General features: G+C 43.1%; 2 protein-coding genes across 2 annotated transcripts; one reads left to right on the top strand and one right to left on the bottom strand.

Moving 5' to 3' along the window:
• The first annotated feature begins 1,201 nt into the window (after positions 1–1,201).
• RCC1L (RCC1 like) lies at positions 1,202–13,550 on the top strand. Its single transcript, XM_060756930.2, has 11 exons — positions 1,202–1,588; positions 3,278–3,407; positions 3,587–3,715; positions 4,285–4,351; positions 5,957–6,008; positions 6,847–6,931; positions 7,238–7,419; positions 7,538–7,622; positions 9,355–9,528; positions 11,390–11,475; positions 13,116–13,550. The coding sequence occupies exons 1-11, from the start codon at positions 1,265–1,267 to the stop codon at positions 13,191–13,193; spliced, it is 1,392 nt and encodes a 463-aa protein (XP_060612913.2). The 5' UTR covers positions 1,202–1,264; the 3' UTR covers positions 13,194–13,550.
• Positions 13,551–14,864: 1,314 nt separating this feature from the next.
• Positions 14,865–41,968, bottom strand: CASTOR2 (cytosolic arginine sensor for mTORC1 subunit 2). Its single transcript, XM_060756933.2, has 9 exons — positions 41,504–41,968; positions 33,411–33,481; positions 26,004–26,197; positions 24,550–24,682; positions 22,513–22,636; positions 22,059–22,169; positions 21,128–21,210; positions 20,269–20,363; positions 14,865–17,326 (listed from the first exon to the last, which is right to left on the bottom strand). The coding sequence occupies exons 1-9, from the start codon at positions 41,614–41,616 to the stop codon at positions 17,261–17,263; spliced, it is 990 nt and encodes a 329-aa protein (XP_060612916.1). The 5' UTR covers positions 41,617–41,968; the 3' UTR covers positions 14,865–17,260.
• Between the last annotated feature and the right edge of the window lie 19,664 nt (positions 41,969–61,632).

The following is a 61,632-nucleotide window of genomic DNA, read 5'->3' as shown; positions in this document are numbered from 1 at the left end:
GAACTGGGAAGCCCTGGCCCTTGAGCGCTCCAGCTGGAGGTCAGCTGTGACTAGCAGTGCTGCAGAATTTGAAGAGGCATGAATGGAGGGTGAAAGAGAGAAACGTGCCAAGAGGAAGGCACGTCAAGCCAACCCAGACCGAGACCGCCTTCCACCTGGAAACCAATTCCCTCACTGTGGGAGAAGATGCAGGTCAAGAATAGGGCTCCACAGTCACCTACAGACCCACCAGAAGACTGAACCTGGAAAACTATCCTACTCGGCCAACAAGGGATCGCCTAAGTAAGTAAGAGCTTCCTGTCGGCCGTCACCACCCCCAGCTCCTTCAAGGTCAATCCAATCACTTCAAGGATATCATCCATCCATCTTTTATATTTTATATTAAATGTAATATTACTAATAATATTACAATATAATGGTATAGTACAATATAGTAATATTTAATACTGATATTGTACTATGCTAATAATATAATATATTGTATGTATATATACATCTTGTAAGCCGCTCTGAGTCCCATTCGGGGTGAGAAGGGCGGCATATAAATGCCATAAATAAATAAATAAAGGGATTCAAAAGAGGGCCACAAGGCTGAAAAGGCTTTTTAGCCCTTTGAGGTTTGGGACTTAATTTTCCAGAAGTCTCAGCCAGCTTATCCAATGGCCAAGAATTCTGGGAAGTGGAGTCCCAAAGCCTAGAGGGCCACAAGAGTGAAGAGATCTTTTAGCCCTTTGGGAGTTTGGGACTCAATTTCCCAGAAGCCTCAGCCAGTAAATAAATAATAAATATTATATTACATCACTATAATAAGACGTGCGCAAGCGCAGAAGCTAAGATTCCTGAAAGGCGAGTAGACAAGGAGTGCGCACGCGCAGAAAACGGATGCGCAAGCCTAGAGGAAACAAGGCGTGCGCAGGCGCAGAGGCCAAGGCAGTGAAAGGCGAGAGACAAAGTGCGCAGGCGCAAAGGCGAGAGACAAGGAGTGAACAGGCACAGAAAAGGATGGGCAAGCCGAGAGAAGAAATAAGTCAGGCGCAGGCGCAGAAGCCAAGGCCGGGAAAGGCGAGAGACAAAAGTGCGCAGGCGCAGGAAACAGCTTGCCAAGCCGAGAGAGGAAACTAGTCTTGCGCAGGCGCAGAAGCCAAGGCCGTGAGAGGCGAGAGACAAGGAATGCGCAGGCGCGGAAAGCCAGGGAGAGGAAACACAAAGTGCGCACGCGCCAAAAGGGCAACAAGATGGCGCCGCCCAGGCCGGCGCCGTGTTTATGCCGCAAGCGAGCCTGTTGAGGGCCATGGCGGGGCTGTGGGGTTGTGTGGCGCCCCTGCGGGTTCCCCTCGCGGTCTCCCTCTGCCGCGGCCTGGCCCAAGCGGCGAAGGCGGGGAGCGTGAGGGCGCGGCGCGAGGCCGAGGAGGCGGCGCCGGTGTTCGCGTTCGTGGGGCGGCAGGCACGGCGGAAGGGCCGGGTCTTCGTGTGGGGCTTCTGCCTGGCCGGCGCCCTGGGCCTGCCCAGCTTCGTGGTCCCCGCCGCCCCCTCCCTGAAGCGGAGGAGAGTCCAGCCCGTGCCTTATCGCCTGGACACGGAGGAGAAGGTGCCGCCTCCATTGCTTCCCAAGGGGACAAGGGCCTGGTTTCATTGGATGAGTCAGTAGCAGGAGTATGAAGAAGAAGAAGAGATCAAGAGAAGAGTTGGCCAGTAGAAACAGACAGGGAGAAGGCTCCCAGAAAGAAAGCAAGAAAGCGCCTATGTATTTACTCTTAGTATTAGAATGTATTATTAGATTTTGGAGCAAAAGATTGCAGACTAAGACCTGTTGCACTTTTACTCCTATTCAAACTGCCACTTCAAGGCTTATATATTAATATAGCTTCATCCATCAAAAGACCCTTTTCGTCTTTAAGAACAGTGTTAAAATGGGAAAAAAACCTGAGGGCGGTTAAAAGGATTTCTAGACCTCCCCAAAATATAGCATCCTCACTCAGGGCTTCTTTTAAAAAATTTTTTAATTGGTTTATGGTGCATACTGGAGCCCCCGGTGGCGCAGTGGGTTAAAGCACTGAGTTGCTGAGCTTGTTGATCGAAAGGTCGCAGGTTCAATTCCAGGGAGCGGTGTGAGCTTCCGCTGTCAGCCCTAGCTTCTGCCAACCTAGCAGTTCGAAAACATGCAAATGTGAGTAGATCAATAGGTACCGCTCCGGCGGGAAGGTAACGACGCTTCATGCAGTCATGCCGGCCACATGACCTTGGAGGTGTCTACGGACAACGCCGGCTCTTCGGCTTAGAAATGGAGATGAGCACCAACCCCCAGAGTCAGACATGTCTGGACTTAATGTCAGGGGACTACCCTAACCTACCTTTATGGTGCTTACAGAAAACAAAACCAACACCGGGGGGGGGGGGGACCCCCAACCCGCCCCCCCAAAAAAAACAGAAAAGAAAAAAAAGATATGCAAAAGAGTATGCAAGTTTACAGAATGGTATACAGTCAGCGCTCGTGAAACATATGAGAAACCAACTTTGACTGTACAGTTATTATACTTGAACATTTATTGTCCCTCTAACCCCACACCCGTGAACCCAACCCCCATGACCACCGACACCGCTCCGTATAGATCACATAACTAACCCACAACTGCCCACATGTCTTCTTTCACTGAATCCTCTTTATGGCAATCTTCAAATCTACTTTTGTCTTCTTTTCAAAATATCCAATTACCAGCCTCCATTTTATAACAAATTCTTCATTATTTCCTCCTCTGCTGCTATTTGTCAGTTTGGCCATTTGGATATAATCTACTAATTTATCTCTCCAATCCTTTATAGTTAACTCTTTTTCCCCCTTCCATGTTTTAGCTATTGCTAGTCTCGCAGCGACAAAACAATACCGACGAATTTCTTCATCTCCTGCGCTAATACGCCTTCTAAATATTTCTAATAAGCACATTTCTGGGTTTTTCTTAATTTTTTTGCTAATCATTTTGTTTGTTTGTTTCACCACTTTTTTCCAGAATTCTTTAAGTTGCAATGTATGTTACTAATATTGTGCTATGCTAATAATATAATATATTGCTCTGAGTCCCCTTCATGGTGAGAAGGGCGGCATATAAATGTCGTAAATAAATAAATATTATTATGCTTATTTATACTCTGTTTTATCTCTCCCAAAGGAGACTCAGTGGCTATGTATCTATTATTATTATACTGACATAAAAAACAGTGTGTCACAGCAATCAAGATCTATATACTGGACTAAACGTTGACGTATTTTTTATTTTGATAGATCTCCTCAGCTGCCTGCGGCTATGGCTTCACGCTCCTCTCCTCCCGAACGGGTGACCTAACCAAAGTGTGGGGCATGGGCCTGAACAAGGACTCACAGATTGGGTTCCACCAGAGCAGGAGAGATCGCTGTGAGTCTGTTTGGCAAAGTCTGCACCTATTCCCATGCTGTAGATGCATCTTTGTGCCACTTTTGCTTTGGCGGGAACCAAGTATACAAAGGCACCACATTTGGCCATAAGAAAACCCAACTGGGTCTTTATGTGCTGTGTTTGTCTTTTCCTGTATTTCATGTATATTGCCTGAAAAGCAAGAGGCTACGAGTATGTCCTGGAGCCCAGTCCAGTCCTTCTTCCCTTGGACAAGCCGCAGCAAACCCGAGTCTCCCAGGTGTCCTGTGGGAGAGCGCATTCCTTAGTGCTAACCGACATAGAAGGAGGTATGACGGGGCTCTTGCCATTTCAGATTCAGGGCGGTTTCATGGATTTAATGCAGGCATGGACAAACTTCGGCCCTCCGGGTGTTTTGGACTTCAACTCCCACAATTCCTAACAACCAGATGGTTCAAGCTGGCACTCAGTATTATGAGTGTCAGGACAGCTTCTAACTTGGCTCCTTTTGCAAAAAGGACTTCTGAGAGTCATTATGTGCCTGATTGTGCTGGAAGTAAACAGAAGCACAGTTCAGAGGGGAAAAAAAGAATGTTATGATATGATACTCTGTCTAGAAATGGGAAGATGTTGAATCGGCAATGCATGTTTGGGAGAGGAGCACTTGTGTCATACTCAAAGCCTGTGGCAGTGTCATTTTATGTGGCTCTCCAGATGCCGAACTATACCTCCAGTATTTCTCATGATTAGACATCATGATTAAAATGGATCGGAGTTGCTGTTTTGTTGGAGGAGTGGGGTTTGGATTTTGATATGATGTGCAGATGTCTGACATTTAAATGGTCTTTAATCGCCCCCCAACCTCAGGGTCTGAAAGTATCCCACAACTTTGTTTCAGTGTTCAGCATGGGCAACAATTCCTTTGGGCAGTGCGGCCGGAAAGTGGTGGAAGGTGAAGTGTACAGGTGAGGGAAACATCTTTTCATTTGCTGTGCTTTTCTCTGCATGCGGCTGTCCTCTAATTCAGAGCTGTTTTGGATGACAAATCCCACCACCCAGGCCATGGATGATGGGAACTATGGTTTGTAACATCTGAAGAGTGTTGGTCTGGGGAATGTCATTCCGTGATGTAGAAAAGGCATGTCTTAGTGGGAGGTTTAAATGCATGATTTATTATTATTATTATTATTATTATTAATTATTTCAGCCTGAAAACAGACATGTTTATGTTGTCTTCCTCCATATATGGTTGTGGGTGTACTATAACTGACATCATGCCAGCTTAACTCCCTGAACCTCCATCAGTAGTTAAAGTTTGTTATGTTGGGCAAGTTTGCTGTAGATGCATCATGGGTGGGGTTCAGTGTGCTCTCTGGCAGCAGGGTAAATTACAACTCCCACTATGGTGGGTTATTCCCCTCAATCCCCTCCAGTACGTTCAGTTGGTCATGGGGGTTCTGTGTGCCAGGTTAGGTCGAGGTCCATCATTGGTGGGGTGCAGAGTACTCTTTGATTGCAGGTGAACTATAAATTCCAGTACCTACAACTAACAAATGTCAAGGCTAATTCCCTTCCAAACCCACTAGTATTCAAATTTTGGCATATCGAGTGTCTGCCAAATTTGGTGCAGATCCAGTGTTGTTTGCATTTACAGTTCTCTCTTCGATATAGGTGAACTATATTCCTATAAATCAAGGTGAATGTTCCCCAAAGACCTCCTGTATTTTTTGTTGGTCATGGGGGTTCTGTGTGTCAAGTGAAGTCCAAAGCCATCATTGGTGGGGTCCAAAGTGCTCTTTGATTGCAGATGAACTATAAATCCCAGTATGTACAATGGCTATAAATCAAGGTGAATTCCCCCCAAACCTCTCCAGTATTTTCCTTTGGTCATGGGGGTTCTGTGTGCCAAATGTAGTCCAGGTCCATTGTCTATGGGAGTCACAGTGCTCTTACTTGATACAGGATGAACTACAACTTCCATCATGTTGAGTCAGTCCCCCAGACTCCTCCAGTGTGTTTAGTTGCTAATTAGTTCTTCTCTGTTTGTTGTGCAGACAGAGTTGAAAAGAGTAGGAAAGGGTTAAGGGAGGGGCAGTGAGTGGGATAATGCAAATTCCATACCAATGGAGAGAGTAAGGAACACTGGGATGTCTGTGGTGGAGGAAACACGTAAAATCTAGGATGGAATTGCCTCCGAATGAAAGCCTTGACTTGGGTGGTGGGCAGTGTGGTGTTGGTGGAGGACATGGGCAGAGCTCTTGGACATGTTCATGGCGCTCGCTCTAACGTGCAGTGCCATTGGAGGGAGGGCCATTGGTGTCTCCTGAGTAGTGGAAGCTATAGCTGTTTGTGGAGGCAGGAGCTTGTCTGTGTAAGTAGACACCCCAGACACATACTCACATACATATTTTCACTTTTTATAGATAGATAGATAATTACTGAATTCTGAACTTTCTTTTGTCGTAAGCATTTTATTTTAAATTGCAAAGAAACCCAATAAAATCTAATTCCGCGTGATCCTACTGCTCACCACTTTGACCATTTCTCTTTCTCTTCCTGACGAAATGCAGCGAGAGCCAGGTCATCAACAGGCTGCAGGGATTTGAAGACACAGTTGTCCAAGTAAGTCATGCCTTTCCGGATCCGTATTGTTGTTTTTTGGGTGCTGCTTTTTGTGGCCTTCCTTACATAGATATTTCCATAAACCTCCAAGCGTTGAAATAACGAAGTAATAAGCAATGTGTTTCAGGGAGTGGATGTACTCTTCCTAGTTATGGCTGTGCATATATAGACAGAATGCAACTGTCTCTCGTGCTCAGGATCTGCACGCATGATTCGCTGATACATCACACAGCCCTAGACACTTGGGAAAGGTCCGATGTGTGATCCAGTACACCAGCCAGCAGAGTGACCTTGTTTGCTGTGGACTCATCTTGTTGTGTTTCAAATAATAATAAATAGAGTAACATAAATATAATAATAATAGAGAAAAAATAATGCATTTAATAATAAACAGAGTAACATAATAAAGGTAATAAAATAATAGAGTAAAATAATGGAATTGTAATAATAATAGAGTAAAATAATAAATGTGATAATATACCGTATATACTTGAGTTTAAGCCGACTCTGATATAAGACAAGGCACCTAATTTTACCACAAAATACTGGGAAAATAAATAAAACGGTAATTTAAGTAAAATAATGTAAATGTAATAATAAGAATAATAGAGTAAAATAAATGTAATAATACAGTAAAATAATAAATGTAATAATAAGTGTAAAATAATAAATATAATAATAATAATAACAACAACAGAGTAAAATAATAAATAACTTGGACTTGAGTGTAACCCGAGGGGTGCTTTTTCAGCCTAAGAAATGGCTGAAAAACTCAGCTTATACTCAGTATATACGGCAGCTATAGCTATATAGATTATTATCATTTTGTTTATTGTAGGTCGCCTGCGGACAGGACCACAGCCTCTTCAGGACAGAGAGAGGAGACGTCTATTCCTGCGGATGGGGAGCGGATGGCCAAACAGGTCAAATAGGGAAGGGGGTGGTTGAGGGGCCAGAATGGTTTAATAGCATTCAGTGGGAGAATTTGCTTCTAGATAAGAGTGTTTTGAGTTAAGAGTTTGGTCACGGAACAAATTAAACTTATTGGAAATTATTCCATCTTTGGAAGCTTTGAAACAGAGGCTGGATGGCCATCTGTTGGTGGTGTTTTGATGCTGCCTTTCCTGTATGTTTGGACTGGATAGCCCTTGGGGTCCTTTCTGACCTGATGATGCTTAGAAGGATGTTTCTCTCTCTCTCTGTTTCTCTGCCTCCTCTTTGTAAACCAGGCCTTGGCCATTATGACATTGTAAGCCGACCCACAAAGCTCCAAGGAGACCTTGCTGGGGTGCGCGTCGCTCAAGTTGCCACAGGCGGGGATTGCTGCCTTGCCGTGTCAGAGGAAGGGGACCTCTTCGGTTGGGGCAATTCCGAATACCTGCAGCTGGCTTCTGTGACAGAGGCGACCCAGGTTGGGACACTTACAATGGAGCTCTGGGCATGGATAAAAAGAGCTGGGGATTTGGGACAACCGTGGGAACCAATTACATACCTGTATAAGGTCACGTCCAAAACATCCTCCTCCACAGGTCAATGTGCCACGGCACCTGCCCTTCAAGGTTGGGAAAGTGAAGGAAGCTGCTTGCGGCGGGACAGTCAGCGCTGTCCTGAATGGTGAGTCTTCCACCCCGGAAGGGAGTTTCTCATCCAGATTGAGGTGCTGGGTTTTAGCCTGCCACTTTTGGACTCTTGCTTGCTGAAATGTTCCTGCAAGTATCTCTAAAGATCTTAGGAAGCTGTTTCTTGATTTAAGGCATTGGCGTGCTGGCTGATACCAGAAGAGGGGATGGGCTGAGATGCCACTGCTTTGGTCCTTTAATTACTGGCTGCTACTTCTCAATGGATATCAGATGGTCCGATACCACCTAAACAGTGTAATTTCTCAACCTCTGTTGGGCGTAGACATCCTGTGATAATGTGACATGTCTCATTAAGAGCCACATCCACTGTTTTAACATGGTAAGATGTGTTCCACACTGGGCATGCGTATTCAGCAGCAGAGTAGCAAAGTGCAACTTTGATCAAGGATCTGGAGAACTAGCCCTATGAGGAGTGGCTTAAAGCGCCGGGCATGTTTAGCCTGAAGAAGAGAAGGCTAAGAGGAGATATGATAGCCATGTGTAAATATGTGAGAGGAAGCCATAGGGAGGAGGGAGCGAACCTGTTTTCTGCTGCCCTGGAGACTAGGACGCAGTGGAACAATGGCTTCAAACTACAAGAAAGGAGATTCCATCTGAACATGAGGAAGAACTTCCTGACTGTAAGAGCTGTTCAGCAGTGGAACTTTCTCTCCCTGAGTGTGGTGGAGGCTCCTTCTTTGGAAGCTTTTAAACAGAGGCTTGATGGCCATCTGTCAAGGTTGCTTTGAATGCAGTTTTCCTGCTTAGTCGCAAGGGGTTGGACTGGATGGCCCATGAGGTCTCTTCCAACTCTATGGTTGTATGATTCTATGATTCTAATGGTGGATGCCTTCACTGTGTCTGGTTGTGATCCTCATGTTGTGCCAGTCAGCTTTCGTATGATATTATTTCTAGCACCCACTTTTTGCTTGATAATCAAGCAGTGCTTCTTGTCAGAGCACAGTCTGGGCTCCAGTGGGATTCCTTCCCAGGTCATCCTCAGCTTGAGATGCTTGTCTGTTCTTAAGGTGAAAAGCACATGTCTGCATTTTAGATGGATTAGGAATCAGTTGTTTTTCCCTGTAACAGGCAGTAAGAGCACCTCAAGTTTCAGAGAGCTTCTGTTCAACCATTTCAAAGCTCCCTGCTTGGGTGGTGATGGCATGTTCGTCAGCATAGATGAAACACTCTGTTCCTTCTGGCAGTGGCTGGTCATTTGTGTAGATGTTGAACATTGATGGAGCAAGCACGCTTCCCTGAGGCAGGCCGTTCTTCTGTTTTCTCCACCTGCTTCTCTGGCCCTGGAACTCAACAAAAAAGCTCCTGTTTTGTAGCAAATTTCCTATGAAGCGGGTGAGAATGGTAATCCTTTGTGATATTATACATTTTTCTCAGGAGAAGGCAATGGTTTACACTATCATAAGCTGCTGACAGGTCTATGAAGACAGGCCCTGGAATCTGCTGGCTTTCAAAGCCATCTTCTATGTGCTGAGTCAGATTCAGCACTTGTGATGTGCAGCTTTTGCCTTTCCTGAAGCCAGCTTGCAGCATGCAACCAATTAAGCTGGTTGTGGTGGTTCATAAAAGATGAGATTTGTGTAGCATTTTGGGCAGCCTCTGAAGACTTTGAACTCCTCCTCCACCCACAGATTGCAGACTGAGACTTATAAAAGAGAGACCATGTCCTTGATAGAGTTTTCTTCCTTCCTTTCTTCAACCTGATCCAGAGGAAGGCCACGTCTTTGTCTGGGGATATGGCATCCTTGGGAAAGGGCCCAAACTAATGGAGACAGCCATTCCTGAAATGATCCCGCCGTCCCTTTTTGGCTTATCAGACGTCAACCCTGACGTGTGCGTGGCCCGGATCCGTTGCGGACTCGGCCAGTTTGCGGCAATCACCAGTAAGTAAACGTATCCTCTTCTCTTCCCAAAGAAACATAGTATAAGCCTTTATTTCTGCCTTTTAGTACTGCTAACATAGCTTTCCAAACATTTATGTTAGTGACATAGTTTTTAAACATGCATTATTTTGTGGCACGATAACTGTTTGCCTCATGAACCAGAGATTGGACCAACTCCTGGGGCGTTCATTCAAGATTTCCCCTCACCCACTTCTTCCTGTTAACTGAGAGCAATGAAACTTGGCCCAGTTCGGAGTCCTTCTCTCCATGAGTGCCACCAAGGGACACACACTTCCCCCATCTTTTCAAGCCACTGTCAACACCTCGCTTGTAGAAGTCAACAGTTTGCTCCAAAAACCATGTTGTGACTTCAGAAATCAGAGTCTCATCATCTGAGAAAAGCTTGCCCTTCAAAATAACTTCTTTGTTGGAGAGAGGTGGAAGTCCAATGGTGTGAGGTTGGGTGGAGAATGCCAAAGCACATGCTTCTTCCATTTGAGCAACAGGTGAGTTGGGAACAGGTGCATTGTTTTGCAGAAGGTGGACATCTTTGGGGAGCATGCCACGTTGGTCTCTTGGTTTTGATGGCCTCCTACAATTTCCACAGCAGTGAAGCCTAGTCTGCCGCAGTTATCATGGTACCCTTTGGTTGGAAATCCATCAGTGCTACTCAGTGAGGGTCCCCAAAAACTATGAGCATGACCTTGCCTGCCGAGAGTTTCAGCACATGCCTTCTTTGGAGGTGGAGAGTCATGAGGCTTTCATTACATCAACTGAACTTTAGTCTCAGGATCAGAGTGATGGACTCCACTTTCATCCTGTGTTGAAAACGTCCTCCTGGTTTCCATGGCACATCATTGTCAAGAGGATCAAGAGAGCATTTGACACGTTTCTGCTTCTGGAAAAGTGTGAGCAGTCGGGGGACCCAGCGAGTGGATCCCTTATGTATGGGAAAATGGTCTTGAGGGATTTTTTCCATGAACCCCACACTCATTTTGACATTTTGGGCCCAGTGGAGAATGGTTACGCAGTGATTTTCCAAAATGGTGACCTCCACTTGCTGGATGGTGTGTTCCTCAATAGCAGAGTGGGGGCAGCCTGGAATTGGAGCTATTTGCACCAAAGTCCGAGTACATTATGCTGGGAAAAATGGAAGGAAAAAGGAAGAGGGCCGACCAAGGGCAAGATGGATGGATGGTATCCTTGAAGTGACTGGCTTGATCTTGAAGGAGCTGGGGGTGGTGGCAGCCAACAGGGAGCTGTGGCGTGGGCTGGTCCATGAGGTCACGAAGAGTCAGAAGTGACTGAATGAATAAACAACAACAACCGAGCACATTGGAATTGACAATGCCAGTTCTTGACTCCATCATATGATGGGGAATCCTCACCATAAACCTCTTTTGTCTCATCTGACATCACCTTTGGTGTGCGGCCTTTCAAGTCAAGGAACTGGAGGAATGCTCTGTCTTCTGCTGGGTCCATTCTCAAACCTCACACCACTTCCTCACCTGTAACATCAAGACCGTTCTCAGTTTTTAGTTGTCAATTGGCACGTAACCTCTAGAGACTTCTATCATGACACATGGGCAGTTTCAGTGTCCTGTGATAAATAGAAGTGGGTCAGGGGAAATCTTTAATGAACACCCCTCATATATCAATCATGATAACAAAATGTTATCATGAGTCGCCTGAGGGCTGAGAAGGGCGGTATACAACTATAGTAAATAAATAAATAAATAGAAATATATAGTAAATGTATTGGGATGAAGTATGTGTTTCTGTGGCACAAACTATGTTGACTTGTTTGAGACTTGGATGAGATATTGATTGGAAAACTAGAGCCTTTTTGTTTGGTTTGCAGATCGAGGAGAGCTGTTCGTTTGGGGCAAGAACGTGAGGGGATGCCTCGGGATTGGCAGGATGGAGGACCAGTACTTCCCATGGAGGGTAACAGCAACAAACCAGGGCTGGGTTGGAGCATTGCAACTAGGATGGGGAAGAGGACTGCCTTCGCTAGGAGGGCAGGGTGTTAAAGAGACTTCTCTGGTGTGTTGTTTTTTTTACAAAGTCAAATTAAGAACACACAAATGCGTTTCAAGAAAATGCAAGTCAATCCCACTGAGCCAAATGGGCTCTTGTTCTGTCCCTTGAACTAATTCTTGAAGGTGTTCTAATCTTGTCAGGAACAGAGTTGGATTTATACAGGTCAAGAGTTAACAAGGAATTTAATACCTGATTTATTTAATATTTAATTTATACACATAATAAAAGTGAAAATATGTATGTGTGTGGGTGGCTGGGGTATTCACTTACACAAACAAGGTCTTGTCTTCACAAACAGCTATAGCTCCACCACCCAGGAGACACCAAAGGCCTTTCCTCCAATGACATTGCAGGTTAGAGTGAGCATCATGAACATGTCCAAGACTCCTGCCAGTGTCCTCCCCAAGTGCCATACTGCCCACCACCCAAGTGAAGGCTTTCATCCAGGGACTATTTCATTCTAGATTTCATGTGTTTCCTCCACCATAGGCATCCCAGTGTTCCTTACTCTCTCCATTGGTGTGGAATTTGCATGACCCGTCCACTGCCTCTCCCTTAACCCTTTTCTATTCTGTTCTATGGCACAGCAGAGGAATTCATCAGGAACTGAATATACTAGAAGGGTTTGGGGAGAATTCACCATGATTTATAGGAGTTGTAGGTCCTGGGATGTATAGTTCACCCGCAATCCAAGAGCTCTCTGAACTCCACCAATGATGGGCCTGGAACTAATTTGGCACACTAACAAATGACCAACAAAACATACTGGAGGGATTTAAAGGAGTTATAGTTCACCTATATCCAAAGTGCACTATGAGCTGAAACATTGATGGATCTGGACCAAACTTGGCAATCATACACGATATGCCCACATTTGAACACTGGTGGGTTTTGAGGGGAATTGGTCTGGATGTTTTGGAGTTGTAGGTACTGGGATATATAGTTCACTTGCAATCAGTGAGCACTCTGAACTTCACCAAAGATGGAATTGGGCCAAACTTGGCATACATAGCCCCCCATGACCAGCTAAAAATACTGGAGATCTTTGGGGGAAATTCACCTTGATATGCGGGAATTGTAGTTCATCTACATCCAGAGAGCACTGGGAACCCAAACACCAATGAATCTGGACTAGACTAGGCACACAGACCTGATATGTTGAAATTTGATTACTGGAGGGGTTGGGAGGGGGGAACTGACCTTCTTTCAGGGAGTTGTAGTTCACCCACAACCAGAGAATCTGTCACCTCCACCGATGATGGACCTGGACCAAATTTGGCACACGGAACCCCCATGAGTAACTCAACCTACTGGAGAGGTTAAAGGGGACTGACTCACCATAGTGGGAGTTGTAGTTTACCCTTCAGCCAGTGAGCACACTAAACCCCACCAATGATGCAGTTGTAGTTCTCCCACAACCAGGGAAACTGGGACCCAATAGCCTTCCAGTTCTCAGGCCAAATACAGTAGTGAAGAATCATTTTTAAGGCTTACATAGTGTTTCGATTTGCGGATGATTTCCATTTTCTTTCTTTCCTCCATAGGTGACGCTGCCAGGTGAGGTAATGGACGTGGCATGTGGTGTGGACCACATGGTGGCTCTGGCGAAGTCATTTATTTAGGCTCAATACTAAAGAGCTGCACAAAACTGAACCATTTCCCTTGGCAAATTTGCATCAAGACTGTCTTTATTACTGGAATACTCTGCTAGGAAATCCAAAGCGGACATGGCCTTTGGGAGAGTCCTGGGCAGAAGCAGCTTCCTCAGAATCATTGCCACATGAGACCTTTTCATTGGGGGAGAATCAAGTTATCTTCAGTGGCTGGTGAGGCCAGACTGTGCAGGACTCTTTTTTTTTGGGGGGGGGGGGTTCAAAACAAAATGGAATACTGTTTATGTGTTAAATATCCTGAGAGAAAAAGATACATATTTGTCTGGACAAATATTGACAATATTTCTATTAAAAAAGTCAAGTGTATATGTGTATGAGGCTTTATAGTTCACCTACAATCCACGAGCATTCTGAACTCCACCAACAATGGAATTGAACCAATCTTGGCCACACAGAACCCCTGTAACCAAAAGTACTGGAAGGGTTTGGTGGGTATTGACCTTGAGTTTTGGAGTTGTAGTTCACCTACATTCAGAGATGTTGGTGAGCTACAACTCAATATGTCCAAACGTGAATGCTGATGGATTTTGGGGAAAATAGACGTTGACATTTGGGAGTTGTAGTTGCTGGGATTTATAGTTCATCTACAATCAAAGAGCATTCTCAGTTCCACCAACGATGGAATTGAACTGAACTGAACTTGGCACACTGAACTCCCACGACCAACAGAAAATACTGGACAGGTTTGGTGGGCATTGACCTTGAGTTTTGGAGTTGTAGTTCACTTATATCCAGAGAACACTGTGGACTCAAAAAATGATGGATCTGGACCAAGCTTGGTACAGATACTCAATATGCCCAAATGTGAACACTGGTGGAGTTTGAGGAAAATAGACCTTGACATTTGGGAGTTGTAGCTGCTGGGATTTATAGTTCACCTACAATCAAGAACATTCTTAACCCTACCAACGATAGGATTGGGCCAAACTTCCCACACAGAATCCCCCTGCCTTGAAGGGACTCTGGCACAAGCCTCCCTCCAGCCTCACATGCTCTCCCTTGCCCGCACATGCACACCATGCCTGCTCTCCCCTCCCCGTGTGGAGTCTCAAACAGCCCTCCCCTTGGATAAGAGGCCAGCCAATCACAGCAGGAGGGCGACTTTTGATTGGGGCGGGGGGGGGGGGGTGATTTGCCATCTGTTTCCAAAAAGGAAGAGAAGGACAGGGGAGAAATCTTCAGCCTTCTCTGCCAAAGGGATTCCTAAGACCAATAAGAAATATGTTTTCTGGTGGTCTTGGTGACCCCTCTGAAACAACCTTGCAACCCCCATGTTGAGAAACACTGCTCTATAGGTTACATGTGACCTGTAGAGACGTATATCATTACATATGTGCAGTTTCCGCATCCTGTAACAAATAGAAGTGGATCAGGAGAAATCTTTAATGAATGCCCCCCCCCCCCCTCGTATGCACTAGCAAAGGGAATTAAGTCTGAACAGGGGATGATAAGGAAATATGGAATGGGCAGGTAGAAAGGAGTGAATTTCTGCTCAGGGTGTATCTGAGAACGAAGTCTCATGTTTTGGTGAATGGAACCCCCTCAAAGGGATCGAGAAATAAAGGATATGGTTTTCCCCATGGCAGACAAGAAAGAAAAGAGTCAGACAGACCGCAACACTTGGTTAAACTTCGTAGCAAAGATGTATTGGGTGAACTGCAGAGGGCTCTCTTAGAGGCAAACCGTCGCAGCAACAGAGAGGAGGGTTTCGTACATAGAAACGTCCAGCAGGTGTTGCTTCAATCACAATATCCGTAACTTGTCGGGTTCGAAGAGCAACGTCCGACAATGACAACAACAAAAAAACCCCCGAAGGATCCAGTTTGCTTCCAAGGAGGAGATGTGGGTTCAGACAAGTCTCCCTCCAAGAGACTTTTCTGGTGCTATGAAGAAGTAGCCTAACAGAACAAGAATACAACTTTGTACCGGGATGGATTACTTCTCCTTCTGCGATCAGTATCTGCACTACTCATCGTATTGCTTTTGGGTCCTTTCTGCATAAATCCTATTGCTAAGCCCTGCCTGGAGCAGAAGTAACTCAAGACTTAGGAGTAAATCCCATTCATTGAAAAAGGCTGCAAAATAGAACCCAGCGCTTAAGCTGTGTTGACAGGGTGGACGTTAAAAGGGATGCTGTGCCTGTGGAGTGCATCTGCACTGCTGAAATGATGTGGTTTGACCCCACCTGGCTCAATGCTACCGTATCCTGGGATTTGTGATGTGAGAAGGCACCAATGCTCTTTGGGCCTTACAAAACCACAACTCCCATGATGCCTTCGTGTTGGTGGGATCAGTCCACATTCGTTCAACCGTGTAGACCAGGCACAGGCAAGCTTCAGCCCTCCAGGTGTTTTTGCTTCAACTCCCACAATTCCTAACAGCCTACCGGCTGTTTTGAAAGGCGGGGAGAAATATATGTCAGGATCATCAGCATACCAATGCCACTGCACCCCATGTCTCTGAATCAAACACGGGCAAACTTTGGCTCTCCGGGTGTATTGGACTTCAATTCCCACAATTCTAGTAGGCTGTTAGGAGTTGTGGGAGTTGAAATCCAAAACACTTGGGAGAGCTGAAGTTTGCCTGTGCCTGGTGTAGACTCAGCTCATTTTGTCTTGTTAACTGGCGGATATTAATGCTCTGTCAATGGGCCAATTGGATTTCGTCCAGGGTCCAATATATGGCATAGCTATACCCTCACCTCCTGTTATTCGTTCCAGATATCAAACGAGAGTTTGCCTCAACCTGGAAGTAGGAGAGGCTGAAACAAGCAGAAACTGCTCAGGATGAAAACGCCTCATGGACAGATCCTTCGATTTGGGTCTAAGAAAAGCCTAGAATTCTAAACTAGCTTCAAATCCTGGCTTGGTAGAGAGAAAAAATATGAGTCTCAAGACTAGACGTAAAGCGTAAGCATTTGCCACTCCGGCAAGCTTCTTGGTTACGGCTGTCATTGATATTTGGAAGTGCCGTGACCCTCTTGCTACGACACTCGTTTCCTAACAAGATTCTCAACAATTTTTGAAGTACAGTAGTACAGTAGAGTCTCACTTATCCGGCCTTTGTTTATCCGACTTTCCATTTTATCCGACACTCTTATCCAACACCTCCTTTTCCTCCAGCATTTCCCCTTCAATGAAAGGACTGCTCCCCAACTCTCTCCATTCCCAATAAGTGAAAAAGATGAAGAGGAGAGAAGAAAGGGGGAAAAGAGGCAAAACCGAAATCAGAAGCATCCTTCCTCCTTCCCTCTGTTATTTCCACGCTCCTCTTCCGCATCCGGGCGCTTCCTGCTGGGCCGCTTTAGCCCCGAAGCATTGCCTTGCCTTAACCCTTGAGTCCCTGTTGTTTGTATTCTAGGTGTCTAGCACCTTGTCGGATGGGTAACAGGAGGAGACTCCGTATCATCCAACATTTTTGTTTATTTGATGTTCTGCTGGCCCATTTATGTCGGATAAGTGAGACTCTACTGTATTATTTAAAAAACACCTGAAAGTAGTCACATCACAGCTCTCTTGCACTTCCCTCTCTAAGGGTTCTCTCTTACCTTATTGAAAGCAGCTATGGATAATTCCTTACTGTGCAATTTCTCTGCGAGCTTGAGTTGCTGACCTAATACCTAAAGTCTGGTTAGTTACTCTTAGTGTTTCTGTCATCCACTTGATTCCAGAAGATGCCTAAATGTCTATCAAAGCAACGGAACGTTTTTGAGTTCATGGCAAAAAAGAAAAAGACCGAGAAGGCAGCAGGTTGAGAACCATTGCAGCAGCTGGTGGGAAAGTGCCGTCTCGTTCCACACGAAACAAAGGTTTACAAAGCTACAGGACTGGTTTGTCTAGCCAGCAGTCTTTTGTTTCTCGTTTTCTTTGCGATACAGCCGCCTTCCTCCCAGGCTTTCTTTGGAGTAATTAATAACCATAATACAAAAATCATCCCCATCCCCCATCCCGCAAATACTGAGAATATTTTTCTTTTCTTGTGGAAAAATGCACCCGGGCCCCACTCGGAAATGGCTTCTAATCCTTTTCAGCCTGACTAAGTTGGAGCGCATTGATAACACCGTTGATATTTTCTTCTGGGACCTGCGCAAGAAAACAAAAAAACATCAAAACGTTACGAGGCTCATTGTGTAAAGACATTGGCACATATCTGCAAAGGAGTAACAGCTCTTATTGCAGCTCTCTACAACAGGGGTCCTCAAACTTTTTAAACAGAGGGCCAGGTCACAGTCCTTCAAACTGTTGGAGGGCCGGATTGTAATTTGAAAAAAACATGAAGGAATTCCTATACACACTGCGCATATCTTATTTGTAGTGCAAAAAACATTTAAAAACAATACAATAATTAAAATGAAGAACAATTTTAACAAATATAAACTTAGTATTTCAATGGGAAGTGTGGGCCTGCTTTTGACTGATGAGATAGGATTGTTGTTGTTGTTGTTGTTGTTGTGTAGTTTCAGGTCATTTCAGACAGGTTGACCCTGAGCAAGGGCCGGGTAAATGACTTTGGGGGGCTGTATCTGGACCTTGGGCATTAGTTTGGGGACCCCTGCTCTACAACAATTCTTCACCAAATTACTAACCCAGTTACATATCATTGGCATCACAATGGTATGCTCAACAAGAAGAAACCCTTTGAATCTACGAGGTTTCCTCATGTTTCGATTCGCTGTTCAACAATGAAGTTAGTGGCTCGACTCCAGGTAGGGCGAGCAGGTCCTGGGTGGAATCGATCCACTGAAATCAATGGCTGTTGGTGCCTTATTACAGAGTTAAATCAAGTAGTCTTGTTCATCAAATTGAGCGCAGAAGGTTGCATGATTTCTGTCTAGAACAGGGGCACCGAATTAATGAGATTCACCCTATACAGTAGAGTCTCGCTTATCCGACATTCCCTCTAATCCAATGCCTCTCTTTTCCTCCAGCATTTACCCTTCAATTAAAGGGGTGCTCACCAATTCCCTCTCCATTCCCAATAAGTGAGAAAGGCAAGACAAGGAGGAGGAGGATGGGGAGGAAAGGAGGAGGAAAGGGGGAAAGGAGGCGTCTTCCCTCCTTCTCTCTGTGATTTCCACGCTCCTCTTCCACATCCGGGCACTTCCTGCTGGGCCTCTCTAGCTCTAAAGCATTGCCTTGCCTTTGCACTTTGAGTCTCTGTTAATATTTTAGGTGTCTCTTGGCATCCCCCCCAGCAAGAGCAAGGATATTCCTCTGGGCAGCTAAACCAGGAAATCCCAACTGGATGGCCCCCCACGGGGCAAACCTCCAGGGGCAAACCAAGAATGTGCAACTTCGAAGTCCCTGAACAGACTCAGAAGTGGAGTGGGCAGATCAAAAGACAACCTGGCAAAATGGCACTACTTAAAAGAATCCCACACCTTGTGTGACTGTGGAGCAGAACAGACAACTCCGCATCTGTATGCTTGCCCACTGTGCCCTGCCTCATGTACAGAGGAAAAATTGTTGGAAGCTACAGACAATGCCATTGCTGTTGCCCGTTTTTGGTCAAAAGATATTTAGCCACCTGTGCTATTTCTATTTTGATCAGTTTTATACAAAATATGCAACGCTTTTGATACGGAATAAATAAAGGTGTCTAGCGCTGCATCAGACGGGTAACAATAGGAAACTCAGTAATATCCGATGTTTTTGTTTATCTGACATTCTGCTGGCCTGTTTATGTCGGATGAACGAGACTCTACTACAGGGGTTTTTAAACTAAGGCCCGGGGGCTGGATACGGCCCTCCAAGGTCATTTACCCGGCCCTCGCTCAGGATCAACCTAAGTCTGAAACTACTTGAAAGCGCACAACAACAACAACATCCTATCTCATCAGCCAAAAGCAGGCCCACACTTTCAGTTGAAATAATAATAAGTTTATTAGTATTTCAACAAGAATTCATTCATATTTTTTTCAAATTATAATCCAGCCCTCCAACAGTTTGAGGGACTGTGACCTGGCCCTCTGTTTAAAACATTTGAGGGCCCCTTCTCTACTTTATTCTCATGTAGAAGACCACAAATTTTAATTGAAAAACAACCCCGCAAAATGTGAGTCGACCTATCCATGGGCCAAAATGAATATTGTACCTTACGCATGAACAAAATAGAGTGACAAAAGGCCGAGAGCTTTTTCCATCACCTCAAAGAAGCACTGATCCCGTATGCTTGTACATGAGGTCGGCTATACATGAGTAAATACGGTAGCTTAAGTGCGGACTTAAATTCAACAACAGATCTCCTCTAGGTGGATTAGATTCAGTTTCATTGGGCGAGACCGATTAGATCCAAGCACAACACATCAAGGAGAAGTACTGTATAGACTGGTGAATCGATCAAGACAAATGATGGATTTTGATGACGACTAATGTGAGAAGTTGAGAGCTATTTACACATGAGTATATCGGGTGAGTTTCCCCCAGGATGAGCTTCCCTTCACCTCCAGATAAGGATTTTCCCCATCTGACCGAAGCAGGTGTTATCATCACCGGAGTGAGAAATAGGCCAGTGCGTTAGCTTTCAGACAGGCGTTGATGGACTTATCTTATCAGCAGGGTAAATGTTCAACAAAATAAACCCAACGGAGCTGAACGTCTGACCTCTGCTATCTGAGATGGTGTTGATTTTGGACCACAGTATACACATTAGGCTGAGAAAGAGGGCAACGCAAAGCGCAAAAAGGCTTAAGTGCATAGAGGAGGGTTGCGTGGGCTTGCCGCATGAGCTTTTAGTGGGTGAAGAGGTCAGAAAAGACATGTAGATGCCTCACAGCAGTAATGGAAACCATTATGGGGATTGAAAGGGAGGGATACTCTTCGTAAGGTGCTACCATTTGATGATGCATTCACAAAAAACATGGCCGGTAGGTAGGCTGAATTTATTTAGAAATGAATTATTTTTGTGAGATTATGAAAATAAATTATTTTAGGAGCCCAACAGACCCTGGGATCGAAGACTCCTTCCCACCGGAATAGAGAATGTTAGACCAGGATTAAGTCTCAGGCCACTTGCGATGACTTACCAGCGCATGGTCGAACTTAAAAGTACTAATGTAATAAGCTGGGATGTCAGCCGCCGCCAAAGGCTCCGAAATTTGGGCCACGATTCCACATTCGTCTGAAAGGACAAAAGGGGTGAACTCATTAAAACTGAACATGAAAGATCTGGACATATGGATGGTTCCCCTGGTAAGCCTCATTGGCTAAGAATATTGAATGAAACTGCCATTTGTACATGTCCCAAGGATTATAACTCTTATATTTATTTATTTATTTATTTGCTTCACTTTTATACCGCATATTTCAGCCCTTGACAGGCGACTCAATGCGGTTTACACATATATAAATACACACACACACACATATACATACACACAGCTTGTCCGTGTAAGTAGACACCACAGCCACACATACATATTTTCATTTTTATTATGCATATAAATATACATTCACACACTATTATTATTATTATTATTATTATTATTATTATTATTATTATTAGAAGCACAACAAGATTAGTACACAGCAAACAAGATCACTCTGCTGGCTGTTGTATTGGATATTAGATCACACTTCCCAAGTGTCTAGGACTGTGTGATGTATCCTAGACACTTGGGAAGTGTCTGACGTGTGATCCAATACAACAGCCAGCATAGTGATCTTGTTTGCTATGTACCAATCATGTTGTGTTTCAAATATTATTTTATTTTATAAAATCTTGTTGTCTTTCAAATAGTAATAGTAACTTTTACTATTATGTGTGAATGTATTATCTATACACATAATAAAAGTGAAAATATGTAAAATTATTATTATTATTATTATTATTATTATTTTGATGGGACAACCGACAGGGCAGGATCTCGACTGCCATCAACGTACCAAAGCCAAGGGGCTGCCCTCCGATGCGGACCATCTTCCAGAGCTCTCCAGATGCACTTGTAAACAACAGATTATTAGGAAATCTGAAAGAGATACACACACAGAATGAAAGAACAAGATCTACCCTAACACTGTGCTTAAAAAAAGAATATCTGAGACCTAAAAGTAGGTCGCGCAGAACAACAATGCATTCTCCAGGACTTATCTTCTATCTGTAGATAGGGAGTGTCTGACAACATCTTATCATAGGAGTTAGAATCATTCATAAACATACACACACACATATATGCGTGCATTTGCATTGTTTTTAAATTTTGTGTTGTGTCATGTCATTGCCATTCACCTTGAGTCCCCAATAACTCAAGGAGCCACGGTGACACAATGGGTTAAACCTTTGTGTTGCTGAACTGCTGACCTGAAGGCTGACAGTTTGAATCTGTGGGATGGGCAGAGCTCCCGCTGTTACCCGCAGCTTCTGCTAACCTAACAGTTCGAAAACATGCAAATGTGAGTAGATATATAGGTATCTCTTCAGTGGGGAAAAAGCGAGACAATCCAAGCAATATTGCCGACCACATGACCAGGTGACAACGTAGACTTCTCAGCTTGAAAATGGAGGAAAGCACCTCCCCAGAGCCAGAGATGAGCACCACCTCTGGAAGCCGCAAATGAAAGAAGAAGCCTCTGCCTTTGTTTGTGTGTCTCATTGTATATGATTGTAAAGGCACTGAATGTTTGCCTATGTATGTAAATGCCATAATCTGCTCTGAATCCCTTAGGGGAGAAGGGGAGAAGATAAATAAAGTGTATTATTATTATTATGTATTTGCATTGTGTTTGAATGCTAGACACCTTGTATTGGGAAAAATAAGTGAATTAACAAGGAAATGTTCTCTGGCTATGATTACATGAATCTGATTAGAAGTCTTACCTTTTCTGTGTCTGGACATCCATCACCAAAGAAATGTAACCCTCAATGAGAGAAAAGGAGAAGAAGCGGATGTGACCGGAGTCTTCGCTGTCTGCCCCGGGATCTTTTACTCTGAAGGAAAGAAGTGTAGAAATAAATGCCTATGTGGCACAAATCAAGACCTTTCTGAGTTGGTTGGGGATGGGAGATGCCTTCGTATCACTTTGCACTCACAACCAACCCCCTACCCCTTTGTTTTCCCTCTGCTCTGACCTCAAAAGGGCTGGTTCTATTTGTTCAATTATTTTAAGTTGAATTCTGAAGGTGATATATGCCAAGTTTGGTCCAAGTCCATCAAGCCACAAAGGAGCTTTTGTGGTACAAACCACCAAACCAACCAATGAATATACATACGCAAATACATTGACTTACATATGCAGATAACACTATGTACAAACAAAACCATGACAATTACCCATTGGAGTAAAACATGACATCCATCAGGAGTGTAGCCACGGAAGGAAGGGTGTCCGGGTCCAGGCTGGTGACGCAGAACATGTTACTTGGACTGGAAAGTGGGTGGATGACGGGCCTCTGAACTAAAGGAAAGGGAGAAAAAGATGTGAGGCTTCATTCGACTGACTTTCAGAATTTCCAACGGTCCACAGGAAAGGGATCTTGGAGTCTTTGTGGACAAGTTGAACATGAGCTGACAATGTGATGCAGCAGCTCAAAAAGCCAATGGAATTTTGGGCTGTATTCAAAGATGACTGGGCTCGACCTTTGCAGATGAATTAATCTCTATTTTCAAAAATATCCCATGTATATAGAAAACCAGCATGTCAGGAAGAAGGCAAGCCTTTCCACCCATTTCCCTGACATTCTAGCCTTCCACTTGCAGGAAATGCAACCATCTTTCGGTCACAGTAAGTATATTATTATAATGTTACAAGACAATGAAATTGTCCTATATACTCAAAGGGCCAACCAAAAAGGTTGACAGTTTGAAGCTGGGTCAGGGTGAGCTCCTGTCCTTCAGCCCAGCTCCTCTGCCCATCTAGCAGGTCGAAAACAGCAACGTGAGTACATGAATAGGAACCGCATTAAGCGGGGAGATATTTTAGACATGGCATTTTGGAGAAAAGTTTACGAACAAAAAAAGCTCTTCAGCAAGGAAATGGAGCAACAGCACCCCCTGTAGCCAGAACCGAGCACAGCCTCCAAAAGATGCCGAACGATGAGAAAAAGCTTATATGTACCTCTATCTGTTGTCTGTCTTGTCATTGTATAATTGACATTGAATATTTGCCATATATTATGTATGTATGTATGTATGTATGTATGTATGTATGACATTTCTATGCTGCCCTTCTCATCCCGAAGGGGACTCAGAGCGGCTTATAAGATATATATACATACAATATATTATGTTATTAACATAGTACAATATCAGTATTAAATATTACTATATTGTACTTTACCATTATATTATAATATTATTAGTAATATTACATGTAATATAAATATATAATTATAATATCATATTTTTATTATTAGTGTTTATACCCTGCCCTTCTCACCCAAAAGGGGACTCAGAGTGGCTTTACAGAACACACATACAGCAATCATTCAATGCCGATTGTACAATTAACAAGAACACACAACACAAAGGATAGGCAGCACAAACAGGTAAAGGCAGTTTTTCCCATCTTGTTTCTGGCATCTTGGAGACTGTGCCCCACTCCGGCCATGGGGAGTGTTGTCACTCCATCTTCCATGCCGAGGAGCTTTCCTCCGATCAATGTCCTCAAGGGCGCCTTTATTACCTCCCCGCTAAAAGTGGTACCTATTTTACCTACTCGCATTTCTGCTTTCAACCTGCTTGGTGGACAGGTGAGCTGGGGCTAACGGAGGGTGCTCACCCCAGCCTGGGCTCTAACTGCTGACCTTCCAATCTGCAGACTTTTTCTGCAGCACAGAGGTGTAGCCTGCCGTGCTTCTGCAAAGTGCCCACCCATTAAAGGATGCTTCCCATTTCTATCTTCCGCCCAAGAAGAAGGAAATGTTACAGGAGAGCTAGAGAAGTGATGTTTTGGGCTGAGAACCTCCACACCATTCACCAATACAGCCAACAGCCATTCATTCAGATAACCAGAAACAAGAAAAATAATTTAGATACGCTAAAAACAACATAATGAGTGTCAAACAGATTTGAAAAGCTAAATTGGTTTAAAACAATGTGTATAAAGATTTTGGAAATAATCAGAGTAGGGACTCAGGGTTTAACCAAATTGTGTAAATCAGCATTGGTACCAATTTGGCACAACTGAGGTGGTCAACATTGATTTGAAGACCACAAAACATTCCCAAACTTTCTTGCATAGTAACCTTTTTTAAATTTTCTCCAGCTCCAATTTCCCCCCAAAAGCAAATCCAGTGACAATGATTTTTCATGGCCCCGGAGCAAAGATGAGATTGCTGGAGATATGGAAGGAGGCGAGAAGAAGCATACCCAGTTTGGGCTTCATAAATCCATTGGATATTCCAAGGTTGTCAGCCGCTACTGTCTCCCCATTCACAACCCGGAAGATGGTGAATTCCGAAGCCAGCGTGTGCATCACAAAAGGCAGGTCCCGTTCACGTACCTGGAATAGGGAAAGGGGGAAAAATTGCTGGTGAATACACGTACTATGTTAATGTGATGACTGGATTAAATGAAATTGTATGATTGGGGTATGGAGAGGGTCCATTAAGGTTTTGCTAGGCTGAAGACAACATCCTAAAAAGGGAACCTGGAAAACTGTATTATGGAGAATAAAAGAGGTGAAGAATTACAAAGTCCATGCATGAAAAGTGCTAATGAGAAATCCAGAAATTGACCTGAGAACTTTTGGTGTAAACAACACATGTTTACATAAACAAACACAATGTTACTTTAAGAAGGACGTCAAACAACCTATCTGTTCCAGAACTGATGAGGCTCCAGCAAGTCTGAGTTGAATGACAGGTTATCTAAAGAACCAAGTATAACAACAACAAAGAATCCTACATAAGGAGGCCCTTTTCCTTTCCCAAAGTGCGCCAGATCTGTGAGGAATGCAGCATTTGAACACTCACCTCTCTTCTCCAGCAGCAGGCCGGTGAAGGGATGGTGGGTATGAATGTGAATGTATGTGAGTAAATGCTGAGTATATTTATTTATTTACGACATTTTTACCCCACCTTTCTCCACCCCGGAGAGGACCAGTTGTGGAAAGATGGAAGAAGTCATGGCCAATTTCAGGACCAGATGAGGAAAGATGGAAGAAGTCATGGCCAACTTCAGGATCAGACAAGGAAAGATGGAGGAAGCCATGGCCAACTTCAGGACCAGACAAGGAAAGATGGAGGAATCCATGGCCAATTTCAGGACCAGACAAGGAAAGATGGAGGAAGCCATGGCCAATTTTAGGACCAGACGAGGAAAGATGGAAGAAGCCATGGCCAATTTCAGGACCAGACGAGGAAAGATGGAGGAATCCATAGCCAATTTCAGGACCAGATGAGGAAAGATGGAGGAAGTCATGGCCAATTTCAGAAGAAGATGAAGAAAAATGGAGGAAGCCATGGCCAGAGATGGAGGAAACCATACCCAATTTCAAGGTCTGAGCAAGGAAGATAGAGGAAACCATGGCTTAGGATTGTGTAGTAGTTATGGATAGATAGATCTGTTTATTGATTAGCCCACTGACCATATCAACAATAAAAGACAAAAACAAAAATACACAGACAAATAAATACTCGTCACTAGTGTATTAGGATGACATGATGACCTACTTTAGCCTGAGTCAGGCACTACAGGTCTGGAAACTAAGCCTTGTTGCCAGAGCTATTAAAACAAAACCATAGCAGTGTAAAAGCATCCCTGATTCTTCCATTGAGAAGAAACACTTTCTCCCATTGTCTGCTTCCATGACATTTCCTTACCAAGATGAAGTCTGTCTGATAGGTGGAGAGCATGAACACGGAGATGTTTTGATCCGCCAGAGGTGCAATCACCGACTTGGCAATCTTGGTCACTCCAATTGGCTGGGAGCTGGAGAAGCCACCTCCGCCGGAAATCACGTTGAGCGCCAACCATGTCGCGTCCGCCACGCTCAAATGCTCGGATGCCGGGAGTTCTGGAGGGAGCAAAGATCAAGAATGTCTCAATGGATGAGCAAGGATGAGTTCAGCCAAGACTGGGCAGAGCTGGTTTGTAGCCATACTTGTCCCTTGCATCCAGGAACCACCTGGGTGGTGGTGTGTATATATATCGACCTTTAGGTAAGTTACATCAGTCCAAGATCTGGCTGATAGGAGGTACACCTATCATCCCCAGATTTAGGTGCAACTCCTATCAATCCTAGATCTTGCTTGATGGAAAATTGTGATGATTTTTATACCTCACAAACAAGACTTAAGGCGGCTATCAGGCCCAGAACAGGCTGTATTTGAATTGCGTTGACTTATGGATGTGAGTCAACTCCAATTCCCATAATCACCCCCCCCCCATCCCACCAGTATTTAAAATTGGGTGGTGATGGGTACGCGGGCCAAGTTTGGTCCAGATTGATAGTTGGGGATATTCACTAAGCTCTCTCAATGTGGATGGACTACAACTCCCATCATTCTCTATCATAGTGGTTCTCAAGCTTCCTCGTGTTGCGGCCCTTTAATACATTTCCTCATGTTGTGATGATCCCCAACCATAACATTATTTTTGTTGATACTTCATAACTGTAATTTTGCTACTCTTATGTAACCCTCGGTGGCAAAGTGGGTTACACGGCTGAGCTGCTGAACTTGTTGACTGAAAGATCGCAGTTCGAATCCGGGGAGCGGGGTGAGTCTGCTGCTAGCCCCAGCTTCTGCCAACCTAGCAGTTCGAAAACATGCAAATGTGAGCAGATGAATAGGTACTGCTTCTGTGGGAAGGTAATGGCCCTCCATGCAGTCATGCTGGCCACATAGCCTAGGAGGTGTCTACAGACAATGCTGGCTCTTCGGCTTAGAAATGGAGATGAGCACCAACCCCCAGAGTCGGACACTGGGGGTTGTCAGGAGAAAACCAATGTATCATAATGTAAATATCTGATATCCATTCCATTCACTGGATCAAATTTGGCACAAATACCTGATGCGCCCAAATTTTAATACCGATGGGGTTTGGGGAGGATTGATTTTGACATTTTGTAGTTGTAGTTGCTGGGATTTATAGTTCATCTACAATCAAAGAGCATTCTGAACTCCACCAATGATGGAATTGAACCAATACAGCACTGCTGGTCACAGCTGACCTCCATTTGGAGCGCTCACAGGCCAGGGCTTCCCAGTTCTCAGCGTCTATGCCAGACATTTGGGAGTTGTAGTTGCTGGGATTTATAGTTCACCTACAATCAAAGAGCATTCTGAACCCCACCAATTCCAATGATGGAATTGAACCAAACTTAGCACACTGAACTCCCACGACCAACAGAAAATACTGGATGGGTTTGCTGGGCATTGACCTTGAATTTTGAAGTTGTAGTTCACCTACAACTTCATACAGAGAACATTCTGTATGTTCACCTACAACTTCATACAGAGAACATTCTGGACTCAAACAATGATGGATCTGGACCAAACTTGGCACAAATACTCAGTATGCCCAAATGTGAACATGGGTGGAGTTTGGGAAAAATAGAGCTTGACATTTGGGAGTTGTAATTGCTGGGATTGATAGTTCACCTATAGCCAAAGAGCATTCTGAAACCCACCAATGATAGAATTGGGCCAAACTTCCAACAGAGAATCCCCAAGACCAACAGAAAATACTGTGTTTCCTGATGGTCTTTGGTGACCCCTAGGTTGTGAAACGCTGCTCTATCAATTCCCCTCTAAAACCTGTCAGTATGTTGTTGGATCATGACAAGTATATGTGTCAAATGTGATTCAGATCCATCAAACCCTGTAGGAGTCTTTGTGGATCAAACATAAACATACTTCAACTTGTATGTACAGAGAAGATGATTAGGTACAATGATTGCATAAGAGGCCACTTCAACTGGCATAGTATGGCCTAGGAATAATACAGTCCTGTGCTTAGCAATCGACACAGGCGTTCCTGATCTTAAAATTGCAAAGAGAGATTTCCCTCCTCTCTTTATCCCTAGAACAAGAGCCACGAATTCATGCTTCGCCGCATTAGAAGTTGAAAAACCAAGTATATTTTTAGTTGCCACTTGATTACATAAGCTTCATTATGTAACAAACCCTAGAGTTATGGGCACTTTGTTTGCTCCGCTCCCGGCATGGCAGCTTCACAGCCCAGCAAATCCCTTTTCCGAAACAAAAACAACCTCTCAATCGTATGAGACAAGGAATTGCCATTGGAAAAGTCAGGATATATTAGATACAAATGTGCACATGAGTCTTAATATACCGATATGTGCAAGGGCATGCACACTTTCTTTGCTTTTGCCTAGAACAGTGTTTCTCAACTTGGGGAGGGGGTTTCAGAGGGGTCGCCAAAGACTATCAGAAAACATATATTTCTGATGGTCTTTGGAACTCCTTTGACAGACAAGGCTGAAGATCTCTCCGCCTGTCCTTCTCTTCCTTTCTGGAAACAGATGGCAAATCCTCCCACCAAAAGCCATCCTCCGCTGTGATTGGCCGGCCTCTTAGCTAAGAGGAGGGCTGTTTTTGAGACTCCAAACAGGGAGGAGAGAGCAGGCATGCTTGGTGCATGGCAGTGTGGTGTGCATGTGCGGGTGAGCGTGCATGGCTGGAGGGAGGCTCATGCCAATGAATCCCTTCAAGGAATGGGGTTTCTCTGTGGGAAGTTTGGCCCAATTCTATTGTTGGTGAGGTTCAGAATGCTTTGACTGTAGGTGAATTATAAATCCCAGCAACTACAACTCCCAAATGTCTGGCATAGACACTGAGAACTGGGAAGCCCTGGCCTGTGAGCGCTCCAAATGGAGGTCAACTGTGACCAGCAGTGCTGTAGAATTTGAAGAGGCACGAATGGAGGCCGAAAGAGTGAAACGTGCCAAGAGAAAGACGGGTCAAGCCAACCCTGACAGGGACCACCTTCCACCTGGAAACCAATGCCCTCATTGCAGGAGACGATGCAGATCAAGAATAGGCCTCCATAGTCACCTACGGACACACTCTGGAGGATTAGCTTACTCGGACAATGAGGGATCACCTAAGTAAGTAAGTTGAACCACAACTCCCAAACTCAAGATCAATGCCCACAAAACCCTTTCAGTATTTTCTGTTCATTATGTGGGCCAAGTTTGGTTCAATTCCATTGTTGGTGAAGTTCAGAATGCTCTTTGATTATAAGTGATTATAAGTGATCTATAAATCCCAGCAACTACAACTCCCAAATGACAAAACCAATCTCCCTCAACCTCATCAGTATTCAAATTTGGGTGTATCGGGTATTTGTGCTAAATTTGGTCCAGTGAATGAAAATACATCCTGCATCTCAGATATTTACATTTTGATTGATGTTGTTGTTCATTCGTTCAGTCGTCTCCGACTCTTCGTGACCTCATGGACCAGCCCACGCCAGAGCTCCCTGTCGGCCGTTACCACCCCCAGCTCCCTCAAGGTCAGTCCAGTCGCTTCAAGGATGCCATCCATCCATCTTGCCCTTGGTCGGCCCCTCTTCCTTTTGCCTTCCACTTTCCCCAGCATAATTGTCTTCTCTAGGCTTTCCTGTCTCCTCATGATGTGACCAAAGTACTTCAACTTTGTCTCTAGTATCTTTCCCTCCAGTGAGCAGTCGGGCTTTATTTCCTGGAGGATGGACTGGTTGGATCTTCTCGCAGTCCAAGGCACTCTCAGCACTTTCCTCCAACACCACAGCTCAAAAGCATCGATCTTCCTTCGTTCAGCCTTCCCTAAGGTCCAGCTCTCACATCCGTAGGTTACTACAGGGAATACCATGGCTTTGACTAGGCGGATCTTTGTTGCCAGTCTGATGTCTCTACTCTTTACTATTTTATCGAGATTGGACATTGCTCTCCTCCCAAGAAGTAAGCGTCTTCTGATTTCCTGGCTACAGTCTGCATCTGCAGTAATCTTTGCACCTAGAAATACAAAGTCTGTCACGGCCTCCACGGTTTCTCCCTCTATTTTCCAGTTGTCAATCATTCTTGTTGCCATAATCTTGGTTTTTTTGACGTTTAGCTGCAACCCGGCTTTTGCGCTTTCTTCTTTCACCTTGATTAGAAGGCTCCTCAGCTCCTCCTCGCTTTCGGCCATCAGAGTGGTGTCATCTGCATATCTGAGGTTGTTAATGTTTCTTCCAGCAATTTTCACCCCAGCTTTGCATTCATCCAGCCCCGCACATCCTCGCATGATGTGTTCTGCATACAAGTTAAAAAGGTTGGGTGAGAGTATGCAGCCTTGCCGTACGCCTTTCCCAATCTTGAACCAGTCTGTTGTTCCGTGGTCAGTTCTTACTGTTGCTACTTGGTCCTTGTACAGATTCCTCAGGAGAGAGACAAGGTGGCTTGGGATGCCCATCCCACTAAGAACTTGCCACAATTTATTATGATCCACACAGTCAAAGGCTTTAGAATAGTCAATGAAGCAGAAGTAGATGTTTTTCTGAAACTCCCTGCCTTTCTCCATTATCCAGCGGATATTGGCAATTTGGTCTCTCGTTCCTCTACCTTTTCTAAACCCAGCTTGAACATCTGGCAACTCTCGCTCCATGTATTGCTGGAGTCTTCCTTGCAGGATCTTGAGCATTACCTTACTGGCATGAGAAATAAGGGCCACTGTACGGAAGTTTGAGCAGTCTTTCGCATTTCCCTTTTTTGGTATGGGGATATAAGTTGATTTTTTCCAGTCTGATGGCCATTCTTGTGTTTTCCATATTTGCTGGCAAATGGCATGCATCACCTTGACAGCATCATCTTTTAAGATTTTAAACAGTTCAGCTGGGATCCCGTCGTCTCCTGCTGCCTTGTTGTTAGCAATGCTTCTTAAGGCCCATTCAACCTCACTCCTCAGGATGTCTGGTTCTAATTCATTCACCACACCGTCAAAACTATCCTCAATATTATTATCCTTCCTATACAGATTTTCTGTATAGTCTCGCCACCTTCTCTTGATCTCCTCAGCTTCTGTTAGGTCCCTGCCATCTTTGTTTCTTATCATACCAATTTTTGCCTGAAATTTACCTCCAATGTTTCTAATTTTCTGGAAGAGGTCTCTTGTCCTTCCTATTCTGTTGTCTTCTTCCACTTCCATGCATTGCTTATTTAAAAATAGTTCCTTATCTCTTCTGGCTAACCTCTGGAATTGCGCATTTAACTGGGCATATCTCCCCTTATCCCTGTTTCCTTTTGCTTTCCTCCTTTCTTGGGCTACTTCCAGTGTCTCAGCAGACAACCATTTTGCCTTCTTGGTTTTCTTTTTCTTTGGGACGTACTTTGTTGCTGCCTCCTGAACAATGTCTCGGACTTCTGTCCATAGTTCTTCTGGGACTCTGTTTACTAAATCTAGTCCTTCAAATCTGTTCTTCACTTCCACTGTATATTCGCTAGGAATGTTAGTGAGATCATATCTAACTGGTCTGTGTATTTTCCCTGATCTCTTTAGTTTTATTCTAAATTGGGCAATAAGAAGTTCGTGATCTGAGCTACAGTCAGCCCCAGGTCTTGTTTTCACCGACTGGATGGATGTCCGCCACCTTTGGCTGCAAAGGATGTAGTCAATCTGATTTCGGTGTTGACCGTCTGGAGAGGTCCATGTGTAAAGCCGTCTTTTAGGTTGTTGGAAGAGAGTATTCGTTATACACAGCGAGTTTTCCTGGCAAAATTCTATCAGCCTGCGTCCCGCTTCATTTTGTTCTCCCAGACCATGCTTGCCTGTGATCCCTGTTGTCATTTGACTTCCCACCTTGGCATTCCAGTCTCCTGTAATGAAAATAATGTCTCTTTTTGGTGTATTATCCAGTAGTTCCTGCAGATCCTCATAGAACTGATCTACTTCTGCTTCTTCAGCAGCTGTGGTTGGGGCGTATATTTGGATCACTGTAATGTTGAAAGGCTTTCCTTGCACTCGAATTGAGATCATTCTGTCATTTTTTGGGTTGTATCCAAGCACGGCTTTAGCGAATTTCTTATTAATTATGAAGGCTACTCCATTTCTTCGACGTTCCTCTTGTCCGCAGTAGTAGATCTGGTGGTCATCTGATGTGAAGTGGCCCATTCCAGTCCATTTCAGTTCGCTGACCCCCAGAATGTCTATCTTTAGTCTTGACATCTCACCAATAACAACATCCAATTTGCCCTGGCTCATAGATCTTACATTCCAGGTTCCTATGGTGTGTTGATCTTTAGAGCATCGGATTCGTCGTTCACCTCCAGTACCGTCGGCCGCTAGCCTTCCTTTCGGCTTTGAGCTAGCTGCGTCATCACATCTGGGGCTAGTTGAACTTATCCTCTGCTCCTGTTATCAATTTTGATTGATAACAGTAGCAAAATTACGGTTATGACATAGCAACGAAAATAATTTTATTGTTGGGGTTCACCACAACATGAGGAACTGTATTAAGGGGTCGCGGCATTAGGAAGGTTGAGAACCTAGAAAGAGGCATTATCCTGGCCCAAAATAGAAATTCCAACAGGATTAAATTTGTCCCTCACTCCCACCACTGGGATATACACAACAAAAGATACAAGAGTACATCTTTTGTTGTGTATGACCCAGTGGTGGGAGTGGGGGACAAACAGATACCAACAGATCCAGGGTTGGGCAAATGGAATAAGTACCAAGTGGCGAGAGGACAAAAAACCCAAATAAACAGCTACGGGGAAGATTCCATGGGCTTAGAGGTCTCTAAATGCATGCATAGGAAATAAACAAAATGAACTTGAACTTTTAACACAACAAAACAGTTACGATGTAATAGGCATAACTGAAACCTGGTGGGATGAGTCTTATAAGTGGAATGCAGTAATGGAGGGGTATAACTTCAGAGAAATAGACCAAAGTGGAGAGGGAGAGGAGTAGCATTATATATCAACTCTGGGGATATGGGACGACAGATATCATCCCCTCCCATCCTCTGTGTTATGGTAGTCTCTGTCTGTGACATGGGTCCTACTGAACAATTGTCTTCTGGGGTGATATTAACTGAGGAAACAGGCCAATCGGAGAAGGAAGTGGGGAGAGGAAGCATAGGCTGGATGGTCTTCTTCTGGGACTGCTTCTTCTGGGACTGCTTTGACTGTGCTTTTCCTGCATGGTAGAAGGGGGCTGGACAGGATGGTCCTTGTGGTCTCTTCCAGGTCTACAATTCTAATAAACAGAATGATATGATGATGTGCTGCAACAACTCACCAAGAAAGCCTTCTTCATCCACTATGATTGTATAGTCCTCGGGTGTCTCGGTCAGACTGAAGAATTTGCATCTAAAATAGAGATAAAACAGTCCGGTTTATTCACTGGCTGAGCAGTAATGTCCTCTGCAAACTTAGTCTAACATCAAACCCAGCGAATTAGGAGACAATTCCTTAGAGAAGTGGTGGAGTCTCTTCTCTGGACATCAGTTACCTAATGTAGGAATCCTGCATTGGGCAGAGAGATGGACTTTGTGGCCCATGAGCCCCCTTCCACCTCTGTGCTTGTAGAAGACACATTCACAAAGAAGAGTATCCTCCTTAAAACAGGACACATGGCCACCCTAAGAATCCTTGTGTGATCTTCACCAAACCATGCATACATTTTGGGGACAGGTTGGGTTCCCTTATCTCAGTGGTTCCCAACTTTCTTTTGACCAGGGACCACTTGACCAGAGAGCATTTGACCAGGGACCACTTGACAAGGGACCACTCTCCAACATTAGTTCCAACCTCACAGAAAATATCTAAGACAAGGCCCAAACCTCACAGAAAACATCTAGGACAAGGCCCCAACATCACAGAAAACATCTAGGGCAAGGCCCCAACCTCACAGAAATCATCTAGTGCAAGGCCCCAGCCTCAAAGAAATCATCTAGGGCAAGGCCCCAACCTCACAGAAAACTAGTGCAAGGTCCCAACCTCACAGAAATCATCTAGGGCAAGGCCCCAACCTCACAGAAAACTAGTGCGAGGTCCCAACCTCACAGAAAACATCTAGGACAAGGCCCCAAACTTTATTCAACATTTATTCAGAATCTCATGCGATTCCGCCGGAGCAAAAACAACCGAGCCTCTTGTGGCACATCAAAACACTAACAAGTTTTATTTGGCCTCCGACTTTGGGGGCTGCGCTCATTGCCAAGGAAAACGCGCCAGTCTTTGAAGTGCCTCAAGGGTCTCCGAAATGTTTTCAAATGGTTTGTTTGTCGTTTGCATGCGGCAGAAGCCTTCTTGCTGAGTTTCTCGTTGTTTGACCCAGTCGTTCCCCAGTTTGGGGAAGATCCAAGACTTTGGACGCGCCTCGGTCACCACCTCGGTGCAAATCCCTCCATTCCGGGGAGGACTTGACCCTTTTGCCTCTTCCTTAATGGTCTTGTTTTCCAGAGGAAAGCAAAGGACAGGTTGTGCAATAAGGCATTTCTCGGTCTGTCCTTTGTTTTTTCTTCCCCCCTCCAGAGTCCAGAATAAACTTATTCATGGCATGGTTTCTTAGGTCAGTTTGCATGAAGGCTTATGTAAATGGAGGAGTCAGAATAGGTTAAGTGTATGTCAGGGTGGTGGTCCGGCGGAGAGCAAGGGAGGAGCGGGAGGAAGCGGTTATTGCAAAGCTGGTCAAATATGTACTTTGCTTGATGTGTTTTGGACCTGGGAGATAAACCGCTTCGCTTGCTTTCCCTCATACATCTTTTCACTTCTTCTTTCTCTCTCTTTTCTTTCTTTTCCCTTCTTTTACTTTCTTCCCTCCCTTCCTTCATCCCTTCTTTCTTCCCTTACTTTTTCTTCCCTTCTTTCTCCTTCCTTCCCTCCCCTTTGTCTTCTTTTTCTTGGAAGTCACAGTCTCTCAGCCTCAGAGCAAGGCCCACACACACACACAAAGTGAGAAGTCTGCGGGTGATTGCAGGGAATTGCAGGCAGACAAAGCTGATGTTTTGGATTCTTCAGCACATTCCCAGGCAACAGGGGAAAGTGAAAATACCTGTTCCCTTGAGAAAAGGCCTTGGAAGGAGGGGGAAGTTTTCCAGGGAGAATAGATTAGACCTGAGAATGCAGGGAGTGAAAAACCGGCAATCTAGATATTCTCAGAGGATCCAAGATAAGCCCTTGAAGTCCAGATGTGTCAGGCATGATGCCATGGGTGCCTTAGGCCCAAATCTTCATTAAATCATTTGCTTCCTTATGGGGTGGATGCCCCAACTATCACCTTCAGGGATGCGTTTTTTGCCTAATTTTATCAACTAGTAGCTAACCCTTTCTATCTATACAGTGCCCTCTTCTGGTTGCATATGAGCGCTACATACATACTGACAGGTCAGTAGCTAATCCTGTCTATCTATTTACCGCCATCTGCTGGTGGCACCTGAGTGTTACATATATATTTCTTTACTTTTGGGGATCCTTTGCCCCAAAATAGTGTGGGTTTTGTAATTGAAACTCTACAATTATTTACGTTGGGTAAGGAAAGCTCTTCATGCCAAATGTGGTCCATAACCATCAAGCCACACAGGAGCCTTTGTGCTACAAACAAAGCAACCAAACAACATACATAAAGGGTAAAGGTTTCCCCTTGACATTAAGTCTACTTGTGACTGACTCTGAGGAGTGGTGCTCATGTCCATTTCTAAGCCAAAGAGCCGGTGTTGTCCGTAGACACCTCCAAGGTCATGTGGCCAGCATGATTGCATCATCCTCGGTTACCTTCCCGCAGAAGTGGTACCTATCGATTTACTCACATTTGCATGTTTTCGAACTGCTAGGTTGGCTGAAGCTGAGCCTAACAGCGGGAGCTCACCCCACTCCCCGGATTCGAACTGCCAACCTTTCGGTCAGCAAGTTCAGCAGCTCAGCAGTTAACCGCTGCACCAAACACATACATCTTAGATAGATAGATAGATAGATAGATAGATAGATAGTAGAGAGAGAGAGATTATTATGGGTAGGCAGAGTGTGGGCTGGAGGGTTTTGAAAATAGAGATGCGCATTAGATTCGATGGATGGTTTATTCGTGCTTTTTTAAAAGAGAAGCTTTCCTTGCAAGGAGACAAACAGCAAGCCCATGCCATAGAACTGCTGACAGACATGCTCTCCCAGTGAAAAAAATACACAAACAATGAGAGATAAAGCTAAACCATATGCTCCGCTCTGCAAGTCACGATGGAATGCCAGAGTACACAGCGCGAGCCGAGAGTTCTTGGTTTTTAGAAAAAACACAGGAGGTGGAGGGGGATCAACCCTGGTGACCATAAAACCTCAGGTTGTGCAACCCTCATGCATAGCCAGTCAGCTATTTTGTTTGCCTACATCGACTGGCAACCTTTTTATTATTATTGAAATCATTGCCGATGTTCAGGGAGCAATTAGGTCTGGGGGACCGCAGGGACGCCAAGGCCGTGAACCTCCTTTCCTGCCAAAAGGACAGAAAGGGCATTGGTTTCTCGGCCCAAATGCTTTGCAGAGCCCACACTCGAGCCATAAAAAGCAGAAGTGGCTAAGGGATTGCAGCTGATTACCGTATGGAACAGGTTTTTTTTGTTCCTGGGTTGTAAATACCATTTCCTAATTCAGCGTTTCTCAACCTGGGGCAGTCGTGAATGGGTTTCAGAGGGATTGCAAAAGACCATCAGAAAACATATACAGTATTTCTGATGGTCTTAGGAACCCCTTTGGCAGAGAAGGCTGAAGATCTCTCTGCCTGTTCTTCTCTTCCTTTTTAGAAACAGACAGGGAATCCTCCCACCAAAAGTCCTCCTTCACTGTGGTTGGACGGGCTCTCAGCCAAGGGGAGGGCTGTTTCTGAGACTCCAAGTGGGAAGGGGAGAGCAGGCATGCTCAGCACAATGCAGTGTGGTGTGCATGTGTAGGCGAGGGAGAGCATGTGAGGCTGGAGGGAGGCTCACGCCACCAAGTCCTTCAAGGCATGGGGGTTCTGTGTGAGAAGTTTAGCCCAATTCTGTCATCGGCAGGGTTCAGAATGCTCTTGGATTCTAAGTGAACTATAAATCCCAGCAACTACAACTCCCAAATATCAAAGTCTATTTTCCTCAAACACTACCTGTGTCCACATTTGGACATATTGAGTATTCATGCCAAGTTTGGTCCAGATCCATCATTGTTTGAGTCCACAGTGGTCTCCGGATGTAGGTGAACTACAAATCTCAAACTCAAGGTCAATGCCCACCAAACCCGTCCAGTATTTTCTGTTGGTCGTGGGAATTCTGTGTGCCAAGTTTGGTTCAATTCCATTGTTGGTGGAGTTCAGAATGCTCTTTGGTTGTAGGTGAACTATAAATCCCAGCAACTAAAACTCCCAAATGACAAAATCAATCCCTCCCTCAACCCCACCAGTATTCAAATTTGGGTGTATTGGGTTTTTGTGCCAATTTTGGTCCAGTGATTGATAATACATCTTGCATATCAGATATTTTCCTTACAACTCACAACAGCAGCAAAATTCCAGTTATGTAGTAGCAACAAAAATAATGTTATGGTTGGGGATCACCACAACATGAGGAACTGTATTAAGGGCTCGCAGCATTAGAAAGGTTGAAAACCACTGCCATAGAGTCTCAAAGAATTCCACTTCAACAGAAACAAAGTTTCTGGAGGATAACAACTACTTTCAAAGTAAGCACCACACAATTAAAGAGGAAATAACATTTTTGAACCAGGAACAGATTTTTTTCCTCAAATCATGTTACATAGTGTAATTTTACTGTTTTGTTCAGAGAACCCCAAAAACACCTAAACTAGAAGCCTTCCATTCAGGGACAATTCCATCCTAGATTTTATGTGTTTCCTCCACCACAGACATCCCAGTGTTTCTGACTCTCTCCATTGGTGTGGAATTTGCATGACTCTGCCCACTGCCTCTCCCTTAACCCTTTCCTACTCTTTCCTATGGCACACAGGAAACACAGGGTCCTTCCACACAATCTTATAATCCAGAATATCAAGATAGAATAACCCACAATATCTGCTTTCAACTGGGTTCTCTGAGTCCACACTTGCATATATCCCAGATCAAAGCAGATAGTGTGGGATTTTATTCAGCTGGGTGGAAGGGGCCACAGAGGAACTGGTCAGGAACTGCTCACACTGGAGGTGTTTGGGGACTTGACTCAACATGATGGAAGTTGTAGTTCACCCTGCATCAAGACAGAGCACTGTCACCGTCCACAGACCCGGACCACATTTGGCACATAGAACCCCCATGACCAAGGCAAAATATTGGAAAGGTTTGGGGGGAATTCATCTTGATTTATAGGAGTTGTAGGCACTGGGGTGTATAGTTCACCTGCAATCAAAGAGCACTCTCAACCTCACCAATGATGCACACAATGTATCTTATCTATCTATCTATTCATCCACACACACACTGTATATATACACGTATATATGTGCGTATGCGTATAATACACACACCATATGGTGGTTTATTAATACTTAGACCATATAACATCCACACTCTATATCTATATATACAGATGCACACTATCTATATGTGTGTATATACAGATAAACACAATGTATGTATAATACACACACCATGCGGTGGTTTATTAATGCTTAGACCATTTAGCATTCACACTCTATATCTATATATAGATGCACACAATGTATGTATGTATGTATCTATCTATCTATCCATCCACACACACACTGTATATATACATGTATATGTGTGCCTGCGTGTATAATACACACACCATACGGTGGTTTATTAATGCTTAGCCCATATAGCATTCACACTCTATATCTATATATACAGATACACACAATGTATGTATGTATGTATGTATCTATATGTGTGTATATACAGATGCACACAATTTATGCATATATGTATCTATCCATCCATCCACACACACACTGTATATATACATGTATATGTGTACCTGTGTGTATAATACACACACTATACGGTTGTTTATTAATGCTTAGACCATATAGCATTCACACTCTATATCTATATATACAGATGCACACAATGTATCTATCTATCTGTATGTATATATGCATTTATATTCAGATGCACACACTGTATGTATGGGTACATACCCATCCATCCACACACACACTGTATATATATATGTACTGTATATGTATACTTGTGTGTATAATATACATACCATATGGTGGTTTATTAATGTTTAGTCCACAAAACATTCACATTCTCTCTCTTTCTACACAGGGTGTGTGTGTATATATGTGTGTGTGTGTGTGTGTGTGCACATGCTGTATTGGAAAATTACTGCCTTTACAAATAGCATAGTGATGTTTATATCGCTGTGCGTGTGTCTGTTTGCCTTATGTATATATAGATACACAAACACACATATATATGCTAACAAACACTCCCACCCCTTCCCACCGGAGGCCTTTCTCTCTGCTGGCTTCTGGGCTGCTGGTCTTTGTTGTCGGTCCTGTTTTCTCTCTTTTTCTTTTGGGGAGGGGGAGCGTCCCTTTTTCTCCAGACTTCAAACCCCAGGGTCTATTGATTCAAGGCTAAACTTAGCCTGGCAAGTTGGGCTAGAAAGAGCTTAACACCTGTCTTCATGCATCAATACCTCTAGAAATGGAAGAGCAAGAAAAAGGGGGTGTGTTGAAGGAGGAAAAAAACGCTCCTATCTGGATGGCTGTGTACAATGAAATGAAAGCAAACCCTGGGGGAGACCACAAACACACACATACCCCATCCCATATATATATATATATATATATATATATATATATATATATACACACACACACACACACACACACACACACACACACATATACATACACATACATACATACATACATACATACATACATACACACACACACACACACACACACATTCAATTACATTGACATGTTCTGTATGCAAATAGCCCTATGGTCTAAGCATGAATAAATGATGAGAGCTGTAGTTCACCTACAATCAAAGAGCACTGTAAACCCCACTAAGACTGGATTGGGACCACGCTTTGCATATAAACCCACCACAACCAACATTACATATCAGCTTGTAATTTACCCAGTATATATACTAGTATATGGCTTTTATATATACTCTCTCATATAGACATACACATAGTGTGTATACACACACACACACACAAATATATAAGCTAGTGTACACATACAGACATACATGTGTGTATATTCATATACTAGCTTATATGTATATAAGCTAGATATACACATACACAGTGAACATGCACACACACATATAACACACAAATGTATATAACACACATACAGACATACACACACACACACATATATATACCAGTATAAAAGTTAGTATATATACACACATATAGGCATACACATAATGCATATATATATATATATATATATATATATATATATATATGTGCACACACTACTATATATAAGTTAATATATACATACACATACATATAATGTATATATATACACACACACATACTAATATATATGCTAGTATATACATATATATACACACACATATAGCATATATATACACACAAGTATGTAAGCTAGTGTATATATATATATATATATATACACATGCATACACATAGTATATATATATTAGTATATATGCTAGTATATATATACAAATACATATAGTATATATGCACTAGTATATAAGCTGGTATATATATATATATACACACACACACATAAACATAGCAAATATATATACACAAGTTTGTAAGTTTATATACATACACACATACATAGTATATATATCAGTATATAAGCTTATATATATATATACACACACACAGTACATAGCATATATACACACTTACACTAGTATATAAGCTGGTATACATATATAGTATATATACATACACTAGTATACATATATACAAACTCTTATAGTATCAAGGCTGTGTGTGTGTACATGTAGAGTATACATATGCATAATATAGTATACACATATACATATATATATAGTACACAGATATATAGAACATACATATATATATATAGTATTCATATAGTATTGGCATACATATAGTATACATACACATAGTGCACAAACATACATACGTAAATAGTATACATATACAGGTATATATAGTATACATATAGTATACACATATATGTATATAGTATACAGATATATGTATATATATAGAGAGAGTATACATATAATGTACACATATACATACATATACTTTATACATATACTAGCATATATATAGTATCTATATATATATATACACATATCTATGGAAAGGGGAGATAGGTGGGGAGCTTGGTGTGCCTGCTGCCCGTGCACGCCCCCCTCCCGACACGTGTCTTGCTTGGGCCGCGTTCAGACGTGCTTACCTGGTCCTGGAGGGCAGGAAGGCCAGCTTGATGAGCCCATAGGTGAAGAAGGGGAGGCCTTCCTTGCTCACGCTGGCCACTTTGAGCCGGTGCTCCAAAATGTGCAGCTCCATCTTTCCTCCTTTTTCTCATTTGTGGTTCATGGGCTCCAATGGCCTTGTTTTTTGGTGCCTTTCGCCTTTGGGAAAAACAAGTCAAGGAGGAAGGGAGGAAACTGCCCTCTCTCTCTCTCTCTGTGGACTCTTTGGGTCAGCCTTTTCCCCTCCTGCTTCCCCTAAAGAACAGGAGGAGGAGGGTCATGAAGGAAGGGAAAGAACTTGCATTCTCCTTGGGAGAGGGAATGGCCAAGTAGAGAGAGAGAAAGAGAGGGAAAGAAAGAAAGAGGAGAGTTGGGCAGCAAAAAAAAGAGAAGAAGGCAGCTCTCCAATGAAACAAACAACTTGCCACTCAAAGGGGCGGCCAGGGCGCATGCGCAGAGGGGCGTTGCATCCTGGGAGGCGTAGTCCAAGCAGGCAGGGCTCCAATGGCTCCCAACTTGTTTATCGTTGGTGGTGGTGTTGTTTCTTTCAAGGCATGTCGTGCAAATACAGTGTAGCCCATCAATTCAGATGCAACAAAATACAATGCATCCCATCAGTTCCACAACATAAAATACAATATATCCCATCATTCGGATGCATCAAATATGTATCCTATCAGTTCAAAACACAATATATCCCATCATTCGGATGCATCAAAATATGTATCCTATGACTTCAAAACGCAATGTATCCCATCATTCAGATACATCAAAATATGTATCCTATGATTTCAAAACACAATGTATCCCATCATGCAGATACATCAAAATATGTATCCTATCAGTTCAAAACAATGTATCCCATCATTTGGATGCATCAAAATATGTATCCTATCAGTTCAAAACACAATATATCCCATCATTCAGATGCATCAAAATACAATGTATTTGATCAGTTCCAGTACATAAAATATAATCTATCCCATCATTTAGAAACAACAAAATATGTATCCTATTAGTTCAAAACACAATGTATCCCATCATTCAGATACATCAAAATATGTATATTATGGCTTCAAAACACATTGTATCCCATCATTCGGATGCATCAAAATATGTATCCTATGACTTCAAAACACATTGTATCCCATCATTCGGATGCATCAAAATATGTATCCTATCAGTTCAAAACACAATATATCCCATCATTCGGATGCATCAAAATATGTATCCTATGACTTCAAAACGCAATGTATCCCATCATTCAGATACATCAAAAATGTATCCTATCAATTCAAAACACAATGTATCCCATCATTCGGATACATCAAAATATGTACCCTATGACTTCAAAACACAATGAATCCCATCATTCCGATACACCAAAATATGTATCCTATGGCTTCAAAACACAATGTATCCCATCATTCGGATGCATCAAAATATGTATCCTATCAGTTCAAAACACAATGTATCCCATCATTCGGATACATCAAAATATGTATCCTATCGGTTCAAAACACAATGTATCTCATTATTCTGAGACATCAAAATACAATGTATCCCATCATTCAGATACATCAAAATGCAGTGTATCCCAGCAGTTCAAAGCACAATGTATCCCATCAGTTAAAATGCATGAAAATACAATGTATCTCATCATTCAAATACACCAAAATACAATATATCCTATCAGTTCAAAATATAATGTAGCCCATCATCCAGAGACATCAAAGTACACTGTATCCCATCAGTTCAAAACCCAATGTATCTCATCATCCAGATACATTAAAATACAATGATTCCCATCAGGTCAAATGCATTAAATACAATGTATCCCATCATTCAGATACACCAAAACACAACGTATCTCATCATTCAGATACATCAAAATACAATGTATCCCATCACTTCAGATACAATAAAATACAATGTGTCCCATCAGTTCAGACACATCAAAATACACTGTATCCCATCCATCATTCACATACATCAGAATACAATGTATTCGATCAGTTCCAGTACATAAAATACAATGTATCCCATCATTTGGATACATCAAAATATGTATCCCATCAGTTCAAAACACAATGTAGCCCATCATTCAGATACATCAAAATGTGTCTTATCCATTCAAATACATTAATATACAAGGTATCCCTTCAGTTCAAATGCATGAAAATTCAATGTATTCCATCAGTTCAAAGTACATGTATTTATTTAATCTATTCAATTCCTGCCTTTCTAGGGACTCAATGTGGCTAACAATAAATGGGATATCATGCAAGTCTAAGGGCATCAAAATATGAGAATAATATTTTTAAATAATAATAAAATCTGTAATATAAAATTGTCTAGAGATGTCATTGGGATATCATTTTAAATATCCCTAATGTGAGATTCACTGTTTTCAGTATTGTTCAATCCTTGGTGAGTGACTCAGGAAAGACTGAAGACAAGGCCTTATCGAACTGATTGTCAGGACATGACAAACACAACTTCAGAGATACTTGGGGTTAATGGAAAATCCATAGGGAGGAACTGCCAGATAAGATGGCTCGAAATAATTGAATCCCAGAGTTGGAAGGGACCTCTAAAGGCCATCTGGTCCAATCTTTTTTTCCCAGGCAAAAAGACACAACCTGGTGTCTCCTGACAGATGGTCATCCAGCCTGTGTTTCAGCACTTCAATGGGGTCCTAGAGTTGGAAGGGACCCCAAAGGGGCATGTAGTCTTTTGGCCAGACAAAAAGACACAATCTGATCCCTTCTGACAGATGGCCATCCAGCCTGTGTTTCAACACTTAGGCCGCTTTGAGTCCCCTTCAGAAGAGAAAAAGTGGAGTATAATAATAATAATAATAATAATAATAATAATAATAATTCCATAGAGTCCTAGAGCTGGAAGGGATCCCAAAGGCCATCTAGTTCAACTGTTTTCCCCAAGCAAAAACACAATCCAATACCTCCTGACAGATGGCCATCCAGCCTGTGTTTAAACAGGCCGTTTGAGTCTCCTTCGGGAGAGATAAAATGGGGTATAAGTAAAATAATAACAACAATAATAATAATTCCATAGAGTCCTAGAGCTGGAAAGGACCCCCAAGGGACATCTAGTTCAACCCCCTTTTCCTAGGCAAAAAGTAATAATCTGATGCCTCCTGGCTGATGGTCATCCAGCCTGTGTTTGAACACTTCCATAGAATCCTAGGGTTGGGAGGGACCCTCTAAGACCATCCAGTCCAATTCCCTTTGGCCAGGAAAAAAGACACAGTCTGATCCCTCATCACAGATATCCAGCCTGCATTTCAATGCCAGCCATTTTTGAGTCTCCTTCAGGAAAAATAAAGCAGGGTATAAAATATAATAATAATAATAATAATAATAATAATAATAATAATAGTTCCATAGAGTCCTAGATCCCAAAGGCCATCCATTCTGAACTCTTTTTCCCAGGTAAAAAGACACAATCTGATCCCTCCTGACAAATGGCCATCTATCTTGTGACTAAACACGTCCATAGAATCCTAGAATGGAAGAGATCCCAAGGGGCATCTAGTCCAACTCCTTTTTCCCAGGCAAAAGGCACAATCTGATCCCTCTTGACAGATGGCCATCCAGCTTGTGTCTAAACACGTCCATAGAATCCTAGTATGGAAAAGACATCTAGTCCAACTCCTTTTTCCCAGACAAAAAAACACAACCTGATCCCTCCTGACAGATGGCCATCCAGCCTGTGTTTCAGCACTTCCACGGAATCCTAGTTGGAAGGCACCCCCAAGGGGCATCTAGTGCAATCCCTTTTTCCTAGGCAAAAAGGCACAATCCAGTCCCTCCTGACAGATGGCCATCCAACCTGCATCTAAACATTTTCATAGAGTCCTAGAATTGGAAGGAATCCCCTAAGGCCATCCACTCCAACCTTCTTTTCCCAGGCAAAAAATACAATCTGATCCCTCCTGATAGATGGCCATCTAGCAGGCACAGTGGAAGCTTGCTCTGGGCCTCAATGGGTGAGGTTTTTTAGTCCAACACCTGCCATTATTTTAAGCTGGGTAATGAAGTCTTTGTGTGCTACGTTTGGTCCTGATCCATCCAGCCATGAAGGAGCCTTTGTAGCACAACCCAACCAACATACATACATACATATATGCATAGAGCAGCTGCAAAAGTCAATGAGATTTTAGACTCTCCATGGAAGTGTTTGAGGCCTTCAAACAGAGGGAACTCCTTGGGAAGCGATGAGCCACCGCTCACGCTGGGCAATCTATAACAAAGGAGAAGTGCCTTTGTCTGCAAGGTTAAGAAAAATGATAGCATTGTGAAAAAGTACCTTGATGTTGATTGTCTGCCTATCCTCGTCTCTTATCTTGGGTGGTATTCTACCTTGAGATGGATTTCCTACAGATAATAGTTGGGGAAATCCTATCTTTTGCCCCAGTTGCTTCAAATCATTGGTAGAGTGAAGAATAGACCATCAATGCAAAGCTTATCTCAACATGTCACATAAGACTGTAGTATTTACTTAGTGTCAAACAGCTGGGCAAAGTCAGACCCAGAGAGTGGCCAGGCTAGAACGTCTCCAAGGTTCCTAAACTAAGGCAAATGTTGCACAATTTTCGCAGTTCAGGGATTTTGCATTTTCCAGCTCCATCACTGAAGCATATTATTGTGAAGGTTTGATTGTAACACTCTGAATCCCCCAACCAGTGTGGCCAGTGCTTATCATAACTGGGAGGTTCTGGAAACAGCTGGTCTGAACAAGAATATTACCTTGAGGATTCGAGCACATTGGAGGATATAAATATAAGCAAAGGAGAATTGGAATAGAACAGCATTTCTCAACCTAGAGGTCGGGACTCCTGGGGGGGGGGGGGGTTCGCAAAGGGGTATCAGAGGGGTCACCAAAGACCATCAGAAAACATAGTATTTTTTGTCGGTTATTTGGCTTCTGTATGGGAACTTTGGCCCAATTCTATCATTGGTGGGGTTCAGAATGCTCTTTGATTGTAGGTGAACTATAAATCCCAGCAATTATAACTCCCAAATGGCAATGTCTACTTTCCTCAAATCTCACCAGTGTTCACATTTGGGCATATTGAATATTCGTGCCAAGTTTGGTCCATATCCATCAATGTTTGAGTCCACAGTGCTCTCTGGATGTAGGTGAACTAAAACTCCCGAACTCAAGGTCAATGCCCACCAAATCCTTCCAGTATTTTCTCTTGGTCATGGGAGTTCTATGTGCCAAGTTTGGTTCAATTCCATTGTTAGTTGAGTTCAGAATGCTCTTTGATTGTAGGTGACCTATAAATCCCAGCAATTACAACTCCCAAATGGCAATATCTGTTTTCCCCAAACTCCACCAGTGTTCACATTTGGGCATATTGAGTATTCGTGCCAAGTTTGGTCCATATCCATCATTGTTTGAGTCCACAGTGCTCTCTGGATGTAGGTGAACTACAACTCCCAAACTCAAGGTCAATGCCCACCAAACCCATCCAGTATTTTCTCTTGGTGATGGGATTTCTGTGTGCTAAGTTTGGTTCAGTTCTATTACTGGTGGATTTCCGAATGCTCTTTGATTGTAGGTGAACTATAAATCTCAGCAACTACAACTCCCATATGACAAAATCCCCCAACCCTACCAGTATTCAATGTATTGGGTATTTGTGCCAAACGTGGTCCAGGGAATGAAAAGGCATCCTGCATATCTGATATTTACATGACGATTCATAACAGGAGCAAAATGACAGTTATGAAGTAGCAATGAAAATAATGTTATGGTTGGGGGTCACCACAACATGAGGAACCGCATTAAGGGGTCGCAGTATCAGGAAGGTTGAGAAACTCTCATTTAGAGGTTTGTACTAAGTTGAATTTTCAACAACAACTGGGTATTCCTGTGTTTGCTTTTGTGTGGGCTGCTAGAGCGACAGTCTATTTCGGAGTGCTGAAACAGAGTGGTTTCGCTGTTGCAAAACTTGTATATACTAATAGATAAGTAAAAACATATGTTCATACACACACACACAATTTGATTTATAGGCTTGTACTACATTGATTTTTTGACAACGACTAGACATCCCTGCATTTGTGTTTGCCTGGGCTGTTGGGAACACTGCTTTGGAGTGCTGAAATGGAATGGCTTCGCTGTTGCGGAACTTGTATAGACTCATAGATAAACAAATACATATATTCACGATTTGATTTAGGGTTGATCTCCGACAACTTGGCATCTCTGCATTTGCATTTGCCTGGGCTGCTAGAGACACAATCTACTTTGGACAGCTGAAATGGAGTGGTTTCGCTGTTGTGGAACTTGTATAGATTAATAGATAAACAAATAGAAATATTCATAGCTCATTGAAGTGAGCACTCTCTGCTTGGAGAATGATCTACTTCGGAGTGCTGAAATGGAGTGTTTTCGCTGTTGCAGATAAATAAACACACACACACACATTCTCTTAGTACAAACTTAGGTTTGTACTAAGTTGATTTTTCAACAACAACCGGGCATTCCTGTGTTTGTGTTTGCCTGGGCTTCTGCTGGAGACTCGATCTACTTCGGAGTGCTGAAACAGAGCGGCGTCACTGTTGCAGAACTTATATAGACTAATAGATAAATAAATACACACACACAATTTGATTTAGAGTACTGAAAACACAATAATCCCAAATAAAAAGCTCAGGGGAGGATTTCAGGGGCTCACATGTCTTTACACTAATGCTCAGAGCATGGGAAATAAACAAGACGAACTCTAACTTTTAGCACAACACCACAAATATGATGTCATAGGCATCACTGAAACCTGGTGGGATGACTCCTATCACTGGAATGTAGACCTCAAGGGCTATAACCTCTTTCACAGAAACTGAACAAAGGGGAGAGGAGGCGAAGTAGCCTTATATGTCAAAAACTGTTACGCTGCAGAAGAGATGCAAGACAGCAATCAGGGAAACCAGCTTGAAAGCATCTGGATAAGAATCGAGGGAACTGGGACGCAAAAAGATCTCGTTGTAGGCCTCTACTACAGACTTCCAAGCCAGGAGGAAGAACTTGATGAAGTCTTCTGCCAACAGTTGACCAAACAGGCACAAGAAAGAGATATAGTAGTCATGGGCGATTTCAACTATTCCGATATTTGCTGGAAAACAAACTCGACCAAGAGTACAAAGTCCAACAGATTCCTCGCTTGCCTTGCAGACAATTTTATGGTCCAGAAGGTAGAAGAGACAACAAGGGGGTTGGCCACTCTTGATCTCATCCTAACAAATGCTGAGGGCATTGAAGTGGTCAGATCCTTAGGGGCAAGTGACCATGTGCTCCTGCAATTTGAGGTACAAAGGAAGGCCGAAACTAAGAGAAGTCAAACCCACATTTTGGACTTAAGGAGAGCTGATTTCCAAAAAATGAACCCTATGAGGAGCGGCTTAAAGAGCTGGGCATGTTTAGCCTGAAGAAGAGAAGGCTGAGAGGAGACATGATAGCCATGTATAAGTATGTGAGAGGAAGTCACAGGGAGGAGGGAGCAAGCTTGTTTTCTGCTGCCCTGGAGACTAGGATGCAATGGAACAATGGGTTCAAACTACAAGGAAGGAGATTCCATCTGAACATGAGGAAGAACTTCCTGACTGTGAGAGTCATTCAGCAGTGGAACCCTCTGCCCCGGAGTGTGGTGGAGGCTCCTTCTTTGGAAGCTTTTAAACAGAGGCTGGATAGCCATCTGTCAGGGGTGCTTTGAATACAATATTCCTGCTTCTTGGCAGGGGGTTGAACTGGATGGCCCAATTCTATGATTCTATGATTTTTCAACAACTACTGGGCATCACTGTTTTTGCATTTGCTTGGGCTGCTGGAGACACAATCTACTTCAGAGTGCTTTCGCTGTTGTGGAACTTATACAGACAAGAGATAAATAAATACACACACAAACACACACACACATATATATTCTGATTTAGAGGTTTGTACTAAGTTGATTTTTCGACAACTACTGGGCATCCCTGCGTTTGCCTGGGCTGCTGGAGACACGATCTACTTCGGAGTGCTGAAACAGAGTGCTTTCGCTGTTGTGAAAATTGTATAGACCAATAGATAAATAAATACATCTAGATAGATAGATAGATAGATAGATAGATAGATAGATAGATATAGATATATTGATATAGAGGTTTGTTTTAAGTTGATATTTTGACATCAACTGGGCATTCCTGCATTTGGCTTAGCTGCAACAAACATGCTGAGAGGTGTTGCTTTTCCCCCAAGGCGCAGCTGTTGAACCACTGCATGTGACCCGCAAGCGAGTTGTGCACATGCAACTCTGCAAGGTTTGGCCCCGTTCTTGAGCAGTGAGAAATAGATCCAGTGCCAACTCCTCTGCTCCAGGAACATTTCTCTCTGTGTGGCGTGTTGACCGTGGCAGGATCGTTGGCTTGCAACACGAGGCATTCGAGGAACGTGCCGAGCTCAGCGCGGCTGAAATTTCGAGAGCCGGCGGGAGCGGCTGGCCAGGGCCCAAAAATGTTACTCCCCATAGTCCTCCCACTTTATTGTCCCTGGAATTTGAACAAAGCATCGAGTTTGTCCTCCCTTTGGCAAGCCTGAACGACTCAGAGAGATCTTGTCACAAAAGCACAAGAGTCTTTTGCAGAACCAGGAGGAGAGGAACAAAATGGACAAGAGATGGGAGACAACATTGTCCAAGGTCCGGAAGCCATTGATTTCTATAAGGAGTGGCCTAGGGAGGTGGGGATGTTTAGCATGGGAATGTGGTGTCAAATTGCATAAATTCCACCGTGTAGATGCGCCCATAGGAGGCCTTTCGTTTCTCCACACCGACACAGAAACAAACATCTCCTCTGTTAAGCCAATCTGTTTTGGGAAACTTTTTGTTCTCGCTGCCACGTCAATGCTAAGCCTTCAGTGCAGATTTAATTCCCCATTAGTCTGCAGATTAAAGCTAAATGCTTCGGAGCTTTCTGGAAAGCTGCCACTTGATTTTGCGCTTGCTGAATGATGGGGTGCCAACGTATTAATAAGCTCATTGGACTCCATTCCCTCGGAGTCCTTAGGCTGCACATCTATTTATAGGTGGCTTCTCTCCCACATCCTTTTTGGCCCCACGGAGGCAGCATTTTTGTGTTTCTTTAGAGTCCTGGACTGGTCTAACAATATTTTGGGGACTGAGACTGAAACTTGGTACATAGACCCCCACCCCATGACCAATACAGGAAACTGACTGTGGATTTTGGGAGTTATAGTTCACCCCGCACCAGAGAGCATTGTGACTCCTGCCAACAACGGATCATGACCATACTTGGCACACAGACCCAACATGATCAGCTTTAAGAGCTGTCGTGGTTTGGAAGGAATTGACTTTGGATTCTGGAGTTATAGTTCACCCTGCATCCAGGGAGCACTATGACTCTTGCCAACAACAGATCTCGACCACACTTGGCACACAGACCCAACATGCCCAGCATTAAGGACTGTTGTGGTTTGGAGGAACCTGACCTTGAATGCTGGGAGTTATAATTCACCCTTCATCCAGGGAGCATTATGACTCCCATCAACAATGGATCTCGAGCACAGTTGGCACACACAGTCAAGATGACTAACTTTAAGGACTGCCATGGTTTAGAGGGAAACGACCTTAGGAGTTATAGTTCACTCCATGTCCAGGGAACACTATGAGTCCCGCCAACCATGGATCTTGACCACACTTGGCACACAGACCAAGCATGACCAGCTTTAAGGACTGCCAGAGTTTGGAGGGAATTGACCTTGGTTGCTGGGAGTTATAGCTCACCCCGCATCCAGGAACCACTGTGACTCACTATCAATGGATCTTGACCAGCATTTGGCACATAGAATCAACATGACCAGCTTTAAGGACTGTCAGGGTTTGGAAGGAATTGACCTTGGATACTGGGAGTTATAGTTCACCCCGCATCCAGGGAATACTATGGCTCCCACTATCAATGGTTCTCAATCAAATTTGGAGCAGTGCATTAAACCACTGAGCTGCTGAACTTGTTGACTGAAAGGTTGCAGGACTCTCATCCTCAGGCTACGAGGGATTGCTTAAGTAAAGCACCATATTTAGCCTGATGTGTTCCAAAGTAGGGTATTAACTTGGGGTGCATCTGCACTGAATGTAGTTTAATGCCACTTTAAATGCTAGGGCTCAAAGCTATTGTATCAGGGGAGTTGCCATTTGGTGGTGCTGGTGCCTCATCAACTAGAAATCCCAGGATTCCATATGACATTATTGGCAGAATGATATTAATGCCTAGGTACGGGAGTTGGAGAAATGTTGTTTCAGGCTGGCTGTGACTATGTTTGCTTCGGTTTCAGGGGCCAAGGAAGAGGCAGCGCCAACATTGGCTTGTCATAGATAAGGATTAGTACTTTGTTTTGGAAGCTAGTTTTGTGCATCTAGGGCTAGGACTCAAAGAAAGGTTTGCAGGGAACAAACACAAAAGATTAAAGCCGAAATCCCTGGCTGGGTAATTAACCCCTCTGCAAACACACCATTCCCCTTTATCAGCACTTACCTAAGAGCAGCCTTTGCTCTTAGGAAAGAGCCCCACTCAGAGCCTAAAAGCAAGCAAGCAACAAAAGCAACAGGTATGCATCGTGTCTCCAGCATGGTGTATTTGCTCGACATCGCCCTTGCGCCCGTGGGTGAAAACTCAACAGTATGCTGTATGCTTTTGCAGATAACTTGGCAACATGCATGAGTTTGTTGTCAAAGGCTTTCATGGCCAGAATCACTAGGTTGCTGTGAGTTTTCCAGGATGTATGGCCATGTTCCGGAAGCATTCTCTCCTGACATTTTGCCCACATCTATGGCAAGTATCCTCAGAGGTTGTGAGGTCTATTGGAAACTAAGCAGGGGAGGTTTATATATCTGTGGAATAATGTCCAGCAGGCATGTAGGGGTTTCAGCCCCCCCCCTCCAATTCTCAGGGTGGTCCACGAGAAGGCCTTACTGGTACATTATTTAAACTGTTATGTTTATTCATATCATGATCTGATCACCATGCTCAATATATCCCATATGGTCAATGAGATTTTGGGCTGCATCAAAAGAAGGATTGTGTCTGAAATGAGATCAAGAGAAGTCATGGTGCTCCTCTATTCTGCTTTGGCCAGACCTCACCTGGAATGGTGCTCCATGCAGTCATGCTGGCCACATGAGGTGTCTATGGACAATGACGGCTCTTCGGCTTAGAAATGGAGATGAGCAGCAACCCCCAGAGTTGGACACAACTGGACTTAATGTCAGGGGAAAACCTTTATTTTTACCTTTCACACCTGGAATAATGCAGTGTCCAATTATAGACAAAGCAATTAATTAGGGATAGTGCCTCTATTATTACTATTACTATTATTATTATTATCTATATAAATAAAAATGTAATGTAATGTAACATTCTGAACTCCACCATGATGGAATTGAACCAAATGTGGCACACAGAACTCCTACGACCAACAGAAAATACCGGACGCGTTTGGTGAGCATTGGCCCTGAGTTTTGGAGTTGTAGTTCACTTACATCCAGAGAGAACTGTGGACTCAAACAGTGGTGGATCTGGACTAAATATGCCCCAGATACTCAATATACCCAAATGTGCAGACTGGTGGAGTTTGGGGAAAATAGAGCTTGACATTTGGGAGTTGCAGTTGCTGGGATTTATAGTTCACCTACAATCAAAGAACATTCTGAACCCCACTAACGACAGAATTGGGGCAAACTTCCCATACAGAACCCCCATGACCAACAGAAAGTACTTAAAGCCATCCAGGCCAACTCCCTTCACGAGGGCAAGAAAACGTAATCAAAGCCCTCCTGACAAAGAGCCATCCAGCTTATATATATATATATATATAATTCACACACAGAGAGATATAGTATAATAGATTTGAAAGAAGGGCAATTATAAATTGCATGTTCCAGAGTAGGCAAACCAAACAATCTCCACATCAACACTGACAAAGAAACAGCAAGAAATACTGTTTACCCACAAGCAGAAAGAAATTACATATATTAAAAACCAAAACTTTCTCATTACTTTATTTTCCAGATCACCAAACTGGACCACAGCAATGCGTGGCAGGGGATGGCTAGTTGTTGTTGTTGTTGTTATTGTTGCTATTATTATTATTATTATTATTATTATCATAACAAGATGGGTCCACAGCAGACAAGATCGCTCTGCTGGCTGTTGCACTGGATCACATGTTGGACACTTTATTATTATTATTATTATTATTATTATTACTACTACTACTACTACTACTACTTCTACTATCGCCTTCACCGAAACATGTGCTCAAAATTGTTCTATATATGACCAAATGTGAGCAAAATTCTTAAAGAAATCCAAGAAATGCAGAAGAGATACAAAACTGAAATTCAGAAATGTCTCAATTTATTAATATTTGATTTATTCCGAGTTTGACTGAACATGATAAAATCCTATGACAATGCAAATACTATGATAGTAGTATTAGATATAAATATAATCCTTTCATGTCTTGACACTGAGCGACCACAAGATGTCTCTATGGCTACACCACAATGTATTTTTAATTTTTTTTTTAACCAAAGCTCCTCTTTGTTTCAGGTGTCCAGCTATGACTCTCTTTCTGACACATCTGTGCAAAGAGAGGTTGAAAACAACCGGGGTTTCTAATGGTTAGCTGTTAAATTTAAAGATATTTGAATTAAGAACCGCTAAACGCTTCAGAGGCTGGATATTCCGTTTAATTAAATCAATACGGAGGCACTTAAAAAAGCAATCATCCAAATTACTATGGAGTGCTGTGGTATCACATCAGGCAGGAAGCTATGTTTTGACTCTCTCTCTATTTCAAAATCCCATTTCTAGTCATTTCCAGTCAAGAAACAGGGATGAGTCCTTGGGGAGAGAGGGTGGGTTATAAATATAGCATTATTAGATGCACAAGATTAGTCCACAGCAAACAAAATCGCTCTGCTGGCTGTTGTACTGGCTCACACTTTGGAACATTCCCAAGTGTCTAGGACTGTGTGATGTATCGGCAAATAATGTGTGCAGATCCAAGCCTTTTGCAGCTGACAGGTGGTAATTTTGTCAGCGCCAATTGTGTTTAAGTGCAGGCCAAGGTCTTTAAGCACTGCACACAATGCGCCGATCACCATTGGGACCACCTTGACTGCCTTGTGCCAGAATCTTTGCAGTTTGTTCTTTAAATTCTCGTATCGTGTCAGCTTTTCCAGTTGCTTCTTGTCAATCCTGCTGTCACCTGGGATTGCAACATCGACGATCCATACTTTATTTTTCCCCACAATCATAAGTCTTGTGCTGAAAACCAAAGTGATCTTCCAGCAGTCACCAGCCAACCCTTCTCCAATGCCAGAAATACAGCTTAATGGTGTAACATTAGGAAATGTTGACCATTTCTGCTCCCTTGGCAGCCACCTCTCCACAAAAGTCAACATTGACACTGAAATTCAACACCGCCTGAGCTCTGCGAGTGCAGCATTTTTCCGAACGAAGCAGAGAGTGTTTGAGGACCGGGATATCCACAGGGATACCAAGGTGCTTGTTTATAAAGCTATTGTCCTCCCAACCCTGCTATACGCCTGCGAGATGTGGACAGTCTACAGACGTCACATGTAACTCCTGGAACGATTCCATCAGCACTGCCTCCGGAAAATCCTGCAAATCTCTTGGAAAGACAAGCAGACAAATGTCAGTGTGTTGGAAGAAGCAAAGACCATCAGCATTGAAGCGATAGTCCTCTGCCATCAACTCCGTTGGACCGGCGATGTTGTCCAGATGCCTGACCACTGTCTCCCAAAGCAATTGCTCTACTCCGAACTCAAGAACGGAAAACGGAATGTTGGTGGGCAGGAAAAGAGATTTAAAGATGGGCTCAAACACAACCTTAAAAACTCTGGCATAGACACTGAGAACTGGGAAGCCCTGGCCCTTGAGCGCTCCAGCTGGAGGTCAGCTGTGACCACCAGTACTGTGGAGTTTGAAGAGGCATGAATGGAGGACAAATGAGAGAAACATGCCAAGAGGAAGGCGCATCAAGCCAACCCCGACCAGGACCACCTTCCACCTGGAAACCAATGCCCTCACTGCAGGAGAAGATGCAGATCAAGAATTGGGCTCTACAGCCACCTATGGACCCACCGACAGAATCTTGGAGGACCATCATCCTCGGTCTACGAGGGATCGCCTAAGTAATTAAGTTCCAAAACTCTGTCAGTCTGAATTTGGAAGTCCCAGAGGAGTTTGATGTGTTGTTTTTTTTTTGTAATTTTTCCAGCTCGTGATCCCACCAGTTCTTTGTCACAGGCAGGTGGTATTTGTGGCACAAGTTCCAGTGGATCATCTGAACATGGGACAGAATGCGAGAAAGGTTGGAGAATATAATTAAAATGGAAGGAGGTGATATGCTTTGCTGAGAAGGACCCCCACCCCCTGCGCTTTCTGCAACACGAGTGATGAAGTCCCAAGTGTGGTACCCATCAATTTTGTCTCAACTCTAGCTTCCTAGTAGCAGGAGAACACTGCTTCAGACATTTTTTGCTGCTGCACCATTTGCTTTCTGGTGAAGTCTGAGTTCGCTTGACAAGTGCTGTAACACCAGAGTTCGACATTTGACTCGGGGAGAGGGACGCATCAACTTGTCTCCTCGTAATTGCTTCCTCCGCTGGAAACTTCCAACCATCCTCAAGGAAGGAACAAGACGTGACTTTGACAGCCACGGCTTTGAGAATTGAATCGGCTAAATCAAATCAAGAGGGGAAAGCGAGGGTGGTTCTTTCCTTCACCTATGCACTCCAGAGAGAAATATGGATATGCAGAGCCACCTCTAAGACCTCACAGAGATCTTTAAGACCAATCTGCGGGATGACCTTTGTCCTCCGCAAACAATTGTCCTTTCCAATTATTAGAAGGTTGTTTCAGGTTGAGAGTGGCCACTGATTTGACTGTTCTTTGCTCTTCCATCAACACTCCTTGTATGGCTGCTAACATTAAAGAAGAAACCGGCTGGGAAGTGGTTATGTACTAGTCTTGTGCATTTGTATGGAACCACGATCCATTTCATTTTGTTTCATTTGTTTAGCCCCGTTTTCATTCTTGTTCGCCACTTCTGAAAAGGGGTGCCTTGTTCCGCATCCGAAAAAACGAACATTTTCAAACTAGTGGTGCTTCCTATTTATTTATTTACAGTATTTATATACCACTTTTCTCACCCCGAGGGGGACTCAAAGCAGTTTACACACAGATAATGACAAAATTCAATGCCATACAACTACAATAATAAACAACACATTAGACACAAATCACATTAACACAGTACATCAACAAATATCAGAACAATTATTAAAACCATAAAATAATCTCAACAGTTGAGTCGCCATTCCAGTCCTTGTCCCACTAAAAGCTGCATATCTATTGTCCGAAGGCCTGGTCCCAGAACCAATATTTTAATTTTTTTCTAAAAGTCAGGAGTGAGGGAGCAGATCTTATCTCCTTTGGGAGTGTGTTCCATAGGTGAGGGGCCACAGCTGAGAAGGCCCTGCTCCTCATCCCCGCCAGACACATTTACGCTGTTGACGGGAGCGAGAGCAGGACCTCCCCAGATGACCTTAGGCTCCCCCTTGTTGTGGTCCAGCTGGAGCCTCAGAAAGAAGATGATGGGTTTCAGATTCATGAAGATGTTCCTGTTGTTTCTGAAGAAAATGAGGAGTTTCAGTTTCCCATGGCAAAGAATGTTTCAGATGATGTTTCTGTTGTTAGTGAAACTAGCCAGGTGCAGTTGGAGGAGGATGTCTCCCAGCCTGACAATTCTCAGGTGGCTAACATGCTATCCGACCTTGAGAGCTATGAAGATTTAGATAGGGAGGATCGCTTACAATTCAAAGTTCGCCGCAGTGTGAGGCTTGCTAACAAGAGGGAGGTTAGGGGTCAACGGAATGCATTCATGCTAGGAAACTATATTAAAAGGGGTGTTTGAAGACAAATCTTTGTCAGTGCAACTTCTGCGTATAACCTGGTAACTTCTCTGGATTGCCTTGGCTTTTGGACAATCTTCTTGGCTTCTTGGGACTCTGTCATGCTGCCATGGAATCTTGTTTCTACGATGCCTTTTGGATTATGCTTCATGTTGTTCACTATTGAACTTTTAGAACTTTACCTTTGCATTTAAAACTGTTCTTTTCTTCAATAAACTACAAAACCTTCAGCCTTGGTGTGGTTGTTGTTTTGAGCAAGGTGACTCTACTCTGAGCTGCGACACCCCTCCGTTTTAGGGCTAGAGGTGTGAAAATTGCTAAACACGGAGGGCATATTGACCCCTTTCATCCACCAACCCTTTGGGGGTGGTCTCCCCATATATAGCCTGCCAATGAAATTATTTTCTTGGGCTCTGATTGGCCCAAACATCTCCTCCTCCTTTGAAGCATGCGGAAGACCGAAAACTAAACAAAGCAATGGTAATGTGCAACTTTCTCTTTTATTTCACCCCTTCTTCTGTACAAAAATGGGATTTTCGTTTCATGCCATCTAAATGGACAGTATGAAAAAAAACACAAATGAAACAAATTAGACATGAGTATTATGTACAAAAAAGACAAATACATGCTGACCCACCTTTAATGAGGCTTGAAACTGTTGATGATGGTGATTGTAATCTTTCTGCATTGTTCTCGAAATAATGGACCTCTCACCGCTCTTTCCCTATCTCGTGATGTGCAATAAACTGAGATGAAAATCATATCTTAAATCTTTAAGAAGATTTAAGGATAAAAATAAATGAAACAGAGGGGCAACAATTATGTAGAAAAAGACATCTAAAGAATTTATCAATACAGGTTAAAGAAAATTATTATAAGTTAATATGGAAATGGTACCTTACACCAGTAAGAATAGAAAATATAAATAAAAACTACTCAAAAAATTGCTGGAGAGGATGCCAAGAATCAGGAACATATATACATATGTGGTGGCAATGTAAATATGTAAATAATTTTGGGGGAAAGTATTTAGAGAAACAGAGGATATAATAAACATTAAAATAGAAAGAAGTCCTAAGGTAAAGGTAAAGGTTTCCCCCTGACATTAAGTCCAGTCGTGACCGACTCTGGGGTGTGGTGCTCATCTCTATCTCTAAGCTGAAGAGCCAGCGTTGTCCATAGACACCTCCAAGATCATGTAGCCAGCATGACTGCATGGAGCGCCATTATATATTATCATTATATAATAATAAACAATTGAAAAAAGAGGATAAAGATGTGATAACAAACTTATTAACAATAGCAAGACTGCTTATAGCAAGGATCTGGAAAAGAGAAATAAATGTAGGATAAGCCGATGTGTATATTAAAAGTTAAAAGAAGTATATGGAGACAAAGTGATTTTGATGAAGTATGGAGAAAATTTATTGAAAAAGGATATAAAAAAGAAAGAAGAAAAGTTACCTCCACAAGAAGAGCTGAAATTTTGGACAGATTATATGTAAAAGCTGTGGCTTGGGAGCAAGGAGGGGAGCATAGCGGTGAGGGATAGATAATAGGTATATGCAGATAAATAACAGTAGATGCCAAAAGTTAAAGTATAGTAGGGTGTATTGTATAATATGAATCTGCTGTAAAATAAACAATGTATAACAAATGTATTGAACTATGATAAAATAATAAAAAATATTTAAAAAAATCTTTAATGTGTCTAATGGAGTTGTGATAGTTTGCAGTGTGACATCATTTGAACTGCCATAGATCAATGCTATGGAATCATGAGAGCTGTAGTTTTGCAAAGTTTTGAAAAGTTAGTATGCCCGACTACAATTCCCAGTATGGTCAGGACAGGGTATGAACTGCATGGCTATGTTGGAGCTTTGTCAGGTTTATGTGCTCCTTAAGACTTAAGAGCTGAGACAGTTGTGTGTGCAACTCTTTTGCAGAGCCCATTAATGAGTTGTGTTGGCCTTTATTTATAGGACTGCCTGAAGGACATAACAGGAAGAGCTGAATGCACTGCCAAGATATTAAATGGAATTCCCCGGGAAGGCAAGAGTGCTTTCAATAGCACTTCTGAAACAGAAACAGGGAAGGACCAGGCAAGGTGAGTCATACATGATTCCAGTTTGTGTCCATTGATCTGATCATAACATGCCTCTGAGAAGGGGAAGCAGATGCAAAGGTCTTCTAAAAAGTCAGTCCAATGGTTGGTGTGGGGGCACTCCCACTTTGCAGTCAGAACTAGTCAGGTTAGAAGAGATTTCAGCTAGGACCGCAGATAAGGAGGTCCATGCCTGGTGAGCTTCTGTTAAACCGGATTAGCCCGATTAGCCAGCTCCACTGGCTGCCAATTAGCTTCCGAGCACAATTCAAAGTGCTGGTGTTGACCTATAAATCCCTAAACGGCTCCGGCCCAGTTTACCTGTCTGAACGGATTGTCCCCTAAGAACCATCAAGGTTGTTAAGATCTTCTGGAGGGGCCCTGCTCTCGGTCCCACCACCTTCGCAATCGCATCTGGTGGGGACGAGAGACATGGCCTTCTCGGTGGTGGCCCCTCGGCTGTGAAACTCTCTCCCGAAGGAGATTAGATCTGCCCCTTCCCTCCTGACTTTCAGAAAGCTAGTGAAATCCTGGTTCTGGGACAAAGCATTCTCAGAATGATTGGCGAGTCAACAATAACCTAATAACTACTGACCACACTGGCAGACTGTGATGAATGTGATTTTATCTTGTCGATTTGGCTTTATGTATTTATTCTGTTTGTATTTTACGGTATTATGATGTTATGATGTTATTAGTTCACTTGTGCATGCATTTTCTGTTGTTAGCCGGCCTGAGTCCCTCTGCAGAGGTTGAGAAGATGGGGATATAAAAGTTCTGAATAAATAAATAATAAATAAATAATAGTTTGTGAGATTAACATAATTCAAAAACCACTGGACGAATGGGCACCAAATTTGGAGACAATACACCTATCAGGCCAACGAGTGACCGTCACTCATAAAACACTGAAAAACACAGCGGAAGGGACTTTAAACATTCAAAAAATAAAAAATACATTACAATGTATGCACAAAACCACATATATATACAAATACACATATACACACATATACACAAATATACATACATATATGCATATATATACACACAAAACATGTATACACAGACTGGGCCACAGCAACATGTGGCAGGGGACGGCTAGTGCATTCATATTTAGTTTAACCTTTCCCTCTGTGAGACCATAAGCCTCCAGTCTTATGGGTTTCCATGGGCGAGTTGAGATTTGAATCCTAGGCTTCTAATCCTATGCTGAGACCACTGCAACACACTACTGGAATTGGTCTTAATTAGAAATCCAAAGTTGGCCATTCCTTCAGATACCCACAAGGAAGAGATTTCATCCCCTCTGCCCTTCTTTGTCCTAGACAGGAGACAGAATTATTTTCTGGTACCACTATTTCTGCAGCCTCCCAGGAGATGTCATATTCTTCCCAGTTGCACATTAGTCATTTTGAGAGCACCAGGTGACTGAGATTTTGCAGCAAAGCAAACAGTGAGAATGGGGATTTTTTGGGGTCACAATGACTAATTAGTCTTGTGTTATTATGTCAATTTGTCTTTGCACTCTCTCTCTTTCTCTTTTTATGAATCCTGGGCCGTAATAAAAACCACAAATGCATCTCTGAATTACAAATGGGAATGTCACTGTGCATAAATCCATGGATCATTGGGGACTTCCATTCGCTTGGCGGGTGGGAAGGTCTTACTCCCGGGATGATCTATGATTTAGTCCAATCCCCAAACTGTTGGACAGTATTGATCCCTGAACTACCTGTTTAAATTTGTATTTAACACAGCACATGGAAAGAAATGAATGCAGCGGAACAGCAGGAGTCTTGGGATCACTAAAATCTAAGTACCTCTAAAAGCAGATGACAGGATGTATATTAAACTCTATGTACATGAAGGTTGGAGGACTTCGGCTGCTTAGGTCTTGGCCCACATATTACAGCAAAGGGGTTTAATAAACTCAAGATATGGAAACGATGAAGCATAGCCTTTATTCATATTTTGCC

Source organism: Anolis sagrei, chromosome 11 (genome assembly GCF_037176765.1).
Source record: "Anolis sagrei isolate rAnoSag1 chromosome 11, rAnoSag1.mat, whole genome shotgun sequence".
In the NCBI taxonomy this organism is placed as follows: Eukaryota; Metazoa; Chordata; class Lepidosauria; order Squamata; family Dactyloidae; genus Anolis; species Anolis sagrei.
Note: the sequence above shows the minus strand (reverse complement) of the source record. Positions and strands in the feature narration are given on the sequence as shown.

Coding starts and splice junctions, on each gene's coding strand:
- CASTOR2 (XM_060756933.2), bottom strand. CDS start 41,616: ATGGAGCTGCACATTTTGGAGCACCGGCTCAAAGTGGCCAGCGTGAGC. Junction 24,683..26,003: donor ATCAGACAGACTTCATCTTG/GTAAGGAAATGT, acceptor TCCCTATTCCAG/GTACGTGAACGGGACCTGCC. Junction 21,211..22,058: donor GATGTCCAGACACAGAAAAG/GTAAGACTTCTA, acceptor TATCTCTTTCAG/ATTTCCTAATAATCTGTTGT.
- RCC1L (XM_060756930.2), top strand. CDS start 1,265: ATGCCGCAAGCGAGCCTGTTGAGGGCCATGGCGGGGCTGTGGGGTTGT. Junction 3,408..3,586: donor CCAGAGCAGGAGAGATCGCT/GTGAGTCTGTTT, acceptor TTGCCTGAAAAG/CAAGAGGCTACGAGTATGTC. Junction 6,932..7,237: donor GGGAGCGGATGGCCAAACAG/GTCAAATAGGGA, acceptor TTTGTAAACCAG/GCCTTGGCCATTATGACATT.